Source organism: Haematobia irritans, chromosome 5 (assembly GCF_050003625.1).
Source record: "Haematobia irritans isolate KBUSLIRL chromosome 5, ASM5000362v1, whole genome shotgun sequence".
Taxonomy (NCBI): domain Eukaryota; kingdom Metazoa; phylum Arthropoda; class Insecta; order Diptera; family Muscidae; genus Haematobia; species Haematobia irritans.
In genome coordinates this window covers 10,554,101-10,626,189 of record NC_134401.1, presented here as the reverse complement: position 1 = coordinate 10,626,189, position 72,089 = coordinate 10,554,101, and positions in this window count along the sequence as shown.

Below are 72,089 nucleotides of genomic sequence, written 5' to 3'. Positions count from 1 at the left end.
GACAAAATTCTCTATAAAAATAAAATGTTGACAAAATTTTCTATAGAGATAAAATTTTGACAAAATTTTCTAAAGAAATAAAATTTTGACAAAATTTTCTTTACAAATTAAATTTTGACTAAATTTTCTATAGAAATAAAATTTTGACAAAATTTTCTTTACAAATTAAATTTTGACTAAATCTTTTTTAGAAATAAAATTTTGACAAAATTGTCTATAGGAATTAAATTTTGACAAAATTGTCTATAGAAATAACATTTTGACAAAATTTTCTTTACAAATTAAATTTTGACTAAATTTTCTATAGAAATAAAATTTGAACAAAGTTTTCTGTAGAAATAAAATTTTGACAAACATTTCTATAGAAATAACATTTTTACAAAGTTTTCTGTGGAAATAAAATTTTTCCGAAAATTGTCTATAAAAAAAAAGTTTTGCACAAATTTTCTATAGAAATAAAATGTTGACAAAATTTTCTATAGAAATAAAATTTTGCAAAAATGTTCTATTGAAATAAAATGTTGACAAAATTTTTTATAGATATAAAATTTTGACAACATTTTCTATAGAAATACAATTTTAAAAAAATTCTCTATAGAAATAAAATGTTGACAAAATGTTCTATAGAAATAAAATTTTGATAAAATTTTCTAAATAAATAAAATTTTGCAAAAATTTTCTTTTGAAATAAAATTTTGACAAGATTTTCTATAGAAATAAAATTTTGACAAAATTTTCCATAGAAATAAATGTTTACAAAATTTTCTATAGAAATAAAATTTTGACTCAATCTTCTATAGAAATAACATTTGGACAAAATTTTCTATAGAAATAACATTTTGACAAAATTGTCTATAGAAATACAATTTTGACAAAATTTTCCATAGAAATAAATGTTTACAAAATTTTTTATAGATATAAAATTTTGACAACATTTTCTATAGAAATAAAATTTTAACAAAGTTTCCTCTAGAAATAAAATTTTGACAAAATTTTCTACATAAATAAAATTTAGACAAAGTTTTCTGTAGAAATAAAATTTTCCGAAAATTGTCTATTGAAACAAAATTTTGCAAAAATTTTCTATAGAAATAAAATTTTGCAACAATTCTATATAGAAATAAAATTTTGACAAAATTTCCTAAAGAAATAAAGTTTTGGAAAAATTTTCTATAGAAATAAAATTTTGACAAAATTTTCTAAAAAAAAAAACAAATTTTGACAAAATTTTCTATAGCAATTAATATTGTGATAACATTTTCTATAAAAATAAAATTTTGACAAAAATTTCTATTGAAATAAAATTTTGACAAAATTTTCTTATTTCCCTGGCTGTATGGTTAAGGTCTTCTCTTTATTTTTCCAAGTATATACAAAGAATTTAAACAACATGGGAAAAACGCAAGGATAACAACATCATGAATCCAAGAGAAACAGCAAAAATTTTCTATAGAATAAAAATTTTGACAAATTTTCTATAGAAATAAAGTTTTCACAAAATTTTCTGTAGAAATAAAATTTGGGACAAAAATTTCTACAGAAATAAAATTTTGCAAAAATTTTCTATAGAAATTAAATTTGTGACAAAATTTTCTATAGAAATAAAATTTTGACAAAATTTTCTATTGAAATAAAATTTAGATAAATTTTTGACAAAATTTTTTATAGAAATACAATTTTGACAAAATTTTCTATAGAAATAAAATTTTGAAAATATAGAAATAAAGTTTTTACAAAATTTTCTGTAGAAATAAAATTTGAGACAAAAATTTCTACAGAAATAAAATTTTGCAAAAATTTTCTATAGAAATAAAATTTTGACAAAATTTTCTATCGAAATAAAGTTTTGCAAAAATTTTCTATAGAAATTAAATTTGTGACAAAATTTTCTATAGAAATAAAATTTTGACAAAATTTTCTATTGAAATAAAATTTAGATAAATTTTTGACAAAATTTTTTATAGAAATACAATTTTGACAAAATTTTCTATAGAAATAAAATTTTGAAAATTTTTCTGTTGAAGTAAAATTTGTGACAAAATTTTCTACAGAAATAAAATTTTGCAAAAATTTTGTTATAGAAATAAAATTTTGCAAAAATTTTCTATAGGAATAAAATTTTGCACAAATTTTCTATAGATATAAAAATTTGACAAAATTTTCTACAGAAATAAAATTTTGACAAAATTTTCTATAGCAATAAAATTTTGACCAAAATTTTCTATAGAAATAAAGTCTTCGAAAAATTTTCTATAGAAATAAAATTTTGACAAAGTTTTCTATAAAAACAAAATTTGGACAACATTTTCAATAGAAATAAAATGTTGACAAAATTTTCTATAGAAATAAAATTTTTAACAAAATTTTCTATAGAAATAAAATTTTGTATATAAATAAAATTTTCTATCAAAATAAAATTTTGACAAAATTTTGTATAGAAATAAAATTTTGCAAAAATTTCTATAGAAATAAAATTTTGCAAAAATTTTCTATAGAAATAAACATTTGCAAAAATTTTCTATTGAAATAAATTTTGACAGGAATTTTGCAAAAATTTTGTTATAGAAATAAATTTTTGCAAAAATTTTCTATAGAAATAAAATTTTGCACAAAATTTCTATAAAAATAAAGTTTTTGAAAAATTTTCTATAGAAATAAAATTTTGACAAAGTTTTCTATAAAAACAAAATTTGGACAACATTTTCTATAGAAATAAAATTTTGACAAAATTTTCTATAGAAATAAAATTTTGACAAAATTTTCTATAGAAATAAAATTGTATATATAAATAAAATTTTCTATTGAAATAAAATTTTCTATCAAAATAAAATTTTGACAAAATTTTGTATAGAAATAAAATTTTGACAAAATTTTCTATAGAAATAAAGTTTTGTATAGAAAAATTGACTATAGAAAAAAATATTTGCCAAATTTTCTATAGAAATACAATTTTGGACAAAATTTTTTATGGAAATAAAATGTTGACTACATTTTCTATAGAAATAAAATTTTTGACAAAATTTTCTATAGAAATAAAATTTGCGAAAATTTTCTACAGAAATAAAATTTTACAAAATTTTCTATAGAAATACAATTTTGACAATATTGTCTATAGAAATAAAATTTTGCAAAAATTTCTATAGAAATAAAATTTTGCAGAAAAAAAAAAAATAAAATTTTGTATAGAAAAATTGTCTATAGAAAAAAATATTTGCCAAATTTTCTATAGAAATACAATTTTGGACAAAATTTTTTATGGAAATAAAATGTTGACTACATTTTCTATAGAAATAAAATTTTTGACAAAATTTTCTATAGAAATAAAATTTGCACAAATTTTCTACAGAAATAAAATTTTACAAAATTTTCTATAGAAATAAAATTTTGACAATATTGTCTATAGAAATAAAATTTTGCAAAAATTTCTATAGAAATAAAATTTTGCAAAAACTTTCTATAGAAATAAAATTTTGCAAACATTTTCTGTAGAAATAAAATTTGACAGAATTTTCTATAGAAATAAAATTTTGACAAAATTTTCTTAGAAATAAAATTTTGATAGAATTTTCTATAGAAATAAAATGTTTGACAAAATTTTCTATGGAAATAAAATTTTGCAAAATTTTTCTATTGAAATAAAATTTTGACAAAATTTTCTATAGAAATAAAATGTTGACAAAATTTTCTTAGAAATAAAATTTTGCAAAAAATTTCTATTGAAATATATTTTTGCAAAAATTTTTACAAAATTTTCCTTTTTTCTCTGACTGTATGTTTAACATCTTCTCTTTACTTTTTCTAGTATATACAAAGAAGTTAAACAACATGGGAAAAACTCAAGGATAACAACATCATGAATCCAAGAGAAACAGCGGCAGGTCCGTGCTGTATAATCAACTCCGGTTGGCCCGGCAACTCTAGTAACAGTTGTGGAGAAATCAAATTCCCTGTATAGAATTTTCATGTCACTTGGATACCTATGGGGATATCCGTTTACTAACAATACTTCAAAACTTCAAATGGTATTCTTTTGTTTTGGGGTTCACAGTTCAGTTACCGGTACGGGTTTGGCTCCCCTGCTGTTTCTAAGGATTTTCCAATAAACAAAAGGGCAAAACGATGGCGAGGACAAGTGACAGGTATTGTCAACTTTTTGTTTGGTTTATTTTTCTCTTCTATTCTTCTTCTTCGACATCAACTTAAGCTCACAGTAAACATTGAATTTACTTTTGTCCCGTTTGGGTTTTTATTTGGATAAGTTATAGTTCCGTGGCCTTTGTTTTAACACCCTTTTTGGTGAAGGGAAATTTGGCTGGAGAACTCGGAGAACTACTTCCGTTGTTTGGTTTCTTTTGTGTATGTCGAGGCAGGTAGGTGGTGTCAACTTGCCAAAATTTCAAAGGAAGTTGTCATGGGGTGTCACTTCCCCACGAATTTTGGAAGGATATCACTTTGAGGAAACTTCCGTAGCCATTAGTCATAAGAATTTCTTTGGCATGTCATTGTTTGTCAAAGTTATTTGTCCATCAGGATATTTGTTAAGGTTTGTTAAGGAAGGAAAATACCAGATAAATTTGCTGGCTTTTGTTTTGTTCATCGCTGTGTATTTGATTAAATGATAAGTGTTACTCATTTAACAAGCATTCAATTAGGCGTATGATTAATATTCAATTAATCGAACTAATTATGCTACAATGTGCTTGGCATTACGAGGTCTTTACAACTTTTCAAAAGCCATCTAAGATGGAATATTATTTCTGTATACTGTTCACCTAAGTAGATTTGCACGTGGCAGCTTTTCCCAGTCTTAAGTGGTCTTTTGAAAACCTCAAACATTTTCTGCTTAATTTATTCAATTATAGAAAAGAACACGATAAGAATTTTTCTATTTATATTTCGATTTCTTAATGTAATTGTTGCGGTTTAGGAGAATTTAAACGCATTTTAAGGATTTGACCTTTAATTATTACAAGTGCGCGTGTCTACTTTTCTGCAGGTTTTTTTAGTGTTGACCACTTTATAAGCTGGCTTAAGATGGCATGTGATAAGCTGGGTATTTGACAGGCACGCAGGAAATGTTTGACATTTTCTTATTAAGCGGAAGGAAAATAATGAATTAGGATATTTATAGAGGATTTATTAAAAAAAACAGCTAAACTCATACTTAAAGGCAGGCCAAGGCAACTAGATGATACTTTATAGAAAATTTTGTCAAAATTTTATTTCTATAGAAAATTTGGCAAGATTTTATTTCTATAGAAAATTTTGTCAAAATTTTATTTCTATATAAATGTTTGTCAAAATTTTATTTCTATAAGAATGTTTTTCAAAATTTTATTTCGATATAAAATTTTGTCCAAATTTTATTTCTATAGAAAATTTGGCAAAATTTTATTTCTATAGAAAATTTTGTCAAAATTTTATTTTTATAGAAAATTTTGTCAAAAGTTTTATTTCTATAGAAAACTTGGCAAAATTTTATTTCTATAGAAAATTTTGTCAAAATTTTATTTCTATACAAAATTTTGTCAAAATTTTATTGCAATAGAAAATTTTGTCAAAAGTTTGTTTCTATTGAAAATTCTGTTAACATTTTATTTCTATAGAAAATTTGTGCAAAAATTTTATTTTTATAGAAAATTTTGTCAAAATTTTATTTCTATAGAAATGTTTGTCAAAATTTTATTTCCATAGAAAATTTTGTCAAAATTTTATTTCGATAGAATATTTTGTCAAAATTTTATTTCATTAGAAAATTTTGTCAAAATTTTATTTCTATAGAAAATTTTGTCAAAATTTTATTTCTATATAAAATTTTGTCAAAATTTTATTGCTGTAGACAATTTTGTCAAAATTTTATTTCTGTACAAAATTTTATTTCTATAGAAAATTTGGCAAAATTTTATTTCTATAAAAAATTTTGTCAAAATTTTATTTCTATAGAAAATTTTGTCAAAATTTTATTTCTATATGAAAATTTTGTCAAAATTTTATTTCTATGGAAAATGTTGTCAAAATTTTATTTCTATAGAAAATGTTGTCAAAATTTTATTTCTATAGAAAATGTTGTCAAAATTTTATTTCTATAGAAAATTTTGTCAAAATTTTATTTCTATAGAAAATTTTGTCAAAATTTTATTTCTATAGAAAATTTTATTAAAATTTTATTTCTATAGCAAATTTTATCAAAATTTAATTTCTATAGAAGATTTTGTCAAAGCTTTATTTGCATAGAAAATTTTGTCAAAGTTTTATTTATATAGAAAATTTTGTCAAATTTTTATTTCTCTAGAAAATTTTGTCAAAATTTTATTTCTATTGAAATTTTTGTCAAAATTGTATTTCTATAGAAAATTGAAAATTCTGTCAACATTTTATTTCTAGAGATAATTTTGTAAAAATTTTATTTCTATAGAAAATTTTCTCAAAATTTTATTGTTATAGAAAATTTTGTCAAAATTTTATTTCTATAGAAAATTTTGTCAAAATTTTATTTCTATAGAAAATTTTGTCAAAATTTTATTTCTATATAAAATTTTGTCAAAATTTTATTGCTATAGACAATTTTGTCAACATTTTGTTTCTACATAAAATTTTGTCAAAATTTTATTTTTATAGAAAATATTGTCAAAATTTTATTTCTATAAAAATTTTTGTCAAAATTTTATTTCTATAGAAAATTTTGTCAACATTTTATTTCTATAGAAAATTTTATCAATTTTTTTTTCCATAAAAAATTTTTGTAATTTTGTATTTTTATAGAAAATTTTGTCAAAATTTTATTTCTATAGAAAATTTTGTTAAAATTTTATTTCTATAGAAAATGTTGTCAAGACAAATAAAGATCATCTTCACTGAAAGTAGAAATCCTACTCTTCTTCTTTCCTCTGTCCAAAAATAAGTATTTTCTGTGACGAACCCCGGCCCGTGAGTTTTACCCCAGCCGTCGTTACAATTGTCACAATTTTATTTCTATAGAAAATTTTGTCAAACATTTATTTCTAAAAGATATATTGTCAAATTTTATTTCTATAGAAAATTTTGTCAAAATTTTATTTCTATAGAAAATTTTGTCAAAATTTTATTCCTATAGAAAATTTTGTCAAAATTTTCTTTCTATAGAAAATTTTGTCCAAATTTTATTTCTATAGAAAATTTTTTCAAAATTTTATTTCTATAGAAAATATTTTCGAAATTATATTTCTATAGAAATGGTTGTCAAAATTTTATTTCCATAGAAAATTTTCTATAGCAATAAAATTTTGACAAAATTTTCTATAGAAAGAAAATTTTGACAAAATTTTCTTTTGAAATAAAATTTTGTCAAAATTTTCTATAGAAATAAAATTTTGACAAAATTTTCTATGGAAATAAAATTTTGACAACCATTTCTATAGAAATATAATTTCGACAATATTTTCTATAGAAATAAAATTTTGAAAAAATTTTCTATAGAAATAAAATTTTGACAAAATTTTCTATAGAAAGAAAATTTTGACAAAATTTTCTATAGAAATAAAATTTTGACAAAATTTTCTATAGAAATAAAATTTTGACAAAATTTTCTTTCTATAGAAAATTTTGTCAAAATTTTATTTCTGTATAAAAATTTGTCAAAATTTTATTGCTATAGACGATTTTGTCAACATTTTATTTCTACAGAAAATTTTGTCAAAATTTTATTTATGTAGAAAATTTTGTCAAAATTTTATTTCTATAGAAAATGTTGTCAAAATTTTATTTCTGTAGAAAATTTTCTCAAAATTTTATTTCTATAGAAAATTTTATCAACATTTTATTTCTTTATCTCTATGGAAAATTTTGTCAAAATTTTATTTCTATAAAAATTTTTGTCAAAATTTTATTTCTGTAGAAAATTTTGTCAAAATTGTATTTCTGTAGAAAATTTTGTCAAAATTTTATTTCTACAGACAATTTTGTCAAAATTTTATATCTATAGAAAATTTTGTCAAGTTTGCGAAGTAAAAGTTTGATTTTCAAAGCACTCTTTTGATTAAGGATATCACACAATTCTTCCTCTCATCTTTAGAGGTTTGCCAGTTTTTCTTGTATGTTGTTATTTGCCATTGATAAGTGCTTTAAATTTAAAATTAAAAAAAAAATCGTTCATCAAAATCATTAAAATTTTAAATTTCCCTAACATATTTCCATAAAGATTTAAATTTGACTTTCTAATGATGGCTGCTTTTTAGAAAGCTTCACAATTTGTTCTTATTTATATTTTAGCTACAAAAACACATTAATTATCATTATTTTGACCTTTAGGGTGGTGCTACACAAAAATACAATTTCTGTGTTTTGTAAAAATCTTAAATTAATTGCCTTTGGTCCATAAGATACCACCAATATGGAAATAAACAATTCTCTTAGAATTTTTAAATTTGAACATTGCATGCCATTCCATATCAGGAAAATTTCTCTAATTCTAAGACTTCCATTTTAGCATAAATGCTAAAACAAGAAAATGCTATAAAGCCACCATAAGAACATGACGGATGATGTTGAACAGACAAATGCCTGGATATCACATCAACAGGAGCTTTCACCTTTCTCTGGATGATTTTCGAAGCAAACAACATCAATTTTTCACGGTATTTCTTAAAGTCATAAATCAAAACTCCAGTCCCTAATGTCGACACAAGACTTTCTAGCTGAACATGGTCTTACATTTATGGCTGCTAGAGAGTCATCAAATTGTAAAACGACCATGAATATCTTAGTTCAATGTATGAGTGTCAGAATGCTGATTGTTGTAGTGTTGGTATTTCTTAAAGGTGCTTGTGTGGGCATATGGCTCTTAAAGCTTTTGTAGAGATGAACTGACTTTTTAACCTTAGCATATTTCTTGCTCTTACGTTTTGTCTTTAACTAAGTAAGAGTTTCGTGTGCGTGTATTCATGTGTGTGTGTGTGTGTGTGTAGACCATATTCCTTTCAACATTTTCACTTTTATGCCCATTCATAAAAGTCACAAAGGTTGTGTCATAAACCATACATCTTCCAATACATACCTAGTCAACGCTTTGAATGTTGGTAGAGAGATCAAAATGTAACGCAAGTATCTAAATATAGACAAGACAGGTTTAATGGACCCTCTATAGGTGATTTGGGCAAAGATTTCAATGAGTTTTGGTATTTGCACAATAGGGTTACAAAATATATAACAAACTAAAATGCTATATATTTTCTTTTTTTTAACAAAAATAAGAGGAAATAATATCAAATTTTGGAATCAGTTTAGATTTGTACAAACAGGCTATTTTTGACAAGATTTATGGCCTCCAATTGACCACCAAATCCAAATTTTGACATAATAGTAATAAAACTTTGACAAAATTTCCTATAGAAATAAAATCTTGAGAACATTTTCTATAGAAATAAAATTTTGATAAAATTTTCTATAGAAATAACATTTTAACAAAATTTTCTATAGAAATAAAATCTTGACAAAATTTTCTATAGAAATACAAATTTGGCAACAATTTTCTAAAGAAAACAAATTTTGACAATATTTTCTATAGAAATATTTTAGGTGTTTATACTGTTATAATTGCAGGATGATCTTCTAATTCAAATTATGCATTATTAGGAGGATTACGAGCTGTTGAACAAACTATTTCTTATGAAGTTAGATTGGCTTTAGTTTTATTAAGTTTTATTTTTTGACAAAATTTTCTATAGAAGTAACATTTTGACAATATTTTCTATAGAAATAAAATTTTGACAAAATTTGTCATAGGAAAAAAATTGACAAAATTTTCTATAGAAATAAAATTTTGACAAAATTTTCTATAGAAATAAAATCTTGACAAAATTGTCTATAGAAATACAAATTTGGCAACAATTTTCTAAAAAAAACAAATTTTGACAATATTTTCTATAGAAATAAAATTTTGACAAAATTTTCTATAGAAGTAACATTTTGACAATATTTTCTATAGAAAAAAAATTTGACAAAATTTCTATAGAAGTAACATTTTGACAAAATTTTCTATAGAAATAAAATTTTGACAAAATTTTCTATAAAAAAATTCGCAACAATTTTCTATAGAAATAAAATTTTTACAGGATTTTCTATAGAAATAAAATTTTGACAAAATTTTCTATAAAAAAATTGGCAACAATTTTCTATAGAAATAAAATTTTTACAGGATTTTCTATAGAAATAAAATTGTGACAAAATTTTCTATAGAAATAAAATTTTGACAAAATTTTCTATAGAAGTAACATTTTGACAATATTTTCTATAGAAAAAAAATTTGACAAAATTTTCTATAGAAGTAACATTTTGACAAAATTTTCTATAGAAATAAAATTTTGACAAAATTTTCTATAAAAAAATTCGCAACAATTTTCTATAGAAATAAAATTTTTACTGGATTTTCTATAGAAATAAAATTTTGACAAAATTTTCTATAGAAATAAAATTTTGACAAAATTTTCTATAAAAAAATTGGCAACAATTTTCTATAGAAATAAAATTTTTACAGGATTTTCTATAGAAATAAAATTGTGACAAAATTTTCTATAGAAATAAAATTTTGACAAAATTTTCTATAGAAATAAAATGTTGACAAAATCTCTCATAGAAATAAAATTTTAACAAAATTTTTTATAGAAATAAAATGTTGACAAAATTTTCTATAGAATCAAAATTTGGCAGCACTTTTCTATAGAAAAAAAATTGACAAAATTTTCTATACAAGTAAATATTTGACAAAATTTTCTATGGAAATAAAATCGTGCCAAAATTTTCTATAGAAGTAAAATTTTGACAAAATTTTCTATAGAAATAAAATCTTGGCAAAATTTTCTGTAGAAATAAAATTTTCTATAGAAATTAAATTTTAACAGTATTTTCTACGGAAATAAAATCCTGACTTGTCTATAGAAATAAACATTGGCAACAATGTTCTATAGAAATAAAATTTTGACAAAATTTTCTATAGATATAAAATTTTGATAAAAATTTCTTTAAATATAGAATTTTGGCAAAATTTTCCATACAAGTAAAAATTTTACAAAATTTTCTGTACAAGTAAAAATTTGGCAGACTTTTCTATAGAAATACAATTTTGACAAAATTTACCATAAAAATAAAATTTTGAAAATTTTTTTGTAGAAATAAAATTTGACAATATATCTTTTAGAAATAAATGTTTGACAAAATTTTCTATAGAAATAAAATTGTGACAATTGTAAAGACGGCTGGGGTAAAACTCACGGGCCGGGGTTCGTCACAGAAAATATTTATTTTTGGACAGAGGAAAGAAGAAGAGTAGGGTTTCTACTTTCAGTGAAGATGATCTTTATTTGTCTTGACAACATTTTCTATAGAAATAAAATTTTGACAAAATTTTCTATAGAAATAAGACCTTGACAAAATTTTCTAAAGAAATAAAAATTTGGCAACAATTTTCTAAAGAAAACAAATTTTGACAATATTTTCTATAGAAATAAAATTTTGACAAAATTTTCTATAGAAATAAAATTTTGACAAATTTTTCTATAGAAATAACATTTTGACAAAATTTTCTATATAAGTAACATTTTGACAAAATTTTCTATAGAAATAAAATGTTGACAAAATTTGCTATAAAAACAAAATTTGGCAACATTTTTATATAGAAATAAAATTTTGACAAGATTTTCTATAGAAATAAAATTTTGACAAAATTTTCTATAGAAGAAAAATTTTAACAAAATTTCCTATAGAAATAAAAAGTTGACAAAATCTCCCATAGAAATAAAATTTTGACAAAATTTTTTATAGAAATAAAATGTTGACAAAATTTTCTATAGGATCAAAATTTGGCAACACTTTTCTATAGAAAAAAAATTACCAAAATTTTCTATACAAGTAAATATTTGACAAAATTCTCTATAGAAATAAAATCTTGACAAATTCTTCTATAGAAATAAGATTTTGATAAAATTTTCTATAGAAATAATGTTTTGACAAAATTTTCTCTAGAAATAAAATTTTAACAAAATTTTCTCTAGAAATAAAATTTTGACAAAATTTTCTATAGATATAAAATTTCGACAAAATTTCCTACAGCAATAAAATTTTGACAAAATTTTCTATAGAAATAAAATTTTAATAAAATTTTCTATAGAAATAAAATTTTGACAAGATTTTCTATAGAAATAAATTTTTGACAAAATTTTCCATGGGAAAAAAATTTTGACAACATTTTCTCTAGAAATAAAATTTTGACAAAATGTTCTATAGATATAAAATTTTGACAAAATTTCCTACAGCAATAAAATTTTGACAAGATTTGCTATAGAAATAAAATTTTGACAAAATTTTCTATAGAAGTAACATTTTGACAAAATTTTCTATATAAATAAAATTTTGACAAAATTTTGTATAGAAATAAAATTTTGACAAAATTTTCTATAGAAATAAATTTTTACAAAATTTTCTATAGAAAACAAATTGGCAAACTTTTTTATAGAAACAAAATTTTGACAAAATTTTCTATAGAAATAAAATTTTGAAGAAATTTTCTATGTAAATAAAATGTTGACAAAATTTTCTATAGAATTAAAATTTTGACAAAATATTCTATAGAAATAAAATTTTGACAAAATTTTCCATAGAAAAAAATGGCAAACTTTTCTAGAGAAATAAAATTTTTACAATTTTTTTTTTTAAATTTTCAATATATTTATCTTTGAAAATAAATCAACGAAAATTTATAATCTATTACAATAGCCCTATAATCTTAAAGATTTCAGCAAAAACTTCTTACACATTACACGTGTCTTTATTTCCCCTATACACACGTACACAAATCCTTTTACTGACTAACCAACAAACTGGCTTTGTATTGATGTGGGTGAGTCCTAAGGTGGTGTCTATAGGTGAATGATTACAATATTACATCGTTTACCAAAGTGGCTTTTCATTCCAACCTAAACACATTTTACAAGGAATTCAGATTTCTTTAGAGTATCTATGTGTGTTTGGGCGTGTATGTGTGAATTGCTACTACTATTACAAGCCCTTATACTCGTATTGTTATCCATAAAATGTTATCTGGAATTTTTATATATAGAACGTGTTTTGTTTTTTTTTCGAGCTGGTTTTCATCTTCACCATGATCTTAACGACTATTCAACGAAGCAAAAATACAGAATACCATTCAACCATTCTCTATATAGACTCTAAGTAATTCATTACAATACACCTCCCCAACCACCTTTCCAAGCATTCAAACACCGGATTCTTTGCTACATTAACCATTTACTTTCTGGCTTTATAACACACTAAATATCATCAATGGGTCTATAAACAGATGCTTTTCTCGCTTGGCCTCATTTGGGATAAATGATAAATGTTATTTGGCTGAAATTTAAATTTCCATTCATTTGTAACAAGAAACCAGGTGGAGTGTGGGGGAGTAGATTCAAGCATTCTTTGGTAAGAATTGCTGTCCGATTACTTTTGATAGTGAGTAAATTAAAATTAATTGTAATTTTACCAAATACAATAATGACAATGGGGTTTTATCTTTCAAAATTAATTGCTTAAATAGAAATTCTGTGTTGTATTATTAATATTTGGTGAAGTGATTGTGAAATTAGGAAGATGATATAGGACGTCATGGCAAGGCAATGATTTATGAAATGATATTCAAATTTCCGGTTGAGGTAAAGGCAAAGGACAGATTTTCCATAGCCATGGCCAATTAACAGAGATTGTTGGTGAGTTAATGGAAATGTGAATAGAATGCGAGTTGGTATGATTGTTAATAGGTAATTAATTTGAAGAGTTTATGTTGAGGTGTTTTATTATGATCACACCCTGCTTACATTTTATTAACACAATTGACAGATATTAAATATCAAATGGGTGGGGGATATTTCACCCATCTGGAATTTCATAACTGCCATTGTGTAAAAAGACAGATTAGAGTTCATGAAATATTCATTTTTCAGGTATTTACTTGGGCATTGTGACCATAGACCTACATTGTAGGCCTTTGTGGCGTATACGTGTTGCCAAAATACGAGTGACATCACCCATGCACACTATGGGACAAAATATCAAGCCAAGAGCACGGTTGTTACTCCTGCTAAAAATAGTCTACCAAAATTTCAAGAAAATTTTACAAAAAAATCTACCAATTAAAACAAATTTTGTTTTGAAGTACTTGATAAAAAATTGTTTGGTTATTTCTATAGAACATTTTGATAAAATTGTATTTTTATTGAAAATGTTGTCAAAATTTTAGTTGTATAGGTTAGGTTAGGTGGCAGCACGATGTATCAGGTTCAGTTAGACTATTAAGTCCATTGTGATACCACATTGGTGAACTTCTCTCTTATCACCGAGTGCTGCCCGATTCCATGTTAAGCCCAATGACAAGGGACTTCCTTTTTATAGCCGAGTCCGAACGGCGTTCCACATTACAGTTAAACAACTTAGAGAAGCTTTGAAACCCTCAGAAATGTCACCACCATTACTGAGGTGGTGACATATACAAGGTGACGACCTTGTATATGCAAGGCAGGCATGCTAACCATTGCACCACGGTGGCTCCCAAAGTTGTATAGGAAATTTTGTTAAAAATTTTATTTCTATTGAAAATTTTGTCAAGATTTTATTTCTATTGAAAATTTTATTTCTATTGAAAATTTTGTCAACATTTTATTTCTATAGAAAATTTTGTCAAAATTTTATTTCTATTAAAGATTTTGTCAAAATTTTATTTCAAGAGGAAATTTTGTTAAATTTTATTTCTATAGAAAATTTTTGAAAAAATTTTATTTCTCTACAAAATTTTTCAACATCTTATTTCTCTAGGAAATTTCGTCAAAATTTTATTTGTCCAGGAAATTTTGTCAACATTTTATTTCTTTAAGAAATTTTCTGAAAAATTAATTTCTATTGAAAATTTTGTCAAAATTTTATTTCTATTGAAAATTATGTCAAAATTTTATTTCTATAGAAAATTTTGTCAAAATTTTATTTCTATAGAAAATTTTGTCAAAATTTTATTTGTATAGAAAATTTTGTCAAAATGTTATTTCTGTAGAAGATTTTGTCAAATTTTTTTTTCTATTATAAATGTTGTCAAAATTTTATTTCTGTTGAACATTTTAATCAAGATAGAATATTTTGTCAAGATTTAATTTCTATCGAATATTTTGTCAAGATTTAATTTCTATAGAATATTTTGTCAAGATTTAATTTCCAAAGAAATTTTTTGCAAAATTTTATATCTAAGAAAATTGTTGCAATTTTGTATAAAGAAAAATTTTGGACAAATATTATTTCTATAGAAATTTTTCTTAAATTTTAATTTATTTCTATAAAAAATTTGCAAAGTACCTGTTAGTTGGAAAAATCTTTTGCAAAATCTACCAAAATATCAAGAATTCTCCCAATTCTTTCTATAGGAAATTTTCGCAAAATTTTATTTCTATTGAAAATTTTATTTCTATTGAATTTTTTGGTACACTTTTATTTCTATTGAAAATGATATTTCTATAGGAAATTTTCTTAAATTTTTTTTTTTATAGGAAATTCTCTGAAAATTTTATTTCTATAGGAAATTTTCTGAAAATTTAATTGCTATTGAAAATGTTGTCAAAATTTTATTTCTATAGAAAATTTTGTAAAATATTTTTTCATTAAAAATTTTGTCAAAATTTTATTTCTATTGAAAATTTTGTCAAAATTTTATTTCTATTGAAAATTATGTCAAAATTTGATTTCTACTGAAAATTTTGTCAAAATTTTATTTCTATAGGAAATTTTGTCAAAATTTTATTTTCTTTGAAAATTTTGTCAACATTTTATTTCTATTGAAATTTTTGTCAAAATTTTATTTCTATAGCAAATTTTTTCAAAATTGTATTTTTCTAGGAATTTTTGTGAAAATTTTATTTTTCTAGGAATTTTTGTGAAAATTTTATTTCTAAAAGAAATTTTGTTAAAATTTTATTTCTATTGAATTTTTTTCCCAAAATTTTATTTCTTTAGAAGGTTTTGTCAAAATTTTTTTTCCATAGAAGATTTTGTCAAAATTTTATTTCTATAGAAAATTTTGTCAAAATGTTATTTCTATTGAAAATTATGTCAAAATTTTATTTCTATAGAAAATTTTGTCAATTTTTGTTTCTATTAAAAATTTTGTCTAAATCTTATTTCTATGGAAAATTTTGTCAAAATTTTATTTTTATAGAAAATTTTGTCAAAATTTTATTTCTATCGAAAGTTTTGTCAAAATTTTATTTCTATAGAAAATTTTGTCAAAATTTTATTTCTATAGAAAATTTTGTCAATTTTTCTTTATATTAAAATTTTTGTCTAAATCTTATTTCCATAGAAAATTTTGTCAACATTTTATTTCTATAGAAAATTTTGTCAAAATTTTATTTCTATAAAAAGTTTTGTCAAAATTTTATTTATATAAAAAATTTTATTTTTAAAAGACGTTTTGTCAATTGTTGGGAAAATGTTGGGAAAATTTTATTGCTGTAGAAAATTTTGTTAAAATTGTATTTCTGTAGAAAATTTTGTCAAAATTTTATTTCTATAGAAAATTTTGTCTAAAATTTATTTCCAAAAGAGATTTTGTCAAAATTTTATTTCTATTGAAAACTTCGTCAAAATTTTATTTCTGAAAGAAATTTTGTCAAAATTTTATTTCTAGAGGAAATTTTGTCACGATTTTATTTCTATTGAAAATTTTGTCAAAATTGAATTTTATTGAAAATTTTGTCAAATTTTTATTTCTATAGAAAATGTTTGCAAATTTTTGCTAAAATTTTATTTCTCTAGCAAATTTTGTCAAAATTTTATTTTTCTAGGAATTTTTTTAAAAATTTTATTTCTGTGGAAAATTTTGTGAAAATTTAATTTCTATTGAAAATTTTTTCAAAATTGTATTTTTATTAAAAATTTTGTCAAATTTTTATTTCTATAGAATATTTTTGCAAATTTTTGCTAAAATTTTATTTCTCTAGCTAATTTTGTCAAATTTTTATTTCTTTAGGAAATTTTTTCAAAATTTTATTTCTTTAGGAAATTTTTTTAAAATTTTATTTCTATTGAAAATATTGTCAAAATCTTATTTCTATAGAAAATTTTTATTTCTAAACAAATTTTTTGCAGAATTTTATTTCTAAGAAAATTTTTGCAATTTTTGGAAAAATTTTAATTCCATAGAAAATTTTCTCAAAATTTCATTTTTATACATAATTTTATTTCTATAAAAAAATTGTAAAGCAAAGTATATTTTCCAAAATCTATCAAAACATCAAGAATTCTACCAATCTACCAAACAGAAAATAAAAGAATATTTCAGTTTTGGTAGTTCTACCAACTGTGGTACCTTACCAAAACGTGGGATTTAAAATTCGAAAGTTGACTTTTCGAAAAATTGCTCATTTGTAAAAAAATTCTAAATTGACTTTTTGTTAGAAAACAGTTAGGTTAGGTGGTTGCCCGATGTATCAGACTCAATTAGACTATTCAGTCCATTGTGATATATATATAGAAAACAGTGGAAGTAGATTTTTTGTTAAAAATGTCGAAGTAGATTTTTTTTCAAAAATTAAAGAAAATGATGTCGACTGTTTGCTATTTTTTTAATAGAATTACTATTTGTTTTTTTTTTTGTTTATTGGAAATCGATCAATAGTTTTCCGATTTTTTACTATAGTCGAATAATCGGCTATCAAAAGACCAAGTCCGAGAGACTTATCTATTTATAAGAACCATACCAGATTTACTGTTTTAGCAAAATGTGTGATGTGTGGGATATAAAATTCAAAATTTGACTTTTGAAATTTGACAATTTAGTCAAAATAAAATTTGAAAAAAATTTGAAAAGTAATCCTTTTGCAATCCAATAATATGTATTTTTTTAAATCGATTTATCGATGGTGTGCACTTAAAAAAATATTTACATGGCATTAAAGATTACGCAACCTAAATTTAAAGATGAGCAATTTACACAATGTTAAGGCTCAATTTTATGTACTCGAGAGATTTCCTTCTCTACAAGAATTAAAGCAAATTTACTATTTTAGCAAATTTGTAATTTTCTGCAAATATTATCCATATTGGCTAAAATTTAGATATACATTTAGATGCACATTTTATTTCTTTATCATATGTAATTTTTAATTTTGTTATACCCTGCGCCCCACTGTGGAACAAGATATTATTTAACATATATGTGTATCTAACCAAATCTTAACCCATATCTAAAGTTTAGCGTAACATTCTCTTGTTAATTTTACTCCTAATATGGAAGTCATTGCAGTGCTCCAGCAAGAAAAACTTTTCTTCCATTTAGATGCCAGAACTTAGTTTTACTGCAATTGCAGCTGGTTATAAATGTTACTTTCAAAGTAATCCAAATTTTTGGGGAAAAAAGTTCTTTTTGAATTCCTCTTTGATTACTGTAAGAAAAACATTTTTGTTAGGCAATGAGTTCAAAACCATATGCCATTTGAAAAAGTTACCTATACCCATAGTACAGTACTGATGAAACTTAGATTGTTTTAATTATTTCATTTAGAAAAATGAAAAAAAAATGGATCGATTAAGAAAAATGAGATTTTAAACCAGATCGTAATATAGTAACACATGGGGAATGGTCTGTATCATCATTCAGTAAATACTGCAAGCATATCACACATATATTTATTTTTAATCAAAAAAAAAAAAAAAAAAATATCACCATTAGCATGTCGTCTACCCTAGCTAGATCTATACTAAGAACTATGAAAAATTTCATTTTCCTGGACGGAAACTTGTGTAGTCACATGTAGAATTGTATGTGGCGAATTATTTTACATTACGCAATTCATCAAGTTCTGTGATCTTTTTGTCTTTAAAAATCATCGACATGGTATCTGTATCTCGTTTCATGATTTTTAGTATGGTTTCCATAGAAACAAGATTTAAAAAATTTTCTGTAAAAATAAAATTTGGCAACATTTTTTATAGAAATAAAATTTTGACCAAATTTGTTATAGAAATAAAATATTGGAAAAATTTTCTATATGAAGAAAAAATTTACTATAGTAGAAAAAATTTTTACAAAATTTCCTATACAACTACTAGCTTGAGAAAATTTTCTAGAGAAATTGCAAAAATTTTTTTATGGAATTAAAATTTTGCCAAAATTTTCTTGGAAAATAAAATTTTGCGAAAATTTTCTAGGGAAATAAAATCTTGCAAAAATTTTCTAGGGAAATAAAATTTTGATAAAATTTTCTAGAGAAGTAATATTTTGCCAAGTTATATATGGAAATAAAATTTTGGCAAAATTTTCTAGACGAACAAAATTTTGTAAAGATTTTCTATAGAAATAAAATTTTGTAAAAAATTTTCTATAGATAGAAATTTTTGCACTCTCTGTAGGAAAAAAATTATAAAAATTTTCTACAGAGACAAAATTTTACAAACATTTTCTATCAAAATAAAAGGTTGACAAAAATTTAATCAAGATTGTTTTTTTAATTTTCGGTAGAAATAAAATTTTGTAAAAATTTGCCATAAAATTAAAACTTTGTTAAAGTTTGCTATAGAAATAAAATTTTACACAAATTTTCAATAGAAACAAAATTTTCTGTACACAAAAAAAACATTTTTCTGATTCAATCACGAAATTAATTGATCCAATTAATTTTTTAATTGAAATGTCTTCAATCACAGAAATGATAGTATAAATTAAAAAATTAATTGAAGGTCAATTAAAAAATTAATTGATCCAATTAAAAAATTAATTGATACTATTAATTTTTGTGATGGATATTTCAATTAAAAAATTGATATTTGATTTAAAAAAGTTTGTTGATTTAATTAAATTTTTAATTGAATATTTTTTCAAACTCAAAATTTTAATTGGAAAATTTGTCGTGAAATTTTTTTCTGTGTAGAAATTGCTTGCAAAGTGCAGTATGTAGACTAAAAATCTACCAAAAATGGTAGAGTTTTTACTGTTTGGTAGATTTATGTTTTGGTAGATTTGGCAAACTATTCCTCTCCAACTAAGAGTTACTTCAATTTTATATAAATAAAATTTTTAAAAAATTTTCTATTGAAATTTTGCGAAAATTTTAAGAAAAATCTTCCAAAGAAATAAAGTTTTGAAATTGTTTTTTACAGAAACATAAAATGATAAAATCAAAACAAAAATAAAAAAATTTTAAGAAAATTTTCTATAGAAATAAAATATTGCCAAAATTTGGTATAAAAATAAAATTGTGCCAAAATTTTCTATAGAAATAAAATTTTGCCAAAATTTTGTATAAAAATAAAATTGTGCCAAATTTTCTAAAGAAAAAAACTTGTGCCAAAATTTTCTAAAAAAAAAAAATTGCCAAAATTTTGAAGAAAAAAAATTGTCAATATTTTGTATAGAAATAAATTTTTGCCAATATTTTCTATACAAATAAAATTTTGCCAAAATTTTGTATAAAAATAAAATTTTGCCCTAAATTTTCTATAAAAATAAAATTTTGCCAACGTTTCCATAGAAATAAAATTTTGCAACAATTTTCTACAGAAATAAAATTGTCAAAAAATTTGTATAGAATTAAAAGTTAGAAAGTTTTCTATTGAAATTTTGATAAAATTTAAAAAAAATCTTCCAAAGAAATAAAGTTTTGGGATTTTTTTGTTACAGAAACAAAAAATGATAAAATCAAAACAAAAATAACAAAATTTTAAGAAAATTTTCTATAGAAATAAAATGTTGCCAAAATTTTGTATAAAAATAAAATTGTGGCAAATTTTCTAAAGAAAAAAACTTGTGCCAAAAATTTCTAAAAAAACAATGCCAAAATTTTGTAAAAAAAAATTGCCAATATTTTGTATAGAAATAAAATTTTTTCAATATTTTCTATACAAATAAAATTTTGCCAAGAATTTCTATAGAAATAAAATTTTGTCCTAAATTTTCTATAGAAATAAAATTTTTCCAAAGTTTCTAAAGAAATAAACTTTTGCAACAATTTTCTACAGAAATAAAATTGTCTAAAAATTTGTATAGAATTACAATTTTGGCAAAATTTTTTATAGAAATAAAATGTAGGCAAAAATTTCCATAGGTATACAATTTTGCATAAAATTTTCTATAGAATTTCAGTAAAATTTGTTATAGAAATAAAATGTAGCCAAAAGTTTCTACAGAAATAAAATTTTGCCCATAATTTTCTATAGAAATACAATTTTGACAAGATTTTCTAGAAATAAAATCTTGCCAAAATTTTCTGTAGAAATAAAATTTTGGCAAAAATTTCTATAGAATGAGAATTTTGACAAGATATTCTATACGAGTAGAGATACATTTTTGTCAAATAAAATGTCGCCAAAATTTTGTATAAAAATAATAAAATTGTTCCAAAATTTTCTAAAGAAAAAAATTGTGCCAACATTTTCTAAAAAAAAATTACAAAATTATGCCGAATTTTTCTAAAGAAAAAAGATTTTGCAAAAAATTTCCAAAAAAATTGCCAAAATTTTTTAAAAAAATTGCCGGTATTTTTTGTAGAAATAAAATTTTGCCAATATTTTCTATACAAATAAAATTTTGTCAAGAACTTCTATAGAAATAAAATTTTGCCCTAAATTTTCTATAGAAATAAAATTTTGCCAAAGTTTCTATAGAAATAAACTTGTGCAACAATTTTCGCCATAAATAAAATTGTAAAAAAATTTGCATAGAATTAAAATTTTAGTAAAATTTTTATAGAAATAAAATGTAGCCAAAAGTTTCTATAAAAATACAATTTTGCCCAAAATTTTTTATAGAACAAACATGTTGTTAAGAGTAAAGTCTATAGAAATAAAATTTTGACAAGATTTTCTAGAAATAAAGTCTTGCCAAAATTTTCTGTAGAAATAAAATTTGGCAAAAATTTTCTATAGAATGAGAATTTTGACAAAATATTCTATACGAGTAGAGATAAATTTTTGTCAATTTTTTTTGAAATTATAATCGTCTCCAAGGAATCGAAATGTAATCATCATTTCACTAAAGCGAATCGTTTCAGTGGTTTCCAGTTAAACTAAAATTTTATTTCTTAAAAATTATTTATAATAATTTTGCAAAAATTTTGTTTCTATAGAAAATTTTTATATGTTTATAGAAATATAATTTTGTCAAAATTTTCTATAAAAAAACACAATCACCAAAAGTTTCTATAGAAATAAAATTTTGCCCAAAATTTTCTGTAGAAATAAAATGTTGCCCAAAATTTTCTATAGAAATAAAATTTTGCAACAATTTTGTACAGAAATAAATTTTTCAAAAATTTGTATAGAAATACAATTTTGCCCAAAATGTTTTATAGAAATAAAATTTTGCCCAAAATGTTCTGTAGAAATAAAATTTTGCCAAAATTTTTGTTGTTTTGATCTCAGCTTTAAAACCATTGCATTGACTAAACTACAAGAGTAGCTTCACCAACAGAGGAAAAGAAGGTTTGTCAAATTTATTTGTGCAAAGCCCAATAGACTGCAAGATGGTTGATGGACGCACGTTTCGGAATTACCACATTTTGACAAAATTTTCTATAGAAATAAAATATTGAGAAATTTTCTATAGAAATAAAATTTTGACAAAATTTTCTAGAAATAAAATCTTTTCAAAATTTTCTGTAGAAATAAAATCTTGATAAAAATTTCTATAAAATGAAAATTTTTACAAAATCTTCTATAGAGATAAATTTTTGACAAAATTTTCTTTGGAAATAAAATCTTCTTCAAGGAATCGAAATGTTATCATAACTTCATTGAAGCGAATCGTTTCAGTAGTTTCCACTGAAACCAAATTTTTTTCTTAAAAATTATGAGTTTTATTTTTTTTACCATACTATCGTAATCACCTAAACCTTATAAAATTTCCATTGTTATTTGCTAGCACTTTGGTAATTTGACACATAGTGATGTTTGACATATGTTGTGTAAAGTTTTTCAAAAAAAGTTTTGCTAGTGTTTTGCCATATCCTTGCTTCCATTGTCACACAGATTTTGTCGCATGGTTGTCAGGAAAATAAAAATTCAAGTAAGACACAATACAAGTGATTTGCATCAAATATTCATTTTAATTTACTAAACAATTGTTATACTTACATATAAGTATACAAAAAAATTACATACATTTGTTGTAAATACGTGCTTATGCATTAGTTTTCATGCAATGCTTATGAGTAGCAACAAAAAAGCAAAATGATATAACTGATGAAATACTCGTAGGCTAACTGAACTGTCAGGGGAGTGTATTTTTCAGCTGTCAGACGAGCGGTGTAGAAATGAACGCAACCTAAACTTGGTTACAATACACATCGGCCCGAAATTTGACATAGTCTTGTTTTTTGTGTTTGCTACATAAATTTGAAGGTGGGCTATATCGGTTCAGGTTGTCATATAGCCCTCATATAACCCTCATATAGACCTATATTTTGATTTAACTTTTTCTTTTATCTGTGATTAAAATATATATATTTTGTTAGTCTCTTTTGTTCTACATCCTTACATTCATTGTTCTAGAACTGTATGTGTGTGTGTGTGTGTATTGAAGCTTTATTAATAATCTCTCCCCCCGCTCGAAAAATTCTCGACAATGCCAAATCAGAATTTTTCAAGTTTTAATGTTGACACAAAACTAAAACACATTGTTGACAAAATACTTAAGGATCACCAACAGCAAACTAACTCGGTGACATTTTGATGCATACAAGTACTCAGTACTCCCAGTACTGCTACAACACATTCCGGCGCTGCTCTCTAAATACCCAAAACATTTTTCGAAAACTTTTACTTTTTATGCATTTGATGATGGTGTGATGGTAGTTATTCCCCTCCGGTTTTAAGTTGTAACAAAATTTCCATAAAATCTTATAAGGAAAAGGAAATTTGAATGCATCCATTGCAGTATTCCTGCAAGAGGTGAATGAAGGGTAAAGTCATTGCCTTGAAAGTAAAGTGTTGTATGTGTATGTGGAGAATGGTGTTATAATTGGAAGGCAAAAGAAAAAAATGGTGGAAAATTTCGATGATTTCTCTTGGAAGAGAAAAATTGTGAATAAGGGTTTGTAGCCATTATACCCTACACCCGACATGTACACAGAATTCTATTTCGGGGGACCGTGCAGAAATTTACTCTAGATTCTGTCTAGCCAAGGGTCTCTTCTTTTGCTGCGAAACAAATTCCAGTTGGAATTTCAGACCGATCGGATACTAAAAGCTTATTCTAGAAGCAAGATAGTCCCCGAAAATTTACTCTAGATTCCGCCAAGCTAATGCACTTTTCGATGGGTGCGAAAAATTTCCAGTCGGAATTTTTAGACAGAACGGTCTCTAAAAGCTCATTGTATAGAATTTTTTTATTTGTATAGAAAATTTTGTCAAAATTTTATTTCTATAGAAAATTTTGTCAAAATTTTATTTGTATAGAAAATTTTGTCAAAATTTTATTTCCATAGAAAATTTTATCAAAATTTTATTTCTATAGAAAATTTTATCAAAATTTTATTTCTATAGATTTTTTTAAATTTTATTTCTATAGAAAATATTGTTCAAACATTTATTTCTATAGAAAATTTTGTCAAAATTACATTTCTCTAGAAAATTTTGCCAACATTGTATTTCTACAGAAAATTTTGTAAAAATGTTATTTGTAAATAAAATTTTGTTAAAATTTTATTTCTATGGAAAATTTTCTCAAACTTTTATTTCTATAGAAAATTTTGTCAAAATTTTATTTCTATAGATTTTTTTTTTTAATTTTATTTCTATAGAAAATATTGTTCAAACCTTTATTTCTATAGAAAATTTTGTCAACATTTTATTTCTTAAGAAATTTTTCTCAAAATTTTATTTTTATAGAAAATTTTGTCACAAGTTCAGTTCTATATTTTATGTCCAAACAAAAACATTTTTTAAATTTTGTTTCTATAGATAATTTTGTCAAAATTTTATTACTGTAGACAATTGTGTCAAAAATTTGCCAAAATTTTATTTCTTTAATTTTTGTCAAAATTTTATTTCTATAAAAAATTTTGTCAAAATTTTATTCATATAAAAACTTTTGTCAAGCTTTTATTAATATATATCATAATGGACTGAATAGTCTAAGTAAGCGTGAAATTTAGTCGGGCTGCCACTTTAACCTTTATTAATATAAAAAATTGTTGACAACATTTTTTATATTTTTATTATTATTATTTTTATACCCTCCACCATAGGATGAGGGTATATTAACTTTGTCATTCCGTTTGTAACACATCGAAATATTGCTCTAAGACCCCATAAAGTATATATATTCTGGGTCGTGGTGAAATTCTGAGTCGATCTGAGCATGTCCGTCCGTCCGTACCAAATTTCATCCGATCCGGCTAAAATTTGGTACATGTTATTGGTATATGTTCTCTAATGACCATGCAAAAATTGGTCGACATCGGCCCATAATTATATATAGCCCCCATATAAGCCGATCCCCAGATATGACCAGCGTAGCCTCTTAGAGGAGCAAAATTCATCCGATCCGGTTGACATTTGGTACGTGGTGTTAGTATATGGTCTCTAACAACCATGCAAAAATTGGTCCATATCGGTCCATAATTATATATAGCCCCCATATAAATCGATCCCCAGATTTGTCTTCCGGTGCCTCTTGGAGGAACTAAATTAATTCGATCCGGTTGAAATTTGGAACATGGTGTAAGAATGTGGTCTCTAACAAACACGCAAGAATTGCTCCTTATCGGTCAGTAATTATATATAGCCCCCATATAAACGAGTTCCCCAGATTTGGTCTCCGGAGGCTCTTGGAGGAGCAAAATTCATCCGATCCGGTTGAAATTTGCAACGTGGTGCTAGTATAAGGCCGCTAATAACTATGCCAAAATTGGTCCATATCGGTCTATAGTTATATATAGCCGATCCTAAATCACACAAAAATTGGTCCATATCGGTTCATAATCATGGTTGCCACTCGAGCCAAAAATAATCTACCAAAATTTTATTTTTATAGAAAACATTGTCAAAATGTTATTTCTATAGAAAATTTTGTCAAAATTTTATTTCTCTAGAAAATTTTGTCAAAATTTTATTTCTGTAGAAAATTTTTTCCAAATTTTATTTCTATAGAAAATTTTTTCCAAATTTTATTTCTATAGAAATTTTTTTCCAAATTTTACTTCTATAGAAAATGTTGTCAAAATTTTATTTCTATAGAAACTTTAAACTTAATTATATACGTATTTAATCGGCCTTTTTTAGTTTAATATATACCAGGTATAGACTATGTGGTATATATTACGGTGTTAGGAAGTTTTAAGATACCTTGCCATCGACAAGTGTTACCGCAACCCAAGTAATTCGATTGTGGATGACAGTCTTCAGTAGAAGTTTCTACGCAGTCCATGGTGGAGGGTACATAAGCTTCGGCCTTGCCGAACTTACGGCCGTATATACTTGTTTTTATATTTTTGACATCTATAGAGAATTTTTTCAAAATGTTACTTCTATAATTTTTTTTTTAAACTATATTTCTTTAGAAAATTTTGTTAAAATTCTATTTCTGAAGAAAATTGTGTCAAAATTTTATTTCTATAAAAAAAATTGTCAAAATTTTATTTATATAAAAAATTTTGTCAACGTTTTATTTCTATAGAGATTTTTTTTCAGAATTTTACTTCTATAGAAAATTTTGTCAAAATTTTTTTCTATAATTTTTTTTTTATTATATTTTTATAGGTAAATTTGGCAAAATTTTTTTGCTATAGAAAATTTTGTAAAAAATTTAGTTCTATAGAAAATTTTATCAAAATTTTATTTCTATAGAAAATTTCGTCAAAATTTTATTTCTGTAGAAAATTTTGTCTCTATAGAAAATTTTGTCAAAACTTTATTTCTATAGAAAATTTTGTTAAAATTTTATTTCTATAGAAAATTTTGTCCAAATTTTGTTTTTGTTGTTTTTTATCTCAGCTTAAAGCCATGCATTGACTAAACTACAAGTGTAGCTTAACCAACAGAGGAAAAGTATGCTTGTCAAATTTTGTTGGGCAAAGCCCTATAGACTGCAAGATGGTTGGATATACAGCTGTTTCGGAATTACCACATTCCTCATCAGCATCCTCTACTTGCAGCAAAACTATCAACCAATTATCAGAATAAATTCGGGTAATTCACTCAACCCAAAGTGAAATACACTTGAACCTTCCGAAAAAGGGTTTAATAGTCGGCTACTGCCTAAACAAATTTGCAAGCATATCTCTTTTCCTTTGCCAAACTCAAATCATCGATTTGTATTTAGTTGGATGGGTTTGTTTTTGAGCGTGCTTCCTCTATCTTCATTCGTTTTGTTTGTTATTGTTGGCTTCTCTTCAATCGTTATTGTTGTTTTTGATCTCAGCTTAAAGCCATGCATTGACTAAACTACAAGTGTAGCTTAACCAACAGAGGAAAAGTATGCTTGTCAAATTTATTTGGGCAAAGCCCTATAGACTGCAATATGGTTGGATGTACAGCTGTTTCTATAGAAAATGTTGTCAAAATTTAATTTCTATAGCAAATGTTGTCAAAATTTTATGTCTATAGAAAATTTTGCCAAAATTTTATTTCTATACAGAATTTTTTTAAAATTTTAATTCTATAGAATATTTTGTCAAAATTTTATTTCTATAGAAAATTTCGTCAAAATTTTATTTCTATAGAAAATTTTGTCAAATTTTTATTTCTATAAAAAAATTTGGCAAAATTTTATTTATATAAAAAATTTTGTCAACGTTTTATTTACATAAAATTTTTTTTCAACGTTTTATTTCTATAGAGAAATTTATATAGAAAATTTTGTCAAAATTTTATTTCTTTAGAAAATTTTGTCAAAATTCTATTTCTGTTGAAAATTCTGTCAAAATTTTATTTCTATAAAAAAATTTGGTCAAAATTGTATTTATATAAAAGAATTTTTTCAAAATTTTATTTCTATAAAATATTTTATCAAAATTTTATTTTTCTATTTTTTGTCAAAATTTTATTTCTATACAAAATTTTGTCCAAATTTTATTTCTATAGAAAATTTTGTTAAAAACTTTATTTCTTTTGAAAATTTTGTCAAAATTTTAGTTCTATAGGAAATTTTGTCAAAATTTTATTTCTAAAGATAAATTTGGCAAAATTTTATTTCTATAGACAAATTCGGCAAGATTTTATTTCTATAGAAAATTTTGTCAAAATTTTGTCTCTATAGAAAATTTTGTCAAAATTTTATTACTGTAGATAATTTTGTCAAAATTTTATTTCTATAGAAAATTTTTTCAAAATTTTATTTCTATAGATAAATTTGGCAAAATTTTATTCCTATAGACAAAATTGGCAAGATTTTATTTCTATAGAAAATTTTGCTAAAAATTTTATTTCTATAGAAAATTTTGTCAAAAAGTTATTTCTATAGAAAATTTTATCAAAATTGTATTTCTATAGAAAATTTTGCCAAAATTTTATTTCTATGGTAAACTTTGTCAAAATTTTATTTCTATAGGAAATTTGGCACAATTCTCTTTAGAAATATTTTTGTTTTAGTTTTTAATTTTAGTTTTCAAATTTCAAAATATAACTCACGTGGCACGTAGACACCGGGAAAATGGTAAGCCACAGAGGCCTATTTTGCCGACGAGTTAAATAAATTTAAGTGTCTCTGGGCCAATTGTATCGAATTAAAATAAGACTGTATGAACAAATTAAGTCTCACCTTTCCCAAAACGTTCGATTTTTGGGATAAGTACTTATTGAACCATTATCATATATTTATAATTTTTCAAGATTATTTTCCTGCTTCCGCCTCTTCAGACCATTTCCATCATTACCTTTACTTTACTCCCCCAATTTGGTGATAACTTCCAAGTTATCTGAAATGAAGTGTCTCATCATGCATTCACTTCCAGTCTGTAAAGCATCCTCAGTTTTCATAACTTCTATGGTATGCTGCTATGTCATCTGCTTTCAAGGGTTATTGCTATTCGCTACCATCATATTTGCTTTTGTTTCCATCCTTTATTTTTTTTTTTGAAAATTCAAGTGCATACATAAGGAAGCAACCATTGCAAAAATCACAAAACGTGAAATTTTATTCTAAACAATTCTGTTGTAAAATAGAAAGAAAAATATCGAAATTTTCTTCAGCTTTGGCACTCATTTGTTTAAATTTGCATATCAGCACATATTGTTTGTAGTCATTTTAACGCTGCATAACGAGGCGAGTAAACTTCTTATTCTCGTTTATTTTTGATTTTTTTAGCGTGGATTTAAATTTCCGATAGGGATGCCGATTGAAGGATATGGAGAGAATATTTGCTATATGATTTTTAAAAATAGATTTATGGGGAATAAGATGAAAAGACGAAAAGTCGACTTTTCAAAAATTTTAAAATTGAAATATTGGAGTTTGCTATTTTCTACTATGTAATAGGTAAAAATAATTTTTTATTTCGTCTACAATCCCTAAACTAAAAAAGTTTCCTTAAATTCCAAATTTTGAAGTAAGTTTTTTTGTATTGATTTTGATCAACAGATACAGCTTCTTTAAAGTAAAGACATTTCATTGGTGGCTAATTAGGTTCAGGTGAAAAAATTATGGCACAGATCTCAATTATTGCATTTTCATCCTTTTTTGGCTAAATACTAATAAAGCTATTCATTAGAGAAGTCATTAGAGAAAACTTTATTAAAATTTTATTTCTATAGAAAATTTTGTCAAAACATTATTTCTATAGAAAGTTTTGTCAAAATTTTATTTCTATAGAAAATTTTGTTAAAATTTCATTTCTATAAAAAGTTTTGTCAAATTTTTATTTCTATGGAAATTTTTTTTATTTCTATAGAAAATGTTATTTCCATTTTATCAACATTTTATTGGTATAGAAAAATTTGTTAAAATTTTATTTCTATAAAATTTTTTCTCAAAATTTTATTTCCATTGAAAATTGTTTCAAAATGTTATTTCTATAGAAAATTTTGTCAACATTTTATTTCTATAGAAAAGTTGTGCAAGATTTTATTTCTATATAAATTTTGTCAAAAGTTTATTGCTATAGAGAATTTTGTCAAAATTTTATTTCTATAGAGAATTTTATGAACCTTTTTATTTCAATAGAAAATTTTGTGAAAATTTTATTTTTGTAGAAAATTTTGTCAAAATGTTATTTCCATGGAAAATTTTGTGAAAATACTAAAAATTAAAATTTGTCAAAATTTTATTTCTATGGAAATTTTTTTTATTTCTATAGAAAATGTTATTTCCATAGAAAATTTTGTCAACATTTTATTGCTATAGATAAGTTTGTCAAAATTTTATTTCCATAAAAAATTTTGTCAAAAATTTTATTTCCACTGAAATTTTTTTCAAAATGTTACTTCTATAGAAAATTTTGTCAAAATTTTATTTCTATAGAAAATTTGTGCAAGATTTTATTTCTATATAAATTTTGTCAAAAGTTTACTGCTATATAGAGAATTTTGTCAAAATTTTATTTCTATAGAAAATGTTGACAAAATTTTATTTCTATAGAGAATTTTATGAACCTTTTTATTTCAATAGAAAATTTTGTGAAAATTTTATTTTTATAGAAAATTTTGTCAAAATTTTATTTCTGTAAAAAATTTTATTTATACAGAAAATTTTGTTAAAATTTTATTTCCATGGAAAATTTTGTCAAAATACTAAAACTTTTAGGCGAGTAATAAACATAGTTAATATGGTTTCAAAAAAAAAAAACAAAACAACGATGTTTACTGCCATTTTTATATAGCTCCGTTAAATATTAACTCCCAGTTAGCTGAAAGAAACCAGGAAATATCTTCTCTCTGATTAACTTTAACTGAAAATTTTGAATTAGACAAGGTGACATATATATATATCCATAGTAGCACTACCGGAGCTTCATTAAAAAGGGGGGTTAGGTTAGGTTAGGTGGCAGCCCGATGTATCAGACTCACTTAGACTATTCAGTCCATTGTGATACCACATTGGTGAACTTCTCTCTTATCACTGAGTGCTGCCCGATTCCATGTTAAGCTCAGTGACAAGGGACCTCCTTTTTATAGCCGAGTACGAACGGCGTTCCACATTGCAGTGAAACCACTTAGAGAAGCTTTGAAACCCTCAGAAATGTCACCAGCATTACTGAGGTGGAATAATCCACCGCTGAAAAACTTTTTGGTGTTCGGTCGAAGCAGGAATCGAACCCACGACCTTGTGTATGCAAGGCGGGCATGCTAACCATTAGGGGTTAGTCTTCTTTAAATTGTTTGAGATTTTTAATTAGTCATGGTCGATATTGTAAAATTCTTCCTATATAAATATATCAATTAATTTGAAATATTGAGCATTTTGACAGCAGGAAGTACCATCAAAAAACTTTTATTTAGGCAATAAATATATGTCCAAATTAGGGAATCTAATAAATCGCATAGAAATTGTTATCCCTAAACGTTTTGTTTTCCCTATATGCTCCGATTACCCATACTCTTGAAGATTGCCTTTGAATGTAGGTCTAAATATGTAAACGGATTTCCTTTATTTCCGTTTTACTAACAATGTCATGTTCACGGCGGCTTCCCATCCTTTCATTGCAAAAGGTCTAAATATACAAGAAAATCGACATTTATATGCATTCTCCTTCTATTCATTCGTTTAAATTCTCTTCATGTATTTTCTAAGTTTTTTTTTGCTTTTGTTGTTGTTGTATAAAGACACTCGATAAAGTTGTTAAGCCACTTTAGTATTTAGTTTGGCTTCCGTTCTTTTCTTATGGGTTGTCTGGCCTCTTGGTTTGTGAATATATATATAATCCTTTTCTTTATCACTAACACCATTACACCACACCACACCAAACATAACATTCTGTTTTCCATAAATATGGTATTTTCTTATGGTCTTACTCTCTCCCACACTCCCACACTCTCGCACTCTCTTCACCACTAAACTCTCAACATGCCCACCACACATCTTCTATATGAGAGTATGTGTAAAACTCTTTTTCTTAAGTGTTTGTGGTTATTTCTGTAAATGTCTGTCGTCATGTTGTGTTTTTTTTTTTCTGGTGTTATCTTGACTTCCGTTTTATTTTATCTTGTTAAATGATGGCGGGTGTTTTTAGGGCGTTTTTCCAAAAGGTTTCAAGCTAACTTCTCAAAGGATTTCGCTTTATAGTCTTGTTGTGTTATTTACAACGGCTATTGTTTGCATTTTTTTGCTGCTTTATTAGGCAATAAACGAGTGTTTTGTTGTTGTGAATGAATGTGAATGGAGGACTTTTCCCAGAAAAACAGTCCTTGTATATTGTCATTAGGATATTTCTTTGCAACCAATAGGGAATGAATATATAGCACTTGAGTTTGAAGAATAACAAGAGATTTTATAAAAAAACAAATACAAAAAATTTAAAATTTTTATTTATATGGAAATTTCGTAAATTTAAAATTATTTTCATTGAATATGAAGTCAAGCTTCAAAAGCAATATTTCTGCCAAGATTACTTTTATACAGTTAAGTCTGGCATAACCTTAAATTCAAGCATCACTTATTGATAAGAAAGAAATTCACAATGAGCTTAATAATTTAGGTGAGCATGAAATATGACAAAGTGATTTTGGTTATGAAAACATCTACTCCTCTTTAAATTGGGGATTTAATAAAGCATGACATGAAAAACTACAAAAGATGTTGTTATGAACTAGCCCATTTATAATTGTCCCTGTTTCTCTTATTTCCTCGATGCTATGGTTCTCTGCCAATTTTCAATGATTTATTACGAAAGACATAAAAAATTCTCAATTTGCTATCGATATGCATACAATTAACATATAATGCTGTTGTTTTGGCTATTGTCATTGTTGAAACAGCAACAACAACAAAGGCAATAACATAACATACACATAACAACAACACACCTTTTGAGTAACAATTTCTCAATGTCTCTACGAATACTCATCACACACGTTTTGTGGTTAATTGTCCCTTTGTATGTGGTGTGTTGGCTACAGCTGTATGTTTGGGTCCAGAGAAGAGAATGAGAGAGTGTGATTTGGTTTTGTAATGCTGACATTTGTTTGTTATACGGTAATTGTTAATTGTTATACGGTAGAATGTAGCATTAAGAATTTTGTGGTTTCGATTTCTTTCAATACTATAGCAATAAGAAGTTTCCACAAAATCATTTAGAGATTAGTGGTTTTTATCAGAACTTTATAGATTTTCTATCCAGACATTTTTGTAAAATATGAACCTAAAGGCAAGAGAAATGAGAGACAATTGTAATTCTTTCTTCGCTTTCCAGAAATAATCAATACAGACTGTGCTGAAACTCAATTAATGAGATTTGTGGTAAACTTGGTTGGAGAACTTGAGAATAGAGCAGACATAAAATGAAAATTCATTTATCAACAATTAAATGTAACATGTGTTTAAAGTAGGAATGATAAAATTAGTAATATTCATTTTGCAGTTTTTGATAAACATTTTTCCAAAATTTTATTTCTATATTATTTATATAGAAAATTTTTTCAAAATTTCATTTCTTTAAAAATTTTGCGAAAATTTTATATCTATAGAAAATATTATTTCTATAGACAATTCTATCTCTTTTTTCATTTTATTCATTTATTTGCCATCTATTTTCAACAAAACAATAAGCAAATGTTATAACTATTTACATTGACAGTGCATCGAGTTCCAGCAAACTCGACAAAGTACTCCATATATCTTAACTAATTATTTTGTGTAATTATTATTTGTAAATCAAGAATATGATGTCTCTTAAACCTCTTCACCTTGTCAGTGTCATCAAGTAGAGTTATAGCAAGTATGTTTGAATGATTACTTAGACGAGCTAAGTATCGCCAACTGTAACGTTTTACTTCATCGTCCAACAATGGAATTCCAAGACCTCTGTGTAGAGTATTGTTATTCACAAACCAGGCAGCATTTGTCATTAATCTTAAAGTTTTTGATTAAAATCGCTGCAGAATGCTGATATTTGATTTACTGGTTGTACCTCATATTTGGATGCCATAAGACCATATCGGCTTCAGAATTGCTTTATACAGCATTATTTTGGTTTCAATTGATAATTTTGAACGTTTTCCCAATAGCCAATACATTTTCTTTAGCTTATGTTATAATCCAACTTCTTCCTTTTGGCAACGACATGATCTTTCCGATCAGTCTGTTGCCTATATTCTCCAAATTATTTGAAAAACTTTTTAAAAAGCGATAAACACCTATTCTTGAAAAATTAGACTTAATTCCTGAACATCAATTTGGATTTCGGAACCATCATGGAACTCCAGAGCAATTTGATTTCTATAGAAAATTTTGTCAAAATTTTATTTCTATAGAAAATTCAGTCAAAATTTTATTTCTATAAAAATTTATATTTTTATTTTATTTCTATAGAAATGTTTGTCAAAATTTTGTTTTTATAGAACATTTTTAGAAAATTTAATTTCTATAGAAAATTTTGTCAAAATTTTATTTAATTAGAAAATGTTAGAAAATGTCAAAATCTTATCCCTGTAGAAAACGTTGTCAAAATTTGATTTTCAAAAGATAATTTTGTCAAAATGTTATCCCTACAGAAAACTTTTTCAAAATTTGATTTCTATACCCCCCACGATAGGATGGGGGGTATATTAACTTTCTCAATCCGTTTGTAACACATGGAAATATTGCTCTAAGACCCCATAATGTTTATATATATTCTGGGTCGTGGTGAAATTCTGAGTCGATCTAACTTCCGAACCACACATCGACTTGAAACTTGGCCCAAGTAGTTATTATTGATGTAGGTCGGATGGTATTGCAGATGGGCTATATCGGACCACTTTTACGTATAGCCCACATATAAACCGATCCCCAGATTTGAACTCCGGAGCCTCATGGATGTGCAAAATTCATCCGATCCCGCTGAAATTTGGTACATGATGTTGGTATATGGTCTCTACAAAGCATGCAAAAATTGGTTCACATCGGTCCATAATTATGTATAGACCCATATAAACCGACCCCCTGATTTGGCTTACGGAGCCTCTAAAGGAAGCAAATTTCATCCGATCTGTCTGAAATTTGGTACATGGTGTAAGTATATGGACTCTAGCAACTACGCAAAAATTGGTCCATATCGATCCATAATTATATGTAGCCCCCATATAAACCGATCCCCCGATTTGGCTTGCGGAGCAAATTTCATCAGATCCGGCTGAAATTTGGTACATGGTGCTAGTATATGGTCTCTAACAACCATGCCATAATTATATATAGCCCCCATATAAACCGATCCCCAGGTTTGACCTCCGGAGCCTCATGGATGAGCAAAATTTATCCGATCCGGTTGAAATTAGGTACATTGCGCTAGTATATGGCCGCTAGCAACCATGCCAAAAATTGGTCCATATCGGTCTACAGTTATATATAGCCGATCCAAAAAAAGAATCTACTAAAATTTTATTTCTATAGAAAATTTTGCCAAAATTTTATTTCTATAGAAAATTTTGTCAAAATGTTTCAAGATTTTATTTCTATAGAACATTTTGTCAAAATTTCCATAGAAAATTTTGTCAAACTGAATTAAATACGTATTTACGGCCATTTTCACGTAGCTCCGTTAAGCTTTAACTTCCAGTTAACAGGAAGTAAATTGCAAAAATTTTCTCTCCAGTTAACTTTTACTGAAAAAATTTCAGCGGTTAACTGTCATATGAAATATATAGGCAAGATGACAGATATGTCTATAGTACAGTTTAAAATTTCGTTAGCTAACGTAGCACTAACGGAGCTTCATGAAAATTGGGGTTAATCGGCCTTTTTATACCCTCCATCATAGGATGGGGGTATATTAACTTTGTCATTCCGTTTGTAACACATCGAAATATTGCTCTAAGACCCCATAAAGTATATATATTCTGGGTCGTGGTGAAATTCTGAGTCGATCTAAGCATGTCCGTCCGTCCGTCCGTCCGTCCGTCCGTCTGTTGAAATCACGCTAACTTCCGAACGAAACAAGCTATCGACTTGAAACTTGGCACAAGTAGTTGTTATCGATGTAGGTCGGATGGTATTGAAAATGGGCCATATCGGTCCACTTTTACGTATAGCCCCCATATAAAGGGACCCTTAGATTTGGCTTGTGGAGCCTCTAACAGAAGCATATTTCATCCGATCCGGCTGAAATGTGGTATATGGTGTTGGTATATGGTCTCTAACAACCATGCAAAAATTGGTCCACATCGGTCAATAATTATATATAGCCCCTATATAAACCGATCCCAAGATTTGACTTGCGGAGCCTAAAAGAGAAGCAAATTTCATCCGATCCGGCTGAAATTTGGTACATGGTGTTGGTATATGGTCTCTAACAACCATGCAAAAATTGGTCCATATCGGTCCTTAATTATATATAGCCCCCATATAAACCGATCCCCAGATTTGCCTTGTGGAGCCTCTAAGAGAAGCATATTTCATCCGATCGGGCTGAAATTTGGTACATGGTGTTGGTATATGGTCTCTAACAATCATGCAAAAAAATTTTGTCAAAATTTTATTTCTAGAGAAAATTTTGTTAAAATTTTATTCGGTTCATAATAAAATTTTCATCATTGTCAAAATTTTATTTCTATAGAAAATTTTGCCAAAACTTTATTTCTATAGAAAATTTTGTGCAAATTTTATTCGGTTCATAATCATGGTTGCCACTCGAGCCAAAAATAATCTACCAAGATTTTATTTCTATAGAAAAATTTGTCAAAATTTTTATTTCTATAGAAAATGTTGTTAAAATTTTATTTCTGTAGAAAATTTTGTCAAAATTTTATGTCTTCTTTGTCAAACTGAATTATATACGTGTTGGATCGATCTTTTTTGATTTAATATATACCACGTATGGACTTACATACAATTTAGAAGATGGTGTTAGGAGGTTTTAAGATACCTTGCCATCGGCAAACGTTACCGCAACTTAAGTAATTCGATTGTGGATGGCAGTGTTTAGATGAAGTTTCTACGCAATCCATGATGGAGGGTACATAAGCTTCGGCCTGGCCGAACTTACGGCCGTATATACTTGTTTTTTTTTTTGTTTAATATATACGCCGTATGGACTAACTTACAATTAAGAAGATGGTGTTAAGAAATTTTAAGATACCTTGCCATCGACAAGTATTACCGCAACCCAAGTAATTCGATTGTGGATGATAGTCTTTAGTACAAGTTTCTATGCAATCCATGGTGGAGGGTATATAAGAGTCGGCCTGGCCAAACTTACGGCTGTGTACTTGTCAAACGATAATTTTGTCAAAATTTTATTTCTATAGAAATTTTTTTCAAAATTTTATTTCTATAGAAAATTTTGATAAAATTTTATTTCTATATACAGTTTTGATCAAAATTGTACTTCTATAGAAAATTTTGCTAAAATTTTACTCCTCTATAAAATTTTCTCAAGATTGTATTTATAGAAAATTTTTTCAAAATTTTATTTCACTAGAAAATTTTGTTCAAAATTTTATTTTTATATACAATTTCGATCAAAATTGTACTTCTATAGAAAATTTTGCAAAATTGTATTCCTCTATTCCTGTCAAAATTGTATTTCTATAGAAAATTTTGTCACAATTTTATTTCTGTAGAAAGATTAGTCAAAATTTTATATCTATAGAAAATTTGGGATAAATTGTATTTCTATGGAAAATATTGTCCAAGTTTTATTTCTTTCAAACTTTTCGTCCTTCATATTTGACCTTCACTAATATTACAATTTCATTTAAATTTCTTTACGGGAGGGAATTTCTTATTTTATTTTTCTTTTCAATTTTTAATTATAAACGCAAGATTAGCATTACAGCAAAACTCAAAAATCCTCAATGGTTTTATATAGAAAAATTTCTTGTTCAGTTATTTATTTTCCATAAAAGACGGTATTTACGCATATCCTCAGAGAAGATAACCTTCTGCATTACTCATTCCCTAAAATTGGCAAATAATTTCAATTTAATTACAATTTGTTGGAATTTTTTGTCTGTTGTTTTGTGGTTTGTTTTGTAATTTATGGCTCTTGCCCAAAAAATAAAAGGAGTAAAACAGGGAGATACCTTAAGCGAAGCACTTAACACTCAACAAAAATACAAACAAAGAATCAACAAAAGCCAAGGATAAAATAAAACATCAACAACTTTTTAACCAATACAAAAATATTTGAAACCAAAGAGAAGACATTAATTATCTTTTCTTTCGCATAGTGTTTGGGTAGTCAAAAACATTCGAAAGAGTTTGTTTTTATAGGACCTCCGAAAAAACAGGATATGAAAAAGGACATTATATTTGGCTTAAGAGAAAATGCTTCTAAGGTAAACTTCAAGTGTCTTTGTTTTATATTATTTTTTTTTTCGATTTCTATTGTGGAACTCATTTAAAATTGTTTACTTTTTCCCTTTATCCAAGCATTTGCTGCCCTTAACGAAAAACACAACTAAATGCCATCCTGGGAAATTATTGCACTTTTGGTGGTTTTTGCATTTTAGAAATTTTATTAATGGTTTCTGCGGAATGAATTGTATAAAAACGAAGCAAAAAAAACTTAAACCCCTTTTTTGGTAATCAGAGAAATAAATAATTGTTTTTATTATTATTTGTTCTTTTAGGATCTGTTATATCTCTGAGAGAAATGGAGAGCAATATTTCCTTGGAATTTAAAGGATCTATTTAAAGGTAAGTGCAGGCATTAGTGATAATTAATCACATATTTATAGGAATTTATTGAAAATTATCAAAAATGATATTCTAAAGTTTTTCTAATATTCTAATATCCTAATTCTAATATTGTATAGAAAATTTTGTTAAAATTTTCTATAGAAATAAAATTTTGTCAGAATTTTCTATAGAAATGAAATTTTGAAAAAAATTTTCTACAGAAATAAAATTTTGACAAAATTTTCTTTGGAAATAAAATTTTGTCCGAATTTTCTATAGAAATGAAATTTTGAAAAAAATTTTCTATAGAATTAAAACTTTGACAACATTTTCTATAGAAATAAAGTTTTTACAAAATTTTCTATAGAAATAAAATTTAGACAAAATTTTCTATAAAAATAAAATGTTGATAAAAATTTTTATAGAAATAAAATTTTTACTAAATTTTCTATAGAAATGAAATTTTAACAAAATTTTCTATAGAAATAAAATTTCGAGAAAATTTTATGCAGAAATGAAATTTTGACTAAATTCTCTATAGAAATAAGAATTTTCATAAAGTTATCTATAGAAATAAAATTTTGAAAAAATTTTCTACAGAAATAAAATTTTTGTGAAATTTTCTATACATATAAAATTTTGACAAAATTTTCTACAGCAATTATATTTTGGGAAAATTTTTTAGAGAAATAAAATTTTCACAAAATTTTCTATAGAAAGAAAATTTTGAAAAAATGTTCTGCAGAATTAAAACTTTGACAATATTTTCTATAGAAATAAAATTTTAATAATAACTTCTATAAAAATAAAAATTTTGATAAAATTTTCTATAGAAAAAAAAATTAACAAAATTTTCTATAGAAATAAAAATTTGACAAAGTTTCTATAGAAATGAAATTTTAACAAAATTTTCTATAGAAATAAAATTTCGTGAAAATTTTATTTAGAAATGAAATTTTGACTAAATTCTCTATTTTGATAAAATTTTCTATAATAATAAAATTTTGATAAAATTTTAACAAAATTTTCTATAGAAATAAAATTTTGACAAAATTTTCTATACAAATAAAATGTTGACAAAATTTTCTTTAGAAATAAAATTTTCTTTAGAAATAAAATTTTGTCAGAATTTTATATAGAAATGAAATTTTGAAAAAAATTTAAACTTTGACAAAATTTTCTATAGAAATAAAGTTTTGACAAAATTTTCTATAGAAATAAAATTTTGTCAACATTTTCTATAAAAATAATATGTTGATAAAATTTTTTATAGAAATAAAATTTTGAAAAAATTTTCTATAGAAATAAAATTTATGTGAAATTTTCAATACATATAAAATTTTGACAAAATTTTCTACACCAATTAAATTTTGGGAAAATTTTCTATAGAAATAAAATTGTGACCAAATTTTCTATAAAAATAAAACTTTGACAGAATTTTCTATAGAAATAAAATCAAAAATTTCAAAATGATATTTTACGAAATAGGTTGGTAGGTTTTTGGTAAAATTTTCTTCAAATTTTGGTAGATTACTTTTGGTTCGAGTGACAACTGTAGCCCAGTCGTGCCCTCTTACCTATCTTCGATCCTTCGGTCTGTTCTGTAATCTGTTCTTGGGTCCCATTCTCCCAGGAAAATCTTTTTGGGGTATATCTGCGGTGGCCATAGAAACCACCTCTATACCAATAAAATTTTCTGCAGAAATAAAATTTTGACAAAATTGTCTATAGAAATAAAATTTTGAGAAAATTTTCTATAAAAATAAAACTTTGAGAAATTTTCTATAGAAATAAAATTTTGTTAACATTTTTATTACCATAGAATTGGCGCCACCGTGGTGCAATGGTTAGCGTGCCCGCCATGCATACACAAGGTCGTGGGTTCGATTCCTGCTTCGACCATACACCAAAAAGATTTTCAGGGGTGGATTATCCCACTTCAGTAATGCTGGTGACATTTCTGAGGGTTTCAAAGCTTCTCTAAGTGGTTTCACTGCAATGTGGAACGCCGTTCGGAATTGGCTTTAAAAAGGAGGTCCCTTGTCATTGAGCTTAATATGGAATCGGGCTGCACTCAGTGATAAGAGAGAAGTTCACCAATGTGGTACCACAATGGACTAAATAGTGTAAGTGAGCCTGACACATCGGGCTGCCAACTAACCTAACCATTACCATAAAAAATGTTGGTTAAATTTTATTTCTATAGAAAATTTTGATAAAGTTTTATTTCTATAGACAATTTTGATAAAGCTTTATTTCTATAGAAAATTCTCTCAAAGTTTTATTTTTATAGAAAATTTTCTCAACATTTTATTTCTATAAAACATTTTGTTAAAATTTTATTTGTAAAGAAAATTTTGTTGAAATTTTATTTCTTTAGAAACTTTTGTTAAAATTTTATTTCTATTAATAATTTTGTCAAATTTTATTTCAGAAAAAAAAATTTTCAAAATTTTCTATAGAAATAAAATTTTGACAAAATTTTCTATAGATCAAGGATTGCTGCGACATTGCACCCACAGCCTCCCCTATGGTCTATTTATCGGTTTCATGTTTGGTATTTCCGTCCATTCATTTTATTTTAATAGAAAATTTTATCAACATTTTATTTCTATAGAAAATTTTGTTAAAATTTTATTTCCATAGAAAATTTTGTCAAAGTATTATTTTAATAGAAAATTCTATTAACAGTTTGTTTTTATAGATTTTTTTTTAAATTTTATTTCTACAGAAAATTTTGTCAAAATTTTATATCTATAGAAAATTTTCTTAAAATTTTATTTCTATAGAACATTTTGTAAAGATTTTATTTCTATAGAAAATTTTGTTAACATTTTTATTACCATAGAAAATTTTATTTCTTGAGAAAATTCTGGTTAAATTTTATTTCTATAGAAAATTTTGATAAAGTTTTATTTCTATAGAAAATTTTGTTAAAATTATATTTGTAACGAAAATTTTGGTAAATTTTATTTCTATTATTAATTTTGTCAAAATTTATTTCAGAAATAAAAAAATTGTCAAAATTTTATTTTTATAGAAAATTTTATCAAAATTTTGGCTATAAAGAAAATTTTGTCAAAATTTTATTTCTATAGAGAATTTTGTCAAAATTTTGTTTCTATAGAAAAATTTTGTCAAAATTTTATTTTGATAGAAAATTTTGTCAACATTATTAACAACATTGTCAACATTATTAACCATTCTATAACAATTATTGTTATAGAAAATTTTATCAAAATTTTATTTCTTTAGAAAATTTAGTTACAATTTTATTTCTATAGAAAATTTTATAAAAATTTTATTTCTATAGAAAATTTTGTTAACATTTTTATTACCATAAAAGATGTTGTCAAAATTTTATTTCTTGAGAAAATTTTGGTTAAATTTTATTTCTATAGAAAATTTTGATAAAGTTCTATTCCTATTGAAAATTTTCTCAAAGTTTTATTTTTATAGAAAATGTTCTCAAAATTTTATTTCTATAGAAAATTTTGTTAAAATTTTATTTGTAAAGAAAATTTTGTTAAAATTTTATTTGTAAAGAAAATTTTGTTAAAATTTTATTTCTATTAATACTTTTGTCAAATTTTATTTGTAGAGAAAATTTTGGTAAAATCTTATTTCTTTAGAATTTTTTGTTAAAATGTTATTTCTATTAATAATTTTGTCAAATTTTATTTCAGAAAAAAAGATTGTTAAAATTTTATTTTTACAGAAAATTTAAAAAAAAAATTATTTCTATAGCAAATGTTATCAAAATTTTGGTTGTAAAGAAAATTTTGTCAAAATTTTATTTCTATAGAAAATTTTGTCAAAATTTTATTTCTATAGAAAATTTTGTCAAAATTTTATTTCTATAGAAAATTTTGTCAACATTTTAGTTGCGTAGAAAACATTGTCGAAATTTTATTTCTGTAGAAAATTTTGTCAAAATTTTATTTCCAAAAAAATTTGTCAAAATTTTATTTCTATAGAAAGTTTGGTAAAATTTTATTTCCAAAGAAAAATCTTGACAAAATTTTGTATCTATAGAAAGTTTTGTCAATATTTTATTTCTATAGAAAATTTTATCAAATTTTATTTCTATGGAAAATTTTGTTAAAATTTTATTTCTGTAGAAAATTGTATCAAGATTTCATTTCTATAGAAGATTTTATCAAGATTTTATTTCTATAGAAAATTTTCTTAAAATTTTATTTCTATAGAAAATTTTGTCAAGATTTTATTTCTATAGAAAAATTTGTTAACATTTTATTTCTATTATTTCTATCGATTTTTTTTTGCAGTTGTGCTAAAGTAAACCTGAGAAACTATTTTAACGTTTCCTCTTTCTTAGAAAATACCTTCTCCTTAGAAAATTGTCTTATTAACCTCTTAACCTTTTTGAAGTCTTAATCATTTGATATTATATGCTTCCGGCTTTCCTTATAAAATCATAATTAAGAAGGCTTATAGAATGCCTAGACAAATTCTTATTCTTTTTGTGTCTTCTCCTCTAAAATAAAAACTTTAATCATTTTTCAAAATAGTTCACCTTAATATAACGCCCCAAGTCGTTATTGTCCATCGTTCGCCAAGACTGGATAAACCATAGTCACTTGGCTGTAGCCTTCTGCCACCCCAAATCCTGGGAAAATAACTTAAGCAAAAGTTTAAATGAAGCTAATATCGTTTGCCAAGGAAGCCACTTTCTCTAAATAGCCAAAGAGTTAAGGGACATTAGAGGGAACCATAAACAGCTGAAACCATAGCATCATCGGTAGATGAATAAAAATGGACTTTAGGCATCTATAGTGGCGGGAATAAAGTTGGTATTTAATGAAGATATTTATGAGATGCTGTAGATGTGGCTGAACAACGAAGAAGAAAAACAAAAACCCAACATTTTTAGAACTTCAAGTACGAGAAGTTAAATAAACATAAAATTATCAAAGTGGAAATGTGAAGAGATAAAGCTTTTTGGTTTAAAGAAAAATTACAAAATAATTTCAAAACTTTTGTATATATTTTTTAACGCATAAACAATTGGAGGCAAATAAATGGCTAATATTTTTAAATTTTCTAAAAATATATTTTTACGATGTTTACTTTTCACAAACTTTTTGTTAAGCTACCTATCATAGAGAGTACTCTCACAGTCTCGTGCAAGTGTCCTTAGCAGTTGATCCGATAATGGCAAAATCATTATTCAGCGTAAAATCATTTATCATTTGTAGGCATTATGATCATTAAATGATTATTAGATATGACTTTGAGAGGTGGAAGGAGGATATGAGCAAACAACCACAATCATTCATTTCTAACAAACCATGGAGGCGAACTAACAAAGGAAGCATGAGAAAACTAAAGACATAACACTAAAATATAAGCACATATTGTCAATGTTAATGATATCCTCCTTACAAAGCATTAACTGCCAGTATTCGCTAGCGTTGCTTTTTGGCCAAATGTCGGACATTGCCACTATATTGACATTATTTTCAGAATCACTAGAAATGTCGTAGAATTGCCATTAGAAAGCACAATCAGATGGCCTTGCAGGCCATAATCGAAACTTAATATAAATTACTTATACAACTGGCACTACGAATACACTGAAAAAAAATAGTTTTCTTTCCTAAGGGACAACATTTTCTTTTGAAGCTAAAACATATAATTACAAGCAATTAAACGCTTTTCTTATATTTGGATTTATAAGAAAGAAAAATTCCTTTGCCTAAAATTTCCTTCCGAAGTCAAATATTTTTTTTTTCTGTGTATTGCTGCTAGTAATGACATAAATTCATAAGAACACACACACATACACTTAAATGTCCACGAGTAGCACACATTTACTTTGGTCCAAGTATATGAACTTGATTCAGCCACTTATAGACACTTATGTGGCATAGTTTGCATTGAGGACATACAAGTATGAATAAGGATTTGCTTAAGTGCTATTGGTATGGACCAACTATTGCCTAGCGACATATGTTTAACGATTCCAATAATTTCGTTTGTTTGTAAACTTTTACAACATTTTCTATAGAAATAAAATTTTGACAAAAATTTCTACAGAAATGAAATTTTGACAAAATTTTCTATAGAAATAAAATTTTGACAACATTTTCTATAGAAATAAAATTTTGAAAAAATTTTCTTTACAAATAAAATGTTGACAAAATTTTCTATAGAAAAAAAATGTTGACAAAATTTTCTGTAGAAATAATATTTTGACAACATTTTCTATAGAAATAAAATTTTGACAAAATGTTCTATAGAAATAAAATTTTGACAAAATGTTCTATAGAAATTAAATTTTGACAAAATTTTCTATAGAAATAAAATTTTGAGAAAAATTTTCTATTGAAATAAAATGTTGACAAAATTTTCTATAGAAATAAAATTTTGAGAAAATGTTCTATAGAAATAAAATTTTGACAAAATTTTCTATAGAAATAAAATTGTGACAAAATTTTCTATAGAAATAAAATTTTGTCAAAAATTTCTATAGAAATAAAATGTTGACAAAATTTTCTACAGAAGTAAAATTTAGACAAAATTGACAAAATTTTCTTCTTTCTTTTCCTCTGTTGGCTAAGCTACACTTGTAGTTTAGTCAGTGTATGGTTTAAAGCTGAAATCAAAAACAACAACAATAAATAAAATTTTAACAAAATTTTCTATATAAATAAATTTTTGACAAAATTTTCTATAGAAATAAAATTTTGAGAAAAATTTTCTATTGAAATAAAATGTTGACAAAATTTTTTATAGAATTAAAATGTTGACAAAATTTTTTGTAGAATAAAAATTTTGACAAAATTTCTATAGAAATAATATTTTGGCAAAATTTTCTAAAAAGAATAAAATGTTGACAAAATTTTCTATAGAAATAAAATTTTGACAAAATTGACAAAATTTTCTTCTTTCTTTTCCTCTGTTGGTTAAGCTACACTTGTAGTTTAGTCAGTGTATGGTTTAACACTGAAATCAAAAACAACAACAATAAATAAAATTTTAACAAAATTTTCTATAGAAATAAAATTTTGACAAAATTTTCTATAGAAATAAAATTTTGACAAAATTTTCTATAGAAATAAAATTTTGACAAAATTTTCTATAGAAATAAAACTTTGACAAAATTTTCTATAGAAATAAAATTTTGACAAAATTATCTATAGAAATAAAATTTTGATAAAATTTTCTATGTAAATGGAATTTTGCCGAAATTTTCTATAGAAATAAAATTTTGACAAAATTTTCTATAGAAATAATATTTTGACAAAATTTTCTATAGAAATAAAATTTTTGACTAAAGTTTCTATAGAAATAAAAAGATTACAAAATTTTCTATAGAAATAAAATCTTGAACAAAATTTTCTGTAAAAATAAAATCTTGAACAAAATTTTCTGTAAAAATAAAATTTTGACAAAATTTTCTATAGAAATAAAATTTTGCCGAAATTTTCTACAGAAATAAAATTTTGACAAAATTTTCTATAGAAATAACATTTTGACAAAATTTTCTATAGAAATAAAATTTTGACAAAATTTTCTATAGAAATAAAATTTTGACAAAATTTTCTACAGTAATAAAATTTTGACTAAATTTTCTACAGTAATAAAATTTTGACTAAATTTTCTATAGAGGAAAATTTTCGACAACATTTTCTATAAAAATAAAATGTTGCTAAAATATTCTATAGAAATAAAATTTTGAAAAAATTTTCTATAGAAATTAAATTTTGACAAACTTTTCTATAGAACTTAAATTTTTGACAAAATGTGTTCACAGACAGAGGGACATAGCTAGATTGACTCATGGGCCGGCCCTGAGTAATATTGTCAAATACAACATATTTCTATCTCGTTTCCGTCTGGGTGTTGGGTTAGGTTAGGTGGCAGCCCGATGTATCAGGCTCACTTAGACTATTCAGTCCATTGCGAGACCACAGTGGTGAACTTCTATCTTATCACTAGAACTCAGTGCCGATTCCATCTTAAGTTCAATAACAAGGGACCTCCATTTTATAGCCGAGTCTGAACGGCGTTCCACGTTGCAGTGAAACCACTTTGGGAAGCTTTGAAACACTCAGAAATGTCACTACCATTACTGAGGTGGGATAATCCACCGCTGAAAAACTTTTTGGTGTTCGGTCGAAGCAGAAATCAAACCCAAGACCTTGCGCAGGGTATAAAAATGATGAAATCTTGCAATCGAAAAAAAAAAATCTTGACTAATGAAGCCCATTTCTATTTTGGTAACTTTGTTAAAAAAAATCAAGTCGCAATTGGGTCTCGGAATACCAAAGAATTATTGTGAAGAAGCGTTACCATTGAGAAAAAAATGGATACAAAAAAAGTTGCCTCGCTATTAAACGTGCACACATTTTCCATAAGAAAAAAATGAAATTTTTCTAATGAAATGTTTCAGCCGCGGTTTTCCCAAATTAGATCTAAATAAACTCAACAATAATTTTATATAATTTTTTTAATAAACAGCTCGGGGAAGGAGCCAATTTGTCAACTATATCAATTTGTCAATCACGGTTTCCGCTCGTGCCCAAAAATAATCTACCAAAATTTTAAGAAAGTTTTCCCACAAATCTACCAAAAAATAATAATATTTCTATAGAAAATGTTGTCCAAATTTTATTTCTAAAGAAAAGTTTTTGCAAAATTTTATGTCAAGAGAAAATCTTTGCGAAATTGTATTTTTTGTAGAAAAGTTTTGCAAATTTTTTTATAGAAAATTTTTGCAAATTTTTTATAGAAAATTTGTGCAATTTTTTTTTTCGAAAGTCAAATCTGGGAGACAATTTATATGTAGGCTATTCCTAAAAGAGCTTCATGTCAAGAGAAAATCTTTGTGAAATTGTATTTTTTATAGAAAAGTTTTGCAAATTTTTTTATAGAAAATTTTTGCAAATTTTTTTATAGAAAATTTTTGCAATTTTTTTTTCGAAAGTCAAATCTGGGAGACAATTTATATGTACATCAATAACAACTGTTTGTATCAAGATTCAAGTCGATAGGAAATTAATGTGATTTTAACAGGCGGACGGACGGATAATTGGATGGTCGTTAGATCGTCTTAGAAATCAACAACGATCCAGAATAAATGCATGTGTATATGGGGTTTGAAACCAATATTTTTATTTCATACAAACGCAATGATAAAGGATGGGGGGTATATCGTATGGTGCATAAAAACAAGCATAACATGGTAAAAAGGTGGCAGAAATATGTCAACGCATTGAAAAAGTAGCAAATTTGCCACTTAAGTGGAATACTGTATGGAGATTGACTTCGGAGACGTTTCACTGTTTGACTAGTGTTCTTATTAATTATCATTTTTTTTATGTCTTCAAAGCTCCCCACATTTTTCTAAAAATAATCACAGGTTTGTGGTAAACGTCATGGTAAACCCACTCGGTATATTCAATTGTAGTTGCTCCCTAACCAAAATTGAATTTTAATCTCTTCCTACTATGGTCTATGCCAGTTACCAGCTATCTAAATGCAGAGGAGGCTTATGGTCTTGTGTCTCCAACTCCAACTCTTGGCCAGTTTCATGTTGGCTGACCAAAATTGAAATGGCCAAAAAGTAGCATTTAAGTACCATTAACAGCTTATAAACATAATCTTAAGAAGTTATAATGTCTTTCTATATACAAAGCCAGCAAACGAATGGTTATTTCTCTTGAGGGATAGCTATTAATTTTCGCTTGTGTGTATGTCTGCGAAATATATTAATAATTTTGTACAATAATTGTTCCACAGAGAAGGAGAGGGGGAGGGTGGGAGAAAGCTAGGGGAAATGACCACATAATAGTGAAGCTATGGAGTTGGTATAGAAGAAGAAGCTAGAAAAGTTCAAGTAATTTAGAAACGTGAAAATACTTTTATCCTTGAGAGTAATACTGTAATCACGGTTGGCACTCGATCCATAAATACTCCATCAAAATTTAGAGGAAAATTTACCAAAAAAATCTTATTTTCCGAAATTTTAATTCTATAGAAAATTTTGTCCAAATTTTATTTCTATAGAAAATTTTGTCAAAATTTTATTTCAATAGAAAATTTTGTCAAAATTTCATTTCTTTAGAAAATTTTGTCAAATTTTTATTTCTATAGAAAATTTTACCAAAATTACATTTTTTTAGAAAATTTTGTCAAAATTTTATTTCTATAGAAAATTTTGTCATAATTTTATTTCAATAGAAAATTTTGTCAAAATTTCATTTCTATAGAAAATTTTGTCAAATTTTTATTTCTATAGAAAATTTTGTCAAAATTTTATTTCTATAGAAAATTTTGCCAAAATTTCATTTATATAGAACATTTGGGCAAAATTTTATTTCTATAAAAAAGTTTGTCAAAATTTTATTTCTATAGAAAATTTTGTCAAATTTTTATTTCTGTAGAAATTTTGTCAAAATTTTGTTTCTATAGAAAATTTAGTCAAAATTTTATTTCTACAGAAAATTTTGTCAAAATTTTATATCTATAAAACATTTTGTCAACATTTAATTTTTATAGAAAATTTTGTAAACATTTTATTTCTTTGGAAAATTTTGTAAAAATTTTATTTCTTTGGAAAATTTTATCAAAATATTATTTCTATAGAAACTTTTGTCAACAATTTTAGTTCTATAGAAAATTTTGTCAAAATTTTATTTCTATAGAAATTTTGTCAAAATTTTGGTTCTATAGAAAATTAAGTCATAATTTTATTTCTATTAAAAATTTTCTCAAAATTTTATTTCTATAGAAAATTTTGTTAAAACTTAAATTTCTATAGAAAAATTTGTCAAAATTTTATTTCTGTAGAAAACTTTTTCAACATTTTATTTCTATAAAAATTTTGTCAAAATGTTATTTCTATAGAAAATTTTGTAAAAATTTTGTTTCTATAGAAAATTTTGTCAAAATTTTATTTCTGTAGAAAACTTTGGCAAAATTTTATTCCTATAAAAATTTTTGTCAAAATGTTATTTCTATAGAGATTTTGTCAAAATTTTATTTCTATAGAAAATTTTGTATAAAAAACTTTGTCAAAATTTTATTTCTATAGAAAATTTTGTCAAAATTTTATTTAAATAGGAAATTTTATCAAAATTTCATTTCTATAGAAAATTTTGTCAAAATTTTATTTAAATAGAAAATTTTATCAAAATTTCATTTCTATAGAAAATTTTATCAAAATTTTATTTCTATAGAAAATTTTGTCAAAATTTAATTTCTATAGACAATTTTGTCAAAATTTTATTTCTATAGAAAATTTTGTCAAAATTTAATTTCAATAGAAAATTTTGTCCAAATTTTAGTTCTATAGAAAATTTTGTCAAAATGTTATTTCTGTAGAAATTTTGTCAAAATTTTGTTTCTATAGAAAATTTTGTCAAAATTTTATTTCTATTAAAAATTTTGTCAAAATTTTATTTCTATAGAAAATTTTGTCCAAATTTTAGTTCTATAGAAAATTTTGTCAAAATGTTATTTCTGTAGAAATTTTGTCAAAATTTTGTTTCTATAGAAAATTTTGTCAAAATTTTATTTCTATTAAAAATTTTGTCAAAATTTTATTTCTATAGAAAATTTTGTTAAAACTTAAATTTCTATAGAAAATTTTGTCAAAATTTTATTTCTGTAGAAAACGTTGGCAAAATTTTATTTCTATAAAAAAATTGGTCAAAATGTTATTTCTACAGAAAATTTTGTCAAAATTTTTTTTTCTACAGAAAATTTTGTCAAAATTTTATTTCTATTGAAAATTTTGTATAAAGAACTTTTTCAACATTTTATTTCTATAGAAAATTTTGTTAAAACTTAAATTTCTATAGAAAATGTGGTCAAAATTTTATTTCTATAGAAAACTTTGTCAAAAATTTATTTCTATAGAAAATGTTGTCAACATTTTACTGATATAGAGAATATTTGGTCTAAAAATTATTTTGCTGTAAAAAATTTTATGAAAATTTCATTTCTATAGAAAACTTTGTCAAAATTTTATTTCTATAGAAAATTGTATCAAAACTTTATTTCGATAGAAAATTTTGTCAAAATTTTATTTCTATAAAAATTTTTATCAAAATTTTATTTCTATAGAAAGTTTTGTGAAAACTTAAATTTCTATAGAAAATTTTGTCAAAATTTTATTTTTTTAGAAAATTTTGTCAAAATTTTATTTCTATAAAAAATGTTGTCAAAATTTTATTTCTAGAGAAAATTTTGTTAGAACTTAAATTTCTATAGAAAATTTTGTCAAAATTTTATTTCTATAGAAAATTTCTCAAGATTTTATTTCTATAGAAAATTTTGTCAAAAATTTTAGTTCTATAGAAAATTTTATCAAAATTTTATTTCTATAGACAGTTTTGTCAAAATTTTATTTCTATAGAAAATTTTCTCAAAATTTTATTCTATAAAAAATTTTGTCCAAATTTTATTTCTATGGAAAATTGTGTTAAAACTTAAATTTCTATAGAAAATTTTGTCAAAATTTTATTTCTATAGTAAGTTTTGTCAAAATTTCATTTCTGCAGAAAATTTTGTCAAAATTTTATTTCTACATAAAATTTTATTGTATTTCTGTATAAAATTTTGTCAAAATTTTATTTCTATAGAAAATTTTGTCAACATTTTATTCAATAGAAAATTTTGTCCAAATTTTAGTTCTATAGAAAATTTTGTCAAAATGTTATTTCTGTAGAAATTTTGTCAAAATTTTGTTTCTATAGAAAACTTTGGCAAAATTTTATTTCTATAAAAAATTTTCTCAAGATTTTATTTCTATAGAAAATTTTGTCAAAAATTTTGGTTCTATAGAAAATTTTATCAAAATTTTATTCTATAAAAAATTTTGTCAAAATTTTATTTCTATGGAAAATTGTGTTAAAACTTAAATTTCTATAGAAAATGTTGTCAAAATTTTATTTCTATAGTAAGTTTTGTCAAAACTTCTTTTCTACAGATGTAAAAATTTTATTTCTACAGAAATTTTTATTTTATTTCTATAGAAAATTTGTTCAAAATTTTATTTCTATATAAAATTTTGTCAATGTTTTATTTCTCTAGAAAATTTTGTCAACATTTTATTTCTCTAAAAATTTTTTTTCAAAAATTTCTATCTGTAAAAAACTTTATCAAAATTTGATTTCTATAGAAAATTGTGTCAACATTTTATTTCTATATAAAATTTTGTCAAAGTTTTATTTCTCTAGAAAATTTTGTCAAAATTTCATTTCTCTAGAAAATTTAGTCAAAATTTTATTTCTATAAAAAATTTTGTCAAAATTTTATTTCCATAGAAAATTTTTTCAAAAATTTCTATCTGCACAAAAACTTTATCAATATTTTATTTCTATAGAAAATTTTTGTCAAAATTGTATTTCTAAAGAAAGGTTTATCAAAATTTTATTTCTATAAAAATTTTCGTCAAAAAATTTTTTATAGAAAATTTTGTCCAAATTTTATTTCTATATAATATTTTGTTAAAATTGTACTTCTATAGAAAATTTTGTCAAAATAGTATTTCGATAGAAAATTTTGCGAAAATTTTATTGATTTTTATATAATTTTTTTAACTATAACATTTTGACATTGACTTTATAGAAACACAATTTCTGATATCTTTGTGTCAACTCTAGTTAATGTTCGTTTTTTTTTATAACAAGCTATTATGACTGAACAAAATATAATTAAAAAGAGCCATTATTAGAGTTAAGTTTGTCCATTCACACAATATCATCTAGTCTATTGTCATTAGGGTCTATTCGCGAGAACTTTATTACCACTTTTGCCACCAAAAAACCGTCCTTTCTTTCTTGTTCTTGTCATTGCCTTTTAGCAACGAAACTGTCAACAATGGAGCCCAGATCCTATTGCTTTTGCTGTTTAAGGGCTCTATTAGAAAATGACACTTAATAAAATTTCCAACAGTTTATTTGGATCTTTCTTTGGTCTTTATTAACCATTTACGCAAAAAAAAAACCAAACGAGTCTTTCTACATTTCAAAGGACTACTTATCCAGTGGACGTACAGAGAGAAATCTTCATTAATGCCCCTAACTGAGGGCAAGTGTACGACTGCATTAAACTCTAACGTCTAGTTTTTCTCCCGTCCGTTTAATCAAAGTTTTTAATTTGTTTTGCATCAAAGTTTTCGCTTAAGTATATTAACACTCTAGCTATCCTAAGTTGCAGATGATAATGAAGACACAAAGATATTTCAAAGTTGAAAAGATTGAAAAATCGCTTGCGACAAGCACAAGAGAAGAAAAATTGCATTCATTGGCCTGTGACAAAGAGTGTAGAGAAAATAATGCACTTGCTTGGAAAAGCACATTCTCTGTAACTATCATCTTTATCCTCTAGAATGGGAAATACATTGTAAGGATATTTTCAGTTAGTAAATTGTCTCTCTTATGATCTCCCTTTAAATCACTTCATTATATCAGTTTATTTACTATTTAATAGTTAGTTTGGAAGGTTACAACAAACTATAAAAAATTTTTTAAATGAGCTAAATACAGGTGGATACTTTGTTCCGAACCAAATTTCGCAACTTAATATAAGGTGGAGGTCATTGTTGCACACTCAAAAAAAAAAAAAAAAAAAAAAAAAAACCCTATATGGCACAAAAGGCAATTTAATTCTATTGATACCCTGCCCCGCACTGTGAAACAGGGTATTATAAGTTAGTGCATATGTTTGCATCACCCAGAAGAAGATGAGATAGACACATGATATCTTTGGCACTTATGCTCAGGTCTGTCCCCTGAGTAGCCATGTCCATCCCTTTGTCTGTGAATACATTTTGGTGATGAAAGCCTAGGTCACAGGTTTAGTCCAATCGACTTCAAATTTTGCAAAAGAAGTAAAATTGACAGGGTCGCAAAGTGTGCCAAATTTCACCCTATTTATACTCAATTGAGGGAGCCAACGTAGTTCAATGATTAGCATGCCCCTCTAGCATACATAGGGTCGTGCGTTCAATACCAAAAAAAATTCAGCGCTGGATTATCCCACCTCAGTAATGCTGGTGACATTTCTGATTGTTTCAAAGCTTCTCTAAGTGGTTTCGCCGCAATGCGGAACGCCGTTCAAACTCGACCATAAAAACTAGGTCCCACCGGTGGTCAAAATTTCACTCTGATTAAATTTTTAATTACCATTCTAGATGTGCATGTCAAAATTTTATTAAAATCGATTAGATATAGCTCCCATTAATATCTTTCGCCCGATATAGATTCATATGACTACGGATTAAATTAAATTTTGAATTACCATTCAAGATATGCATGTAAAATTTGGTCAAAATCGATGACCACAGAGCACCGTTGCCACTCGTGTCACAAATAATCTATAAAAATTTTCAGATAAATTTACCAAAAAATCTACTGAATTAAAATAAAATCTTTTTTTTCAAAATTTGTCAACATTTCATTTACATAGAAAATTTTGTCGAATTTTTTTTTTCTTATAGAAAAGTTTCTACAGAAAATTTTGAAAAAATTTTATTTCTATCGGAAAAACACATACATGGGCACTTATTCTAAATTATAGCCGATTTTGTTAATTTTACTCTCTGCTCAAAATTGTCCGTTCAAAATTTTATTTTGAAAAATTTTTCCCATAGGTTAGGTAGGTTAGGTTAGGTTAGGTGGCAGCCCGATGTATCAGGCTCACTTAGACTATTCAGTCCATTGTGATACCACATTGGTGAACTTCTCTCTTATCACTGAGTGCTGCCCGATTCCATGTTAAGCTCAATGACAAGGGACCTCCTTTTTATAGCCGAGTCCGAACGGCGTTCCACATTCCAGTGAAACCACTTAGAGAAGCTTTGAAACCCTCAGAAATGTCACCAGCATTACTGAGGTGGGATAATCCACCGCTGAAAAACTTTTTGGTGTTCGGTCGAAGCAGGAATCGAACCCACGACCTTGTGTATGCAAGGCGGGCATGCTAACCATTGCACCACGGTGGCTCCCAAATTTCCCATAGAAATAAGATTTTGAAACAAAAAAAAAAATTTCTATAGAAATACAATTTTGACAAGATTTTCTATAAACATAAATTTTTGAGAAAGTTTTCTATAGAAATAAAATTTGAACAAAATTTTTTATAGCATTAAAACTTTGAAAACAAGTTTTTAAAGAAATAAAACTTGTCTATAGAAACAAAAGATTGACAACATTCTCCATAGAAATAAAATAAAATTTACCCAAATATTATTTCTCAACTTTTGGCTCAATTTTATTTCTAAAATTTTGTAAAATTTTCTTTCTATAAAAATTTTTTTATTTATATAAAAAAATTTTAGTAAATTTCGTCCAAATTTTATTTCTATAGAAAATTTTGTCAAAATGTTATTTCTATAGAAAATTTTGTCAAGATTTTATTTCTATAGAAAATTTTGTCAAAATTTTATTTCTATAAAAATGTTTGTCAAAATTTTATTTCTATAGAAAATTTTGTCAAAATTTTATTTCTTTAGAAAAATTTGTCAAAATTTCATTTCTGTAAAAAATTTTGTTAAAATTTTATTTCTATGGACAATTTTGTTAAAATTTTATTTCTATAGGAAATTTTGTCAAGAGTTTATTTCTATAGGAAATTTTGTCAAAATTTTATTTCTATAGAAAATTTTGTCAGAATTTTATTTCTACAGGACATTTTTTAAAAATTGAATTTCTATAGAAAATTTTGTCAAAATTTTATTTCTATAGAAAATTTTGTCAAAATTTTATTTCTATAGAAAATTTTGTCAATATTTTATTTCTATAGAAAATTTTGTCAGAATTTTATTTCTATAGAAAATTTTGTCAAAATTTTATTTCTATAGAAAATTTTGTCAAAATTTCATTCCTATAGAATATATTTTCAAGATTTTATTTCTATGGAAAATGTTGTCAAAATTTTATATCTATGGACAATTTTGTCTAAATTTTATTTCTATAGGAAATTTGGTAAAAATTATATTTCTACAGAAAATTTTGTCAAAATTTAATTACTATAGAAAATTTTGTCAAAATGTTGTTTTGTATAAAAATTTTTGTCAACATTTTATACCTACCCAAAATTTTGTCAAAATGTCATTTCTATAGAAACTTTTTGTCAACATTTTATGCCTACACAAAATTTTGTCCAAATGTCATTTATAAAAAATTTTGTCAATTTTTTTTTTCTATAGAAAATTTTGTCAAAATTTTATTTCTATAGAAAATTTTGTCAAAATTTTATTTCTATAGAAAATTTTGTCAAAATTTTATTTCTATTGAAAATGTTGTCAAAATTTTATTTCTATAGAAAATGTTGTCAAAATTTTATTTCTATAGAAAATTTTGTCAAAATTTTATTTCTATAGAAAATTTTGTCAAAGTTTTATTTCTATAGAAAATTTTTCTCAACATTTTATGTCTACACAAAATTTTGTCATAATGTCATTTATAGAAAATTTAGTCAACATTTTATTTCTATAGAAAATTTAGTAAAATTTTGTTTCTATAAAAAAATTTGCCAACATTTTTTTTCTATAGAAAATTTTGTCAAAATTTTATTTCTATTTAAAAAAATATAGTCGCTCCCGCCCCATTTTAGACTGTCCTTATCTGTTTTTACTTCACTTACATATAAACAAAATCATTTTTAATGTCTTCTTTCATGAATGAAATTTAAAAAAAATTGATTTCTTTTTTATAGAAAATTTTTTCAAAATTTTATTTCTATAGAAAATTTTGTCAAAATTTTATTTCTATAGAAAATTTTGTCCAAATTTTTTTTCTATAGGAAGTTTTCTCAAAATTTTATTTCTACAGAAAATTTTTTAAAAATTGAATTTCTATAGAAAATTTTGTCAAAATTTTATTTCTATAGAAAATTTTGTCAAAATTTTATTTCTATAGAAAATGTTGTCAACATTTTATTTCTATAGAAAATTTTGTCAAAATTTTTGTCAACATTTTATACCTACACAATATTTTGTCAAAATGTCATTTCTATAGAAACTTTTTGTCAACATTTTATGCCTACACAAAATTTTGTCAAAATGTCATTTATAAAAAATTTTGTCAATTTTTTTTTCTATAGAAAATTTTGTCAAAATTTTATTTCTATAGAAAATTTTGTCAAAATTTTATTTCTATAGAAAATTTTGTCAAAATTTTATTTCTACTGAATGTTGTCAACATTTTATTTCTATAGGTAATTTTGTCAAAATTTTATTTCTATAGGAAATTTTGTCAAAATTTTATTTCTATAGGAAATCTTGTCAAAATTTTATTTCTATAGAAAATTTTGTGAAAATTTTATTTCTATAGAAAATTATGTCAAAATTTTATTTCTATAGAAAATTTTGTCTAAATTTTATTTCAAAATTTTATTTCTATAGGAAATTTTGTCAAAATTTTATTTCTATAGAAAATTATGTCAAAATTTTATTTCTACAGAAAATTTTTTAAAAATTGAATTTCTATAGAAAATTTTGTCAAAATTTCATTCCTATAGAATATATTTTCAAGATTTTATTTCTATGGAAAATGTTGTCAAAATTTTATATCTATGGACAATTTTGTCTAAATTTTATTTCTATAGGAAATTTGGTAAAAATTATATTTCTACAGAAAATTTTGTCAAAATTTAATTACTATAGAAAATTTTGTCAAAATGTTGTTTTGTATAAAAATTTTTGTCAACATTTTATACCTACACAAAATTTTGTCAAAATGTCATTTCTATAGAAACTTTTTGTCAACATTTTATGCCTACACAAAATTTTGTCCAAATGTCATTTATAAAAAATTTTGTCAATTTTTTTTCTATAGAAAATTTTGTCAAAATTTTATTTCTATAGAAAATTTTGTCAAAATTTTATTTCTATTGAAAATGTTGTCAAAATTTTATTTCTATAGAAAATGTTGTCAAAATTTTATTTCTATAGAAAATTTTGTCAAAATTTTATTTCTATAGAAAATTTTGTCAAAGTTTTATTTCTATAGAAAATTTTTCTCAACATTTTATGTCTACACAAAATTTTGTCATAATGTCATGTATAGAAAATTTAGTCAACATTTTATTTCTATAGAAAATTTAGTAAAATTTTGTTTCTATAAAAAAATTTGCCAACATTTTTTTTCTATAGAAAATTTTGTCAAAATTTTATTTCTATTTAAAAAAAATATAGTCGCTCCCGCCCCATTTTAGACTGTCCTTATCTGTTTTTACTTCACTTACATATGAACAAAATCATTTTTAATGTCTTCTTTCATGAATGAAATTTAAAAAAAATTGATTTCTTTTTTATTTCACAAATCTTTCACTTAAAAAGGTTGAAGTAAGGAAGATTACAAGCAACAGCCAGTCTTTAAAATAATACATTTTTGACAATTTCATTTGAATCCACTATCTTTAAAAGGTTACGCATCCTTTTCACTTTCCAGAAAACCTTGAAAGGATCCTCAAAATGAGATGTCATCACCAGCAATTGTTTTTCATTGTCCAATTACTTTACCGATGACAATTCCATGAACCTGTAATCCTGTGAAGCCAAACAAAGGGAGAAAGAGAGAGAGACAGAGTAAGAGAGTCACTTTATACTTAAAGGACAATCAGTATAAACAGTCATGTAACGTGATAGTTAATACAAATGACTTAATTGTTGATTTATTCTGGTTTATTTGAGTTGATTTCTTTCGTGGGTTTTGCTTTTCTCCCTGACTTAGTTGCACATGAAGAACTCAATTCAATTGTATTTATAAAGGACCCGTCATCCAGAAGGCATCTACCGTCTTATGTCCCAGACGTTTCTTATCCCTCTGGCGTATTTCTTTGGCTCGCTGTTGTCTTATTATTGGCTTTATTTGTCTCCTTATGTATTTAATTAACTTAATCGAATGACTATTAAAACTTGACTTGACCATATATAAGGATAACTTAGTCCGGCTGTATTCATTCTATTGGAAAGAGGCGGAAATTAGTAGTTGGTGGCCAGAAAGTCATAGAGCAATAGAGTCACACAAGTGAATGTAGCCATAAATAGAAATAAATTATGGTCACCATCTGTATTTATTATTTATAGGGATTTCCTATCCATCTTTTCTGTTCCATCCAATTATTCACGAAACTCAATCGCTATCTTCCCAATAGGATATAAGTCATTCATTCAAAGGATGGTTATTGAGAAAAGAATTTCTCGAAATTGTTAGATGGTGTGGGTGAGTATATTAATTATGGATAAATCAGACAAGATAAATTGGGCAAATAAATGCAATAATAAATACGAGTATTTCCTAAGTGCCAATGTTAGATATATTGCCCAAAACTGCCTGCTGTAATAAAGGCATAAAAGCCATACACACTTTGTCTGGCCTTGGCAAAATAAAACCGTCTCTGGGAGCTTCCCAAAAAAACCAGATCTTTCATCCTTAGAAGATCGCATTCTGGCGAACCGCTATTTCTACCAGGAATTTGCAATACTTCGGAGGAACTAAATTTTTTGAGGGATGGCTTAGCCTTCAGGAACCCCTTAACAGGGTTTCCAGTATTATCCTGGCTCTTGTCCCTAAATTTTATTTTATTTCTATAGAAAATTTTGTCAAAATTCTGTTTCTATAGAAAATTTTGCCAAACTTTCAATAGAATATTTTATCAAAATTTTATTTCAATACAAAAATTTGTTCAAATTTTATTTCTATAGAAAATTTTTTAAAATTTTATTTCTATAGAAAATTTTGTCAAAATTTTATTTCAATAGAAAATTGTGTCAAAATTTTATTTCTATAGAAAATTTTCTCAAATTTTATCTCAATAGAAAAATGTGTCAAACATTTTTTTCTATAGATAATTTTGACGACATTTTATTTCTGTAGAAGAAATAAAATTTTGACAAAATTTCCTGTAGAAATAAAATTTTCTTTTTTGCAAAAAATCATGAACCCTGGCCAAAAGAGTCACTGGTTTCTTAAATTTCTTTACCGAAATTCTCGTGAGGATAAATTCATGGACTATGCATTCTTTGATTTAGAATTCCTGTAAGACTGCTGTATGTTTCCCAGCGAGATGGCTGAGTAATTCAATATTAACCCATTTCGAGTGGCCTCTATTGGTTCCCAAGAATTGTCACAGCTAGCTCAGCGAACAAAAATCCCTTGCCTCTTCGTTCTTCCTAAAAAATATAGGCTTCCCCTCATTAGCACCATTTAAAAATTTCCCGTCATATGACATTTTTACAAGAAGTATCAAACATATGTGTCTTACAAATTAATTATCTTAACTTTTAACCAAGAGAATTAACATTTTTACAACGTTTCCTCGTTCTTGCTGTGCTGCGCTATAACATATCTTCACCCAATTACTGGGTAAATGGAATGAATTTATATCACCAACGATGTTTGTCATTTTATGTCAGAGCCGTAAATATGCGTGGAGCATATTTTATGTTGTAAATAAGTACTGGAAACCTTTACTTCATCGTGTTGTCACAGCTTCATACTGCATGGCAATGAAGGAAATTGTTATTAATCCACACACAGACATATGGGTAAGAAGAATAATTAATTTGAATTAATTATAAGAGATTTTTTGGGCTAACATCAAATTTTACGAACTTTTGGTGGAGCTGCATCTATAACAAAATGAAGAAATATTATGGCTATATATTAAGGGGGTAATTTTTCTATTCGCGTTATTTTGGAATGATGAAAATGTTGTCGAATTTAATACTAGAAATGTTATATCATTCGCCCCTATGGGGACAGCGTATGATCAATTTGTTCACTATATAAAAATCAACCAGAAAAATTATCCTAACCTCGGTTGCCCCTCGTGCCAAAAATAATCAAAAGTTATTCCTATTGAAAACATTTTTGTCAAAATTTTATTGCTATAGAAAAATTTGTCAAAATTTTATTTCTATAGAAAAATTTGTTAGATTTTTTTTCTGTAGAAAGTTTTGTCAAAATTTTATTTCCATAGAAAATTATGTCAAAAAAATTGCTTTTCTAGAAAATTTTGTCAAAATTTTATTTCCATAAAAAATTTTGTCAAAATTTTATTTCTATAGAAAATTTTCTCAAAGTTTGATTTCTATGGAAAATTTTCTCAAAATTTAATTTCTATAGAAAATTTTGTCAAAGTTTTATTTCTATAGAAATTTTTGTCAAAATTTTATTGCTATAGGAAAATTTCTCAAAATATAATTTCTATAGAAAATTTGTCAAAATTGTATTTCAATAGAAAATTTTGTCAAAGTTTTATTTCTATAGAAAATTTTATCAATATTTTAGTTCTATAGAAAATTTTGTCAAAATGTTATTCCTATAGAAAATTTTGTCAAAATTTTATTTCTATAGAAAATTTTGTCAAAATTTGATTTCTATAGAAAATTTTGTCAAGATTTTATTTCTATAGAAAATTTTGTCAAAATGTTATTTCTATAGAAAATTTTGTCAAGATTTTATTTCTATAGCAAATTTTGTCAAAGTTTTATTTCTATAGAAAATTTTATCAAAATTTTAGTTCTATAGAAAATTTTGTCAAAATTTTATTTCTATAGAAAATTTTGTCAATATTTTATTTGTATAGAAAATTTTGTCAAAATTTTATTTATATAGAAAATTTTGTCAATATTTTATTTCTATAGAACATTTTTGCAAAACTTTATTTCTATAGAAAATTTTTACAAATTATTTTTCCCAAACTTTTGTCAAACTTTTATATTCATAGAAAATTTTGTCAATATTTTATTTCTATAGAAAATTTTGTCAAAGTTTTATTTCTATTATTTCTATAGAAAAATTTTTAAAATTTTTTTCTATAGAAAATTTTGTCAACATTTTATCTCTATAGAAAAATTTTGTCAAAATTATTATTTCCATAAAAAATGTTGTCAAAATTTTATTTCTATAGAAAATTTTATCAAGATTTTATTTCCATATTTCCAGATTTTATTTTGTCAAAATTTTATTTCTATAGGAAATTTTGTCAAAATTGTATTTCTATAGAAATTTTTGCAAAATTTTATTTCTATAGAAAATTTTGTCAAAATTTTAGTTCTATAGAAAATTTTGTCAAAGTTTTATTTCTATACAAAATTTTATCAGAATTTTATTTCTATAGAAAATTTTGATAAAATTTTATTTCTATAGAAAATTTTGTCAAAATTTTATTTCTAGAGATATTTTTTGCAAAATTTTATTTTTATAGAAAATTTTGTCAAAATTTTATTTCTATAGAAAATTTTGTCAACATTTTATTTCTAGAGAAAATTTTGTCAACATTTTATTTCTATAGAAAATTTTGTCAAAATTTTATTTCTAGAGAAAATTATGTCAACATTTTATTTCTATAGAAAATTTTGTCAAAATTTTATTTTTATAGAAAATTTTACCAAAATTTTATTTCTATACGAAAATTTGTCAAAATTTTATTTCTATACGAAATTTTGTGAAAAATTTTTTTTTTTTATACGAAATTTTGTCAAAATTTTATTTCTATACGACATTTTGTCAAAATTTAATTTCTATAGAAAATTTTGTCAACATTTTATTTATATAGACATTTTTGTCAAAATTTAATTGCTATAGGAAAATTTCTCAAAATTTAATTTTTATAGAAAATTTTGTAAAAATTTTATTTCCATAAAACATGTTGTCAAAATTTTATTTGTATAGAAAATTTTGTCAAAATTTTATTTCTATAGAAAATTTTGTCAAAATTTTATTTCTATAGAAAATTTTGTCAACATTTTATTTACATAGACATTTTTGTCAAAATTTAATTGCTTTAGGAAAATTTCTCAAAATTTAATTTCTATAGAAAATTTTGTCAAAATTTTATTTCCATAAAAAATGTTGTCAAAATTTTATTTCTATAGAAAATTTTGTCAAAATTTTATTTCTAGTGAAAATTTTGGTAAAATTTTAGTTCTTTTGGAAATTTTGTCAAAATTTTATTTCTGTAGGAAATTTTGTCAAAATTGTATTTCTATAGAACATTTTTGCAAAGTTGTATTTTTGCAAAATTTTTTATAGAAAATTTTGTCAAAATTTTATTTCTATAGAAAATTTTGTGAAGATTTTATATCGATAGAAAGTTTTGTAAAAATTTTATTTCTATAGAAAATTTTATCAAAATTTTAGTTCTATAGAAAATTTTGTCAACATTTTTTTTCTATAGACATTTTTGTCAAAATTTTATTGCTATAGAAAAATTTCGCAAAATTTAATTTTTATAGAAAATGTTGTCAAAATTTTATTTCTATACGACATTTTGTCAAAATTTAATTTCTATAGAAAATTTTGTCAACATTTTATTTATATAGACATTTTTGTCAAAATTTAATTGCTATAGGAAAATTTCTCAAAATTTAATTTTTATAAAAAATTTTGTAAAAAAAATTTATTTCTATAGAAAATTTTGTCAAAATTTTATTTCTATAGAAAATTTTGTCAAAATTTTATTTCTATAAAAAATTTTGTCATAATTTTATTTCTATAGAAAATTTCTATAGAAATAAAATTATGACATATTTTATTTGTATAGAAAATTTTGTCAAAATTTTATTTATATAGAAAATTTTGTCAATATTTTATTTCTATAGAACATTTTTGCAAAACTTTATTTCTATAGAAAATTTTTACAAATTATTTTTCCCAAACTTTTGTCAAACTTTTATATTCATAGAAAATTTTGTCAATATTTTATTTCTATAGAAAATTTTGTCAGTTTTATTTCTATTATTTCTATAGAAAAATTTTTAAAATTTTTTTCTATAGAAAATTTTGTCAACATTTTATCTCTATAGAAAAATTTTGTCAAAATTATTATTTCCATAAAAAATGTTGTCAAAATTTTATTTCTATAGAAAATTTTATCAAGATTTTATTTCCATATTTCCAGATTTTATTTTGTCAAAATTTTATTTCTATAGGAAATTTTGTCAAAATTGTATTTCTATAGAAATTTTTGCAAAATTTTATTTCTATAGAAAATTTTGTCAAAATTTTAGTTCTATAGAAAATTTTGTCAAAGTTTTATTTCTATACAAAATTTTATCAGAATTTTATTTCTATAGAAAATTTTGATAAAATTTTATTTCTATAGAAAATTTTGTCAAAATTTTATTTCTAGAGATATTTTTTGCAAAATTTTATTTTTATAGAAAATTTTGTCAAAATTTTATTTCTATAGAAAATTTTGTCAACATTTTATTTCTAGAGAAAATTTTGTCAACATTTTATTTCTATAGAAAATTTTGTCAAAATTTTATTTCTAGAGAAAATTATGTCAACATTTTATTTCTATAGAAAATTTTGTCAAAATTTTATTTTTATAGAAAATTTTACCAAAATTTTATTTCTATACGAAAATTTGTCAAAATTTTATTTCTATACGAAATTTTGTGAAAAAATTTTTTTTTTTATACGAAATTTTGTCAAAATTTTATTTCTATACGACATTTTGTCAAAATTTAATTTCTATAGAAAATTTTGTCAACATTTTATTTATATAGACATTTCTGTCAAAATTTAATTGCTATAGGAAAATTTCTCAAAATTTAATTTTTATAGAAAATTTTGTAAAAATTTTATTTCCATAAAACATGTTGTCAAAATTTTATTTGTATAGAAAATTTTGTCAAAATTTTATTTCTATAGAAAATTTTGTCAAAATTTTATTTCTATAGAAAATTTTGTCTACATTTTATTTACATAGACATTTTTGTCAAAATTTAATTGCTTTAGGAAAATTTCTCAAAATTTAATTTCTATAGAAAATTTTGTCAAAATTTTATTTCCATAAAAAATGTTGTCAAAATTTTATTTCTATAGAAAATTTTGTCAAAATTTTATTTCTAGTGAAAATTTTGGTAAAATTTTAGTTCTTTTGGAAATTTTGTCAAAATTTTATTTCTGTAGGAAATTTTGTCAAAATTGTATTTCTATAGAACATTTTTGCAAAGTTGTATTTTTGCAAAATTTTTTATAGAAAATTTTGTCAAAATTTTATTTCTATAGAAAATTTTGTCTAAATTTTATTTCTAGAGAAAATTTTGTGAAGATTTTATATCGATAGAAAGTTTTGTAAAAATTTTATTTCTATAGAAAATTTTATCAAAATTTTAGTTCTATAGAAAATTTTGTCAACATTTTTTTTCTATAGACATTTTTGTCAAAATTTTATTGCTATAGAAAAATTTCGCAAAATTTAATTTTTATAGAAAATGTTGTCAAAATTTTATTTCTATACGACATTTTGTCAAAATTTAATTTCTATAGAAAATTTTGTCAACATTTTATTTATATAGACATTTTTGTCAAAATTTAATTGCTATAGGAAAATTTCTCAAAATTTAATTTTTATAAAAAATTTTGTAAAAAAAATTTATTTCTATAGAAAATTTTGTCAAAATTTTATTTCTATAGAAAATTTTGTCAAAATTTTATTTCTATAAAAAATTTTGTCATAATTTTATTTCTATAGAAAATTTTTGCAAAATTTTATTTCTATAGAAAATTTTGTCAACATTTTTTTGTATAGAAATATTTGTATATATCTAATTTCTATAGAAAATTTTGACTTTTTAGAAATCTAAAAATGTATAATTGCTCGACATTTGCGATTATTGAAAATACCCCAAGAAGCAGAGTTTTTGACTTATAAGAAATTTAAAAATATGAATAATAGAACAGTAGACTTTCGACGGCGGTCTTTTTGAGTGGTTGTCAGCATGAAACATGCGCTGTGAAATTGATTTTTTTTATAAAGGTCGATTAGTTAATTTTGTCCATTTTTAATAACGAGTTCTGAGTTTGATAATCCTGTGAATCTTGCCCTATTTCCTTCCTCCAATTTTATCACCATTTGTGCTTAGCTATAAGTTTTACGAGATTTTAGCATAGCAAAAATGTGGCAAAGCTGAGAAAACATACCACAAATTAGGATAATATATATGTTGGGGAAAACTTTTGTTTTTTGTTTAATTTTTTAACTTAATTTTTTTTTCCAATTCTAATTTTTTTTGCCTTTTCCTGGCAAATTCCCCTTTTATAATTTAATTTTTTAATTGTTAATTTTTTAACTTCATGTTTCTTCCAACTTTATATATTTTTAGGAGAAATATTTTGTAACGAAAATGTTGTCTTTCCTTATTTATACCTTTTCTGAGCTAATTTGCTATAATTCTTCATCAGTTTTCTCGTTCGCATTTTTGCTTTAACCTCATTATATAAGTTTTATTTTAAAAATAGTGTTTTTTTAATTTTATTTAAATTTTCCACAAGGTTGTAAAATCCTTTACTTAACCCATCTTTTAAATAAATTCCTCTTATAAAAAAATTTATTGTAGTTTTCGTCTTTTGACATCGTTTTATAATTTCTAATTCCCATAATAATTTTTTAACCCAACTTTTTGTTTTCTCCCCAAGGTTTTATCTTTCCTTTAATGAACCGCCTTTTCTTAGCTAATTGCCTACATTTCCTTATAAGTCAACACTAAATACAAGTTACAAATTTTGTTAACATAGCCTTTGGGATATTTCGCTTTTAATTAATAAGTTGTAGTTAATCAATGCTCATATTCACTTTGATGACATGCTATACATAAATATGTCCGTATCACCAAGATATGAATTTCTGATTAGATATAATTGCATGGTTGATATTTCGATGGTTAGATCTTATCTATGATTTACAACTTTAGGCTTTGTGAATAACACTAATTAGTGTAGAAATTTGATTAGCAAATATTTCGCAAATGAAGAAGGATGAAGTTTGTTGTTAGTGGAAATTATTTATGTATTTTTTTAAGACAAGTGAAGAAAAATTTATAAGTATATCTCATACCATAAATTTATTAACCCTTTCGACCCTAAAGTTGCCTGTGGGCAACTTTTTGTGTTTTGAGACTCACTGTCAGCGTTGTTTTTGTTTTTGTTCATAAAACTGTAACGGTATCGAAAGCTACAAGTGTTTCCTTCAAGTTGAATAAAAAATCAGCTAATTTGGTTGTCAATTAGCAAAAAAAAATTCATTAATACGCACGTACCTCAAGAAAAAAATATTTGCGAATTTAAAAAGAGGTTTTTATACATGTGACTTTTTTCAAAAATTACAACTAAAATGTTGAAAGTTTTTATTAAATCTATTGTAGTACATGTCAAATAAAATATTTCTGGAAGTCAAATCTTAGAATTGCGAAAAAACAACAGATGAGAAATTTTTAAAATTGAAAAGTTGCCTGTGGGCAACTTTAGGCAATTGTGGTAGTAAAATTACATATTTTTGAACATAAGGCCTGGAGAAAAAAGGTTTGAAAAACAATGATTTTGAAAAAATTTTGAACTTCGATTGGGATGTCCCAGTGACGAGAAATGTAGCGATGATGTGGAAAACATATCTGCAGGGCAGTGGGGAATTTGGAAGGAATCGTAAAAAGGGAGGAAGCCACTTCTTGGCAACATACTAGTGGATTAGCACGAATATTGACGCTTTATAATACTTTGGTTTTTTACACCGCCAGTTAAATTGACATGGGTTAAAAACAAACAAAAAAAAACTAAACATTTTCGTGAGTCACGCGTGATTCACGCGAAGCCGTGAATGAAATTTAAACGAAATCTCGTGAATATGCGTGAACGGGATTAAAGAAAAATGTGTGGCGCGTGAGCGTGAGTTAAAATAAAATTGTGTTCGTGATTGTGAATCAGTAAACTTTCTCCGAAAACACGCTCCCGATAAAAATTTACTTTCACGATCCAACCCACCCTCACGATCCAACTCAATAGCGTGAATCACGAGAAATTTCGTTAATTACCAGAATTTTATTGAGCCACGAAAATTGTCGTGTTGCGAAAATATTCGTGACTCACGAGATTTGTCGTGAATTACGAAAATTGTCGTGAATCGTGCGAAAGCGTGAGACATAAACGTTGTTCATGTGTGATCGTGCGCGAGTATGACTTTTCATTTCGTGAATTAATTTCGTGACCGTGAATTCCTACCCACATGGCGTGCGTGAGTACAAATATTTCTTCGTGAATGTGTTTGAGCGTGATTGAAATTCCACTAACGCGCACATCTAAGTATATATTTACTGTAAAATAACAAAAAACTTAACAAAAATCCAATAAAACGTAATACGTCTATCAATGCAAAACAAACTATTTTGTAGTCACAATTGCCCAAAGTTGCCCACAGGCAACATTCTCTACCGCCTAAACGAATGGGCGTGGCGACCCGAAATTTTGGCTAGACGCTTCTTAAATGACTTCAACATGATTAAAAGTAAAAAAAAAATTTTAGCGATACCTATAAAAATTCAGGGTCGAAAGGGTTAAATATGTTTTTTTGAAATTATATTTTCAACAATTTTAGATTGTTATGCTAAAAAAAATAACAAAATCTACGCTTTTTAATTGGCGACTTCTTAATTGTCAACACGTAAAATCGTGAAAGACGCCTGTTTTTAGGATTGTTGAGCAATTTTATTTCTATTAAAAATTTGTCAAAATTTAATTTTTTTTTATTCCTAGACAAAATTTTGTCAAAATTTTATTTCTATAGCAAATGTTGTCAAAATTTTATTTCTATACAAAATTTTGTCACAATTTTTTTTTCTGTACAAAATTTTGTCAAAATTTTATTTCTATAGAATTTTTTTCAAAATTTTATTTCTATAGAAAATTTTATTTCTATCGAAAATTTTGTCAAAATTTTATTTCTATCGAAAATTTTGTCAAAAATTTTTTTCTATAGAAAATTTTGTCAAAATTTTATTTCTATAGAAAATTTTGTCAAAATCTTATTTCTCTAGAAAATTTTGCCAAAGTTTTATTGCTATAGAAAATTTGGTCAAAATTTTATTTTTGTTAAAATTTTATTTCTTTAGAAAATTTTGTCAAAATTTTATTTCTATAAACAAATTTTTTCAAAATTTTATTTCTATAGAAAATTTTGTCAAAATTTTATTTCATATAGAAAATTTTGTCAAAATCTTATTTCTCTAGAAAATTTTGCCAAAATTGTATTGCTAAAGAAAATTTTGTCAAAATTTTAGTTCTTTAGAAAATTTTGCCAAAATTTTATTGCTATAGAAAATTTTGTTATGTTATTGTTGGTTTGTTCTTCAATCATATTTGTTGTTTTGATCTCAACTTAAAAACCATTGAGTTGACGAAACTACAAGAGTAGCTTAACCAACAGAGGAAAATAAGTGTCGTTCACTTTGCGTTTGTTGGACTACCAGAATTTGTTCTGATAATTGGTTGATAGTTTTGCTGCAAGTACACGGACGAAAAAGACTGCTTTTCGCATGTTTGGGTGTAAAAATTATATGTTTGGAACTAAAATTTTTTAACACAATATTTTTAAGTGCAAGCATATAATGTTGATAAACTAGCATAATATGTTTGGGACATATATGTTAATATGTTAGAACATATTATGTTTGGGACATAAAATGTTTGTAAATATAATATGCTTAGATGCAAACATATATTAATTTGGAAATAGCCTATAAACATATATGTGTTTAGAAAGAGAGACCTAGAGAGTATGCAGCAAGTAAAATAATGGAACAAACCAATTGGCGCCTTAAAAATATATCCACACAAAGAAAATTTCATTAAATTTTTTTACTACCAGTGTATGCCCTAGAGTGAAACATAATATGTTTGAACAATACAAACAATATTTTGTTTGCAACAATCCTGAAAATATATATGCTTGAAGCAAAATGTGTTTGGGGTATATGTTACAGAAGCGATTTTTTTTTTGAGGGTGTAGAGGATGCCAATGAGGAAATTGGTAATTCCGAAACGTGCGTCCATCCAACCATTTTGCAGTCTATAGAGCTTTGCCCAAATAAATTTGACAAATATTATTTTCCTCTGTTGGTCAAGCTACTCTTGAAGTTTAGTCAACGCAATGGTTTTTAAGCTGAGATCAAAACAACAAATAAAAATTTATTTCTATAGAAAATTTTTGTCAAAAATTTTATACCTAGACAAAATTTTATCTCTATAGAAAATTTTGTCAACATTTAATTTCTATAGAAAATTTTTTCAAAATTTTATTTCTATAGAGAATTAGTCAAAATTTCATTTCTGTGTAATTTTTTTTTTAAATTTTAGATGTATATAAAATTTTTTAAAAAAATGGTTTTTTTTTTTGGAAATTTTCTCGAAATTTTATTTCTATAGAAAATTTTCTCAAAATTTTATTTCAATAGAAAATATTGTCAAAATTTTATTGCAATAGAAAATTTTGCCAAAATTGTATTTCTATAGAAAATTTTGTCAAAATTTTATGTTTATAGAAAATTTTGTTAAAATTTTATTTCTATAGAAAATTTTGTCAAAATTTTATTTCTATAGAAAATTTTGCCAAAATTTTACTTCTATAGAAAAGTTTGCCAAAATTTTATTTCTATAGAAAATTTTGTCAAAATTTTATTTTTATAGAAAATTTTGTCAAAATTTTATTTTTATAGAAAATTTCGCCAAAATTTTATTTCTATAGAAAATTTTGTCAAAATTTTATTTCAATAGAAAATATTGTCAAAATTGTATTTTTATAGAAAATGTTGTCAAAATTTTGTTTCTATAGAAAATTTTGTCAAAATTTTATTTCTATAGAACATTTTGCCAAAATTTTATTTTTATAGAAAATTTTGTCAAAATTTTATTTCTATAGAAAATTTTCCCAAAATTTTATTGTTGTAGAAAATTTTGTCAAAATTTTATATGTATAGAAAATATGACAAAAATTTTATTCCTATAGAAAATTTTTTCAAAATTTTACTATCATAGATAATTTTACCAAAATTTTTATTTCTATAGAGAATATAGTCAAAATTTTATTTCTGTATAAAATTTTCTCGAAATTTGATTTCTATAGAAAATTTTCCCAAAATTTTATTTCAATAGAAAATGTTGTCAAAATTTTATTGCAATAGAAAATTTTCTTAAAATTGTATTTCTATAGAAAATTTTTGGGAGCCACCGTGGTGCAATGGCTAGCATGCACGCCTTGCATACACAAGGTCGTGGGTTCGATTCCTGCTTCGACCGAACACCAAAAAGTTTTTCTGCGGTGGATTATCCCACCCCAGTAATGCTGGTGACATTTCTGAGGGTTTCAAGTCTCTAAGTGGTTTCACTGCAATGTGGACTCGGCTATAAAAAGGAGGTCCCTTGTCATTGAACTTAACATGGAATCGGGCAGCACTCAGTGATAAGAGAGTAGTTTACCAATGTGGTATCACAATGGACTGAATAGTCTAAGTGAGCCTGATACATCAGGCTGCCACCTAACCTAACCTAACCTATAGAAAATTTGGTCAACATTTTATTTTTATAGAAAATTTTGTTAAAATTTTATTTCTATAGAAAATTTTGTCAAAATTTTATTTCTATAGAAAATTTTGTCAAAATTTTATTTCTATAGAAAATTTTATCAAAATTTTATTTCTATAGAAAATTTTGTCAAAATTTTATATATATAGAAAATTTTACAAAAATTTTATTTCTATAGAAGATTTTTCAAAAATTTTATTTCTATAGATAATTTTGTCAAAATTTTATTTCTATAGAAGATTTCTCAAAAATTTTATTTTTATAGAAAGTTTTGCCAAAATTTTATTTCCATAGAAAATTTTGTCAAAATTATATTTCTATAGAAAATTTTGTCAACATTTTATTTCTATAGAAAATTTCTCACAATTTTATTTCTATAGAAAATTGTATCAAAATTGTATTTATTCCAAGACAAAATTTTGTCGAAATTGAATTTCTATAGAGAAATTTGTCAAGATTTTTTTCCTACACAAAATTTTGGCAAAATTGTATCTCGCTACCAACCGAACAGTCAAAATAATATACCATACAGACAGTATTTGAATAAAGGTGGGGTAATCATTTATTTCTAGAACCTACACTCAAAAAAAAAGAGAACTCTCTATTTCACTAAAGCCAATTTAACTTTATTTGAGTTCATGGAATTATTATGTTTGGAGAAAGTTGCCTTTACATTAATAATTTGTTGTTTACGTTTGTTAAATTAACTAAAACCGAGGAAAAAAATGTACTCAAATGAAGCATAAAGATTAACTAAATTCGTGTATTCCACAAAATAGTTCAGAATTTCTTTAAATTTGTAAATTTTACCAAAAAGTCGTCCACAATGAACTTAGTATGTCACTAAAGACATTCTTGGAATTTTGAACTCCAAATTTTTCCTTCAAACTACAAAATTTTCATTAAAAAGTGAAAAAACTTAGTTATGTCTAATAAATTTGCTTGAATTTGTCGAAAAATATTTACTTATTTTTATGAAATCGGCGTGATGCCAA